General features: G+C 63.4%; 7 protein-coding genes across 16 annotated transcripts in view; 3 read left to right on the top strand and 4 right to left on the bottom strand.

Annotated features, from left to right (window-relative positions):
* CACTIN (cactin, spliceosome C complex subunit) overlaps positions 1–1,193 on the top strand; it is a 9,855-nt gene extending 8,662 nt beyond the window's left edge. Inside the window, exon 10 of the mRNA XM_081286773.1 lies at positions 1–1,193. This exon is cut by the window's left edge and continues 62 nt beyond it. Within this exon, the coding sequence (XP_081142899.1) occupies positions 1–429 (429 nt within the window). The 3' untranslated portion in view covers positions 430–1,193.
* A 3,744-nt stretch (positions 1,194–4,937) lies between these two features.
* On the top strand, positions 4,938–12,218 carry TBXA2R (thromboxane A2 receptor). 4 transcript variants are annotated; one of them, XM_081284591.1, is made up of 4 exons: positions 4,938–5,068; positions 8,278–8,346; positions 8,529–9,384; positions 11,617–12,218. In XM_081284591.1, exons 3-4 carry the CDS (start codon positions 8,599–8,601, stop codon positions 11,860–11,862), a joined length of 1,032 nt encoding a protein of 343 aa, XP_081140717.1. In that variant the 5' UTR covers positions 4,938–5,068; positions 8,278–8,346; positions 8,529–8,598; the 3' UTR covers positions 11,863–12,218. The 4 variants fall into 4 exon arrangements, with proteins under 4 accessions (XP_081140717.1, XP_081140716.1, XP_081140715.1 ...); XM_081284590.1 differs by lacking the exon at positions 4,938–5,068 and adding an exon at positions 6,367–6,473; XM_081284589.1 differs by lacking the exon at positions 4,938–5,068 and adding an exon at positions 6,445–8,160.
* Positions 12,219–12,395: 177 nt separating this feature from the next.
* Positions 12,396–18,603, bottom strand: GIPC3 (GIPC PDZ domain containing family member 3). 2 transcript variants are annotated; one of them, XM_081284586.1, is made up of 6 exons: positions 18,330–18,603; positions 17,484–17,669; positions 17,169–17,349; positions 15,992–16,104; positions 15,702–15,796; positions 12,396–15,593 (listed from the first exon to the last, which is right to left on the bottom strand). In XM_081284586.1, exons 1-6 carry the CDS (start codon positions 18,552–18,554, stop codon positions 13,178–13,180), a joined length of 3,216 nt encoding a protein of 1,071 aa, XP_081140712.1. In that variant the 5' UTR covers positions 18,555–18,603; the 3' UTR covers positions 12,396–13,177. The 2 variants fall into 2 exon arrangements, with proteins under 2 accessions (XP_081140712.1, XP_081140713.1); XM_081284587.1 differs by having other exon boundaries at positions 15,300–15,593; positions 15,715–15,796.
* Positions 18,604–20,582: 1,979 nt separating this feature from the next.
* Positions 20,583–25,387, bottom strand: HMG20B (high mobility group 20B). 3 transcript variants are annotated; one of them, XM_081287735.1, is made up of 10 exons: positions 25,310–25,387; positions 24,965–25,020; positions 24,505–24,613; positions 23,784–23,987; positions 23,081–23,201; positions 22,780–22,826; positions 22,553–22,625; positions 22,124–22,339; positions 21,363–21,495; positions 20,583–21,114 (listed from the first exon to the last, which is right to left on the bottom strand). In XM_081287735.1, exons 2-10 carry the CDS (start codon positions 25,000–25,002, stop codon positions 21,102–21,104), a joined length of 954 nt encoding a protein of 317 aa, XP_081143861.1. In that variant the 5' UTR covers positions 25,003–25,020; positions 25,310–25,387; the 3' UTR covers positions 20,583–21,101. The 3 variants fall into 3 exon arrangements, with proteins under 3 accessions (XP_081143861.1, XP_081143859.1, XP_081143860.1); XM_081287733.1 differs by having other exon boundaries at positions 20,583–20,942; XM_081287734.1 differs by having other exon boundaries at positions 20,583–20,942; positions 25,332–25,384.
* An 8,238-nt stretch (positions 25,388–33,625) lies between these two features.
* On the top strand, positions 33,626–41,660 carry MFSD12 (major facilitator superfamily domain containing 12). 2 transcript variants are annotated; one of them, XM_081284470.1, is made up of 10 exons: positions 33,626–34,126; positions 37,629–37,839; positions 38,967–39,111; positions 39,185–39,367; positions 39,532–39,624; positions 39,709–39,801; positions 40,027–40,197; positions 40,273–40,362; positions 41,046–41,176; positions 41,270–41,660. In XM_081284470.1, exons 1-10 carry the CDS (start codon positions 33,829–33,831, stop codon positions 41,643–41,645), a joined length of 1,791 nt encoding a protein of 596 aa, XP_081140596.1. In that variant the 5' UTR covers positions 33,626–33,828; the 3' UTR covers positions 41,646–41,660. The 2 variants fall into 2 exon arrangements, with proteins under 2 accessions (XP_081140596.1, XP_081140597.1); XM_081284471.1 differs by having other exon boundaries at positions 33,628–34,126; positions 40,268–40,362; positions 41,270–41,434.
* Positions 41,661–41,783: 123 nt separating this feature from the next.
* Positions 41,784–43,823, bottom strand: TEKTIP1 (tektin bundle interacting protein 1; the record flags this gene model as incomplete). 2 transcript variants are annotated; one of them, XM_081284473.1, is made up of 4 exons in its annotated part: positions 41,784–41,988; positions 42,064–42,189; positions 42,262–42,500; positions 43,726–43,823. In XM_081284473.1, 4 exons carry the CDS (start codon positions 43,806–43,808, stop codon positions 41,816–41,818), a joined length of 621 nt encoding a protein of 206 aa, XP_081140599.1. In that variant the 3' UTR covers positions 41,784–41,815. The 2 variants fall into 2 exon arrangements, with proteins under 2 accessions (XP_081140599.1, XP_081140598.1); XM_081284472.1 differs by having other exon boundaries at positions 41,784–42,189; positions 43,726–43,808.
* Positions 43,824–45,533: 1,710 nt separating this feature from the next.
* On the bottom strand, positions 45,534–62,279 carry FZR1 (fizzy and cell division cycle 20 related 1). 2 transcript variants are annotated; one of them, XM_081286099.1, is made up of 14 exons: positions 62,069–62,279; positions 52,194–52,298; positions 51,649–51,774; positions 51,475–51,538; positions 51,265–51,392; positions 50,654–50,736; positions 50,190–50,373; positions 49,789–49,854; positions 48,975–49,077; positions 48,703–48,887; positions 48,233–48,466; positions 47,725–47,829; positions 46,770–46,862; positions 45,534–46,692 (listed from the first exon to the last, which is right to left on the bottom strand). In XM_081286099.1, exons 2-14 carry the CDS (start codon positions 52,260–52,262, stop codon positions 46,651–46,653), a joined length of 1,482 nt encoding a protein of 493 aa, XP_081142225.1. In that variant the 5' UTR covers positions 52,263–52,298; positions 62,069–62,279; the 3' UTR covers positions 45,534–46,650. The 2 variants fall into 2 exon arrangements, with proteins under 2 accessions (XP_081142225.1, XP_081142226.1); XM_081286100.1 differs by lacking the exons at positions 45,534–46,692; positions 46,770–46,862 and adding an exon at positions 47,059–47,354.
* Positions 62,280–64,093: the final 1,814 nt, after the last annotated feature.

Here is a 64,093-nt window from a genome sequence, read left to right as displayed (position 1 = left end):
GACGAGGCGCAGTTCAGCGTGGAGATGCCGCTGACCGGCAGGGCCTACCTGTGGGCCGACAAGTACCGGCCGCGCAAGCCGCGCTTCTTCAACCGCGTGCACACGGGCTTCGAGTGGAACAAGTACAACCAGACGCACTACGACTTCGACAACCCGCCGCCCAAGATCGTGCAGGGCTACAAGTTCAACATCTTCTACCCCGACCTCATCGACAAGCGCTCCACGCCCGAGTACTTCCTGGAGGCCTGCGCCGACAACCGCGACTTCGCCATCCTGCGCTTCCACGCCGGGCCGCCCTACGAGGACATCGCCTTCAAGATCGTCAACCGCGAGTGGGAGTACTCGCACCGCCACGGCTTCCGCTGTCAGTTCGCCAACGGCATCTTCCAGCTCTGGTTCCACTTCAAGCGCTACCGCTACCGGCGGTGACGGCCGGGCCCTGCCTGGCGGCGTGAGGCTGCGGGACCACGGCGGACCTGCCCCTGGCCCTGTTTCCCCGTTTGTGAAGTGGGTCGCCACAAAATCTGCTTCAGAGCTGAGGAGACCACAGGACAAGCTGACCTGGCAGTGTCCTGACGTGTTCGGAGCCACAGGGACCTTGGCAGCAGTCACTCGGACCTCCCCGTCCAGGAGGCTGCATGGGGCCCAAGGCCAGCCTGCACCCTGGGAAAGTGCAGAGGGTGGCCAGCTGGGCAGGAAGCAGGAGAGGGGCCCAGACATGGGGGTGCTTGCTGGTCCTGGGAGATGTGGGGCAAGGTCCAGCCACCAACCTGTCACAGGGCAGGTCAGCCCCTGGACAGGTTCTTCCAGGACCCTCCCTCCCACAGGCTGGCCATGCTCAGGGTGGCAGCAGCAGAGGCTGGACCGTCACGTTCCAGAAGAGACCAGGCTGTGCAGCCAGGGCCCCAGGAGCTGTGGGATCAGTCCCCACCCCAGTGATGGGACACATTGGCCATCACCTGGGAGACGACCCGCTTGGGAAGTGTCATTTCTCAGCCACACAGTCCCCCAGGAGGTGCCCCCTGCATCCCCTTTTCTCGGGTGGTTGAGGGCCAGATGGGAGCCCCAGCCCCACTCCTGACCTTCCTTCCCAGCAGCCCAGGGGCCTGTTCCCCCAGGACCCACCCGCCACCTCTTTGACCTGGAGATGATTTTACTTTGTTTTCTAAAAAGATTTTCTTAGGTGGGAAGAACTCTTGCTTTCCTTCTCTCGCCGTGGCCTGTTGCCCAGGGCGTCTGGATGAGGCAGCTCCGGGATGCAGAGTGCTGCCAAGCGGCTCAGGGCCCCGCCCCACCGGGCCCTGTCTCTGACATCTGAGTGCCATGGTGCAGTGTCACAACCAGGGCGGTTCAGACAGCCACCATGCCTAAAAATAGCCGGCAGCCCTTCTGGGAGGAGCCCGCCTAGTCCCTGGGCCTCCTGACTCCACTTCCCAGAGCAGCTGTGGCCACCCCGCAGCCCCAGGAAGGAGTGTCACAGGCTGCTGCTCGTCCAGGCCAGGGTTCTCAGGAGGGTGATGCCCGGCCATGTCCAGGACTGTGTCGCTCTTGTGACGGGGAGCGCCTGGCATGGAGCGGGCACCCACCAGGGATGCTGCTTGGTACCTGGCATGCCAGGCCTGCCCAGGCTGTAGCTGCAGTGCCCAGCTTCCCCTGGTGTGGGCACCTCCCCAAGTGTTCGCCACGTCCTGGAGTGCGGAGGACTTCTAGTGATCCTCCTGCCTCAGCCTCCTGGGCTGCTGGGATGACAGGCGCGGCCACTGAGGGCAGCCAGTGCATCTGACCAGGGATGCCCACACCTGCAGTCGGCCACTGGGAGGCGGGGGCAGGAGGTTCTCAAGTTCAAAGCCAACCGGACAGCGTAGACTGCTTTGCAAAGAAGGGCTCGGGCAGCCACGTGGTGGGGCATGAGCCCAGCACGTGGGCCCTGGGGCTCCCTCCCTGTGCTGCCCACACTCAGAGGGGCACCCTCCACGCCAGGCTGAGCTGGTGCAGTGTGGGGACCACTGGACGTCACTCATCCATCAGGTGATCCCTGGCCTGCGTCACCCGGCGCAGAGCACAGTGGAAACGGAGCTGATGGTATGGCTGACTGCAGTTGCCGCCAGGGCTGCTGTTACGGTGTGCACACCCATGTCCTTGGTCCTGGTTCCTCTTCGCCACACCTGCCTGTGGTCCTAGCAAGGTGTTGACTTGGGGGCCCAGGATGTGGGCCTCTGGAGGGAGATAGGAGCACCGAGGAGGAGGCCCTGGAGGATTGGGCTCCCTGGGGGAATGGCATCAGGAGAGGGCGAGGCCTGCCTTGAGGGGACAGGGCGACAGGTGAGCTGGGGCAGGGACACAGAGGGGCTGCATGCCAGGCCAAGGAACTGGATCCTCACGGGGCGCCACAGGGGAGCGTGGCCCGGCAGTGTGTCAGGGAGATGGGCCAGCTGGGGCTGGAGCGGTCCTGCACCCACCCAGCTGCCCCGGCTCCCACCCAGCCTCTTCCTTCCCTTGGAGATGTTCAAGGCTAAGAATAGCTGCTCCCTGCAGGAAGCCGTGGCCACGGGGGGCACATCCTGAGCCTGGCCTCTGTTCCCACCATCTGGCCCCAAGGCCACCGTGCCTCTTCCCGCCTGAGCCTCCTGTGCGCCTGCGTGTGGGTAGGGACCAAGCAAGGCTAGAAGCTTTCCAGCCCCGAGCCCAAGGTGGAGGGAGCCCAGACCCCCAGGTCAGGTCCCACAGGTGGCCTGGGCCACCCTCTCTCTGGGCCTGTCCCCCCCTCTCGTACGTCACACGGACACACTCCCTTACTCCCACCTTGCAGAGGCACCTTGAGAGGAGGTGCTGTGGCCACGCCAGTCAGCCCAGCCCTCGGGAGACTGAGGCAGGAGGATGGCAAATTGGAGGCCAGTCTGGGCAACTTGGTGAGACCCTGCCACTCCTCGCCAGGGCACTTGCCTCACACGAGTGAGGCTCTGGGTTCAACCCAGCACTGAAAAACGCGGAAAGTCAAGTGTCCTGTGGCCCCCATCCAGCCTCTTCCAGAGGAGACATTGTCCTAGTTATCACTGGGCTGGGGACAGAGGAAGAGTGAGCGAAATGGCCCCCTCAGCCTTCCATCATCCCCCGCCCGGGCCCCAGCCCTCACCCTCTTCCTGCCTCATCTTTTTTTTTTTTTTTTTTTTTTGGTCCTGGGGATTGAACTCACTACATTGCTTTGGGCCTTGCAGAGTAGCTAAGGCTGGCCTCAAACTTACACTATATTTCTTTCTTTCTTTTTTAACTATTTAGTTTTTAGGGGACACAATTTTTGTTTTTATGTGGTGCTGAGAATGGATCCCAGTGCCTCACGCATGCTAGGCGAGCACGCTACCATTGAGCCACGACCCCAGCTCTGGCCTCAAACTTTTAATCTCCTGTCTCAGCCTCCTGAGCTGCTGAGATTGCAGCTGAGCACTGCCTGCCCGTCTCCCTCCCTGTGACCAGTCCCATGGTGTCTCCTGCTCTCCCCCTCCAAAATCAGGCCCTGCAGCTCCTTCCCCTGCCACATGTCCCAGCCCACAAAGGCACGGTGGTCTCTGCTGCGTCCCTTCCCACACAGTGCCTGTCTCACCCCACAGCCCTGCTAAGTCCCTTGGCCCAGCCTTGCCTAGGGCTGGGGGTCCGAGTCCAGCTCCTTGTCCAGCCTTGGGAATCCTCAAGGGCAGGCCCACCTCGTGGGGGGCATGAGGGCCGGTTAGAGGGGCTTTACAGAGGGTGGGGCCTGCCGGGTGCCTGGGCGTGGAGGGGTCTCCCTGCCAGCCAGAGAGGAGCCAGGCTTAAGAAGACCCAGAGACTTGGGCAGTGGGATGCGACCGGGCTCAGCCCTCCAGAGGCCTTCAGTGTGGGCTGGCGCCGGAGGCAGGAAGAGCGGTGGGCGGGGAAGGGGCTTCCGGACACTGAGGGGAGGCCAGGCAGGAGCCCATCCTCCTGGGAGCCTAGGGGGCGGGTGGAGCAGGGTCAGGGCCCGGATGGCCATCCTGACACGCCAGACCCTATGGGGCCAAGCTCTGGGCAAGCTCAGGCCAAGGAGGCCCGGCATCCCCCGCCCAGCCCCTCCCTGTGCACGGCCTCAAAGGGTGACCCAGGCTGTGGGCCCCTCACCACAGGGCAGGCACCCTGGGCAGGGAGGACCCCTGCAAGGCCGCCTCTCTGCCAGGACCTCTCCAGGGCTTGTCCGGACCCCGCCCTCTCCAGTGCCATGCCCAGCCTAGACAGACCTCCCCTGCCTCCACATCCTTGAGTGGGCTGGGGGCTGGTGACAAGCCGTTTGCCTGGGGAGCCTGCCCAGCCCGGCCTCAGCCTCCTGGCCTCCCTCCTGTCACCATAGCCACCTCTGGAAGGCCAGCCCCCACCCTGGGATCCCCTGCTGCTCCTCACAGGGGCCTTTCTCATCCAGGGTCTAGTTGGAGGGACAGGTCACCTTCCCCCACTGACCCTGCATCTTCCACATGCACCACCACAGGGACCTCAAAACGATAAATATTAGGCACCTACTGTGTATCAGACCCGGTCCCGCCTGGTTGGCCAGCGGGGCCCCTGCCCCAGGTCTGGGCCTCTGGGGAGCCGCTCGCCCCGCCCCCTCGGGGCTCAGACCTTGAAAAACAAAACGCGGGAGCCGCGGGGAAGGCCCCCCCAGACGGCCGGGGACCCGGGCCCAACTCCCGAGGGGCACCCCTGCCCCCTGGCTCCGCACCCCTTCCCCTGCAGCCTCAGGGATGTCCCTGGCGGCGTGGGGCCCCCCAGCGACCTTTGGCGGGCCTGAGGGGCGTGGCCAGCGAGGCCGAGGGCAGGGCTGGTGAGTGTCGAAGGACAGAGACTCAGAGACTGGGAGACAGGACGCGAGAGCTGGAGCACAGGCTGCCCAGCGTCCCGCACCCACCCCGCCCGGCTGCCCGCGACCTGCTCCTGGCCGGACCCACTGCAGGGCCTGCACCACGCGGGGGCCGCCCTGCACAGACTCGGGCTCCCCAGCTCCCAGGACCCCCCCGGGTGAGGTCTGCGCGGGCTGTGGGGTGGGCGTCTGCCGAGGCCGCAGGCCCCGGTATGTCTTGTGGGCGTGGCCACTGGCGAGGTGCCCGTGTCCCTGCTGGCACAGAGGGGGCCTGGCACCCTGCCCTGCTCCTGTCTTGGCCTGGGCAGGGCCAGCGGGCATCCTGAGGGCTGCCTGCTGGTGTGCCCAGCCTGGGGAGGGTGCCCCCCGGGCCGTGGGTGAGTGGCTTGCTGTTCATCTGTGTGCCTGCCTGTCCCTGTCCCCTTAGGCTCGGCTGCTTGTCTGAGTGCTCTGTGTGTGTCTTCCTGTGTGCAGGTCTGTCTGCTGAGCTGTGTGCCCAGCCGTCTACCGTCTCCACCGAGTGCCGGGGCCATTGGTGTGATCACTCTAGTGTTGGGCTCCAGTAGCACCCAGGTCCACACCCGACCCCTGGTGCTGTGGTGGGGAACCCCACTGGGTAGATGAGGAAACTGAGGCTCAGAGGGGGCCACCTGAGGGGGGACCGAGTGAGGCTCCCCACCGAGGGTAACTGCTCTGGAAGCCCTGCCACACCCTCCATCCACATGGGGGGCCTACTGGTGTCACAAACAGGAAAGACTCCCGGAAGCTGTGCCCTGTGGCGAGGGGAGGCGGGCAGCACCTGCGCGTTCCTGTGTCAGGCACCCGTCAGTGCTGACTCCCTGGGAGGGGCAAGGGTATGCAGGGTGCACGCTGTGGGCATTTGGATCAGAGTCCAGTGCAGGGGCCAGGGCTGGCCAGGTCTGCAGGTCCAGCTGAAGGCACTGGCCTGGGTCATGGTCAGAGGCTTCAGGAGTCCTGAGAGGTCAAGGTCACTGCACTCCTGCCGGCCGCCCCCAGGGCAGGCAGGGCAGAGGCAGGTGGCAGATGCCCCGGGGCAGAGCAGCCAGATGCCTACAGGAATGAGCTGCCCACCCCCATTTCACAGAGGGGAAGGCGGAGGCCAGGCTGGGCTGTGCCCCAGCTTGGAGGGGCCCGGAGGGGACAGAGGCCAGCGTCTCTCTGGAGCAGCAGGGCTGGTCAGGATGTGGGGCCAGGGCGGGGGCTGGGTGTGGAGAGGCAGAGGGCCAGGCTGAGGCCACGGCTGCGAGGTGACGCTGGCGGGAGGGGGCCCAGCAGAGGAGGGGCCTGGGGCTGGGAACCAGAAGGCACATTCCACCCAGAGCAGAGGCGGCGCCGGCCGACCCGGACGGACGCCTGCAGCAGGGCTCTGGATCTGTCCCCAGGAGGAGCAGGAGCTGAGAGAGTCCAGGAACCCGGGACCGGACACGCGCCCATCCGAGTTCCAGAAGCTCAGCCCTCAGATTCAGGAACCCCGAGGCCTCTGGACTCCAGAACCGGGGCCCAGGAGAACTCCAGAACCCGGGTCCGCAGCTCCCGGCCCGGCTGCAGGTTCAGGAACTCTGGCTGCAGGCGCTCAGGCCCCGCCCCTCCGCAGGTAGAGGGAGGAGCTTCTCCCAGGGCCACACAGCTCAATGGGTCCGCCACAGATGGGGTCCCCTGCTGCCCATCCTGGCTGACGCAGGAGGCCACGGCAGGTCCGCCTCCTGGCCTGCCAGCCATTTTACCTGAACCCAGGACAGGGAGGGCGGAGGGGGCCTCCCTGATGGTTCTCACCCTCCCCCAGGCCAAGGGCTTGGGGTCAGGCCCGGCTCCAGCCATCAGCAGTGTGAGGTGCCTGGGTGTGTGTCCAGGGTGAGCGGGGCTCCTGCAGCCCCAGAGTGGGGGGCAGGAGGCACAGGACCTGCGGCCACTCCAGGCAGAGGCTGGGCTGGGCCGTGGCCAAAGGCAACGTTCAGAAAAGCACATGGCGGCTGGGGGTCCCAGGGACCCCCAGCCCCAGGCCCCATCTGAGCAGCAGCGCACTCCTGCCCGCCACAGCACAGGGCCTCCCTCGTGGTGGTCTCAGGGAGTGTCCTGTGGCTCTGGGCCTCAGTTCCCCAGCTGGGGGGCCACCCACCCCGGTGGCAGAGGCCCTGGCTCTTGGCAGGAGGGACGCCCATGGTGGCCATCAGGAGCTGGGTGATTCATAAGGATCCGCAGGGAGGAACCGAGCCAGAGGAACATGCCGGGTCCAGGATGAGCTGGGGCGAGGCCAGTGGCCGCCCGCTCAGCCTCCAGCAGTGAGCCCCAGATGGCCACCACCTCCCAGGCTGCAGGAGTGTGCGCCTGTGCCCTGAAGCCCCCGGCCCCTCGGCCCCCTTTACAGGAAGGGAAATGGAGGCTCCAAGCAGGGATGTGGAGTCCAGGCAGGGAGAGGGCATGAGAACTGGCCTGGGCAGCTTGAGGCGACTGCTGCCCACAGGCCCTGCCGCTGGTCAGCAGCCCCGGTCAGTCTCAGATCAGCTCCAGCAAAGTGGCCACCTCTGCGGGATCCCCAGAGCCGCCTGTGCCCCTCACTGCTCCGCCCAGGGCAGGTCCAGCCCTGGCCCCTGAGGATGGAGAGCAACTCAGGGCCGTTCTGGACTCTCTTGTCCTCTGTGGTGTCCTCAGGAACCAGCAGCCGAGTTTTCCTTCTTTCTTTTTCTTTTTTTTCTTTTCTTTCTTTTTGGTACCAGGGTTTGAACCCAGGGGCACTTAACCACCGAGCCGCGTCCCCAGCCCTCTGGTTTTATTTTGAGACAGGGCCTCACTGAGTTGCTGAGGCTGGCTGCACACTCCTGGTCCTCGGGCCTCAGCCTCCGAGCCCTGGCCTGCAGGGCGCTGGCTGTTGATGGAGCTGCTTTGCGCTCGTTCACATCTGGCCTTGGTTTCACTGTGTGGCCGACCTGCAGCCCACGTGGTGTCTGAGCAGCTGGGTGTTGGGTTCTCCCTGGGCCCCACCCTGGTGCCCACTGCCCTCATGATGGGTCCCTGCCCCCAAAGCTGGCTCTTTGTTCCCACATGGAACTGGAACTTTAGGGTTATTTCTTATTATAAAAGTGACGCACAGAAACGGAAAGCGGCCTCACACTACGCGTCCCAGGAGAGTGTGGCCAGGCAGCGACACGCCCCTGTCCCAGCACACCCAGGGGAGGGACCCCACGGGCCTTCCCAGGATGGCCTAGCAGCCGGCTGGCACTCTAGCTGCGGCCGGAGGCCGGGTCTCCATCTCTGTGACTGAAGCATGCGCTGGGGTCAGCCACGTCCAGCTTGGGTGTGCGGGAGGCCGAGTCTGAGGCTCAGGAGGGGAGCCCCCACCCCCAGGCGCCATGGTGGGAACCGGGGCTGGAGTTCGACCCCGGCTCCCTGCCTTCCTCTAGGACGCAGAAAACGTCCCCTGGTGTCCCCTGAGGAGGGGCCCTGGCCTGTGCCCTCGAGCCCTTGAGACGGTGAGACTGGAGTGGGCATGGCGGGGGCCTCCCAGGGGCGGTCCAAGCGGAGGAGGACGCACCTGTGGGAAGGGAGGGCGGAGGGGCGCGTGCCCTGGGGTGTTGAAGGTTGTGCGGGAGTTCTCCACAGTCACGGGGAGGCCGCGCAGGACGAGTGCAGCCTCCCCCTCTCTGCCTCCCAGGTGTGCCGCCCCAGTGCCGGCCGCCGCCTGCAGCCTGCGCCTGATGGGGTGGTGACGCGGCTCCAGCGCCATGTGGTCCAACAGCAGTGTCCTGGGGCCCTGCTTCCGCCCCACAAACGCCACGCCCGAGGAGCGTCGCCTGGTGGCCTCTCCCTGGTTCGCGGCCTCCTTCTGCGCCGTGGGCCTGGCCTCCAACCTGCTGGCGCTGAGCGTGCTGGCCGGCGCGCGGCAGGGCAGCTGCTGCCCGCGGTCCCCCTTCCTCGCCCTGCTGGGCGGCCTGGTCCTCACCGACTTCCTGGGGCTTCTGGTCACCGGGGTCCTGGTGGTGTCCCGGCACGCCGCGCTCTTCGACTGGCGCACGGCGGACCCCGGCTGCAGCCTCTGCCACTTCATGGGCGTGGCCATGGTCTTCTTTGGCCTGTGTCCCTTGCTGCTGGGGGCCGCCATGGCCTCCGAGCGCTACCTGGGCATCACCCGGCCCTTCTCCCGCTCGGCGACCGCCTCGCAGCGCCGCGCCTGGGCCACCGTGGGGCTGGTGTGGGCGGCGGCGCTGGCGCTGGGGCTGCTGCCCCTGCTGGGCGTGGGCCACTACACCGTGCAGTACCCCGGCTCCTGGTGCTTCCTCACTCTGGGGCCGCAGCTCGGTGACGCAGCCTTTGGGCTGCTGTTCGCGCTGCTCGGCGGCCTGTCGGTCGGGCTGTCCTTCGTGCTCAACACCATCAGCGTGGCCACCCTGTGCCACGTCTACCACGGGCAGGAGGCCGCCCAGCAGCGCCCGCGCGACTGCGAGGTGGAGATGATGGTCCAGCTCCTGGGCATCATGCTGGTGGCCAGCGTCTGCTGGATGCCGCTGCTGGTGAGTGTGGGCAGGGCTCCGGGGAGGCTCCATGCGCCTGGTGACTGGGCAGGGGAGCATCCGGGCACTGAGAGCCTGGGGGGTTCCAGGCTGCCACTGGGGCCCCGGGGTGGACCTCCCAGGGGAGGGCATCAAAGCTAAGGTTCAGGAGGATGAGTGGGAGTTCACCTTCCAGATGAAACTGGGGAAGCATTCTGGGTGGAACCAGGCCAACCTCACTTCCTGATGCTACCTGGTGCCCGATGCCGGGCTGGACCTCAGCCGGGCCAGTTGGTCCCTGGGTCGGGGAGCTTGGCTGGTGGCAGGAATGCCCAGGCCGCTCTTCATGCCCCGGAGGTCTGAGGTCCTATCATTGAATGGCCGTCATCTGCCATTTGGGTGCTATTTTTTTCCCCGTATCCACGGGAGTCAGGACGAGAAGCCCAGGTCAGAGCCATGCTCGGTCCCCAGCCTTGCCCAGGGGCTTACTGCCTCAGTCTGGTGGTGCCCTCTGAGGGGGGAGGGGTTAACAGATGGCACCTTGGGCCACTGATCCTGGTGGACACTTACCAGGCACAGGAGGGCACGTGAGGCCCTGGAATCTGCCCAGCACCACACACACAAAAGGGACAAGATGTCCACCTTTCCGTGTGTCGGCAGACGCTCACTGAGCACTGACCGCGCACCAGCCGGTCCATGGGCAGACACCATGGAGGGCAAAACTGACTGCCCAGAGCCGCCCTGGTTTGCCCAGTAGACGAACTCCTAGGACTCCTAGGCATCCTTCAGAGCCCACCCCCCCAGGGCTGGGAACACGGCAGGGCCCGTTCTGGGCGTGGAGGGGCGTGCCTGTGACGCCTGGGGAGGCCCAGGCCAGAGGACTCCAACATCCAAGGGCTGGGGAGGTGGCTCAGGGTTAGAGCATCCCGGAGTCAAATCCCCAGTTTAAAAAAAAGGAAGGAGAGAAGGGAGGGAGGGAGGAAGAAGGGAGGCTGCAGGAGCCTGGAGGCTGAGGACGGGGAGGAGGAGGCTACTGCAGACCTTAGGGGTGAACTGTGTGGAGAGCTGGGGAGGGGCGAGCGCTCCAGGCCGAGGGTCCAGCCCAGCAAAGGCCCTGGGGAGGAGCTTGGCATGTTGGGAGCACAGTGAGGAGCCCATGTGGGCGCAGCAGAGAGATGGTGGGAGGCAACAGGAATGGGGCAGGGCAGGTGGTGCAGGGCCAGTGGCTGCAGGCAGGACGTGGGCTTGGGAGGTGGGAGGTGGGAGCCCTGGAGGGCTGTGCGCAGAGGAGGGGCCCCAGTCAGGTGCTCGCAGGCGCCCTCTGGCGGCTGAGGGGAGGACAGGCTGGAGGAGCCCAGCTTCAGGAACCCTTGCGTGGTTGGTGAGGGTGGGCCTGGGGTCTGCCTTCCGTCCCCTCTGTCCCCAGCGGCACCCAGCACACAGTAGATGCTTAGGAAACAATTTTAATGTAGCAGTACATTTTAATAAAATACGAATTATTTTAGCGTACTATACATTTTAATTATAATTAGTTGTAATTATATAATATAGACAATTATATTTACTTTGTTATCAAAACTAATAGTCACATTATTATACAAGGTTTGACGACATAATGCATAATTCCTCATGTTATGTAATTATATGCCTGCCTTGAGTTATTATCACTAGTAATTACATTCACAATGTAATCATTATGTCACTCTCAAAAATCATGTTGTACAGTAATTTATTAAAACATCTCTCCTACATTTTATGAGTATAAACTTCATATTTAATGAAATGTGTTGAAATAACCAAGTATAGCATGCAGAAATATAGCATGTGTAAAATAACTGTCTTTTGGCGGGCGAGGAGGCACACACACCTGTAATCTCAGCGACTCAGGAGGCTGAGGCAGGAGGATTGCAAGTTCGAAGTCAGCCTCTGCAACTTAGCAAGATCCTAAGCAGCTTCTTGAGACCGGGTCTCAAATAAAAATTGAAAAGGTTTGAGGGTGTGGCTCAGCGGTTGTTGCCCCTGGGTAACTTATATGAGATGTGAGTTAATACAGCAGTGCGTCCCAGTGTGGCTGGGGAGCTCAGGAGACCGCGGAGGGGGAGGTCGGCAGTGTGGTTTCGGTGCCTGCTCTCTCACAGGTGCTATTTCATGGACACAGCAGCAGCAGCTCAGAGAGGTCGGGCAGTTCTCCCCAGGTGACCCAGCAAGGTGCACTTCAGAGCCTGCTGCCCGCTAACTCCCTGGCCCTCGCAGGTCTTCATCGCCCAGACGGTGCTGCAGAACCCGCCTGCCATGAGCCCGGCCGGGCAGCTGTCCCGGGCCACGGAGCAGCAGCTGCTCATCTACCTGCGCGTGGCCACCTGGAACCAGATCCTGGACCCCTGGGTGTACATCCTGTTCCGCCGCGCAGTGCTGCGCCGCCTGCACCCGCGCCTCAGCGCCCGGCCCAGGTCCCTCTCCCTGCGGCCGCCACAGGCCCAGGGCGCCAGACTGCAGTAGGGCCAGGAAGGACCGGCCCCCCATAATCCCGTCCCCTGTCACCTGGCACCCGCCTGTCCCCATGGCCCAGGAGCTGAGGCTCTGAGTGGACCGCGGACCGGAGCCGCGGGAGCAGGGACCGCCCTCTCTGAGGTCCCCTTCTCCCCAGCCGCGGACCCTTCGGCGCCCCAGGAGGGGCCAGGAGCACGGCTGGGGGAGCTCAGAACGCGGGACTCCCCTTCCCCAAACCCCGCGGAGGTGCGGGAAGCCGCGGCTGAGGACCTGGACGCTGGGGAGCCGGGGGCTCCCTCCGAACCCCGCCTGAGGAGGCTCTGCCTGGGGTGTAGCGGGGTCCCCCCTTCATGCCGAAATATATCTCTGGGCCCCGCTGTGTGTTCCTTCGCTTCCGGCCTCCGCCGGCCTCGGCCAGGAAGGGCGCGGGGCTGTCGGGCCTCCCCGGTTACCGTCGGGAGAAGAGAGGGAGGGACGGTGGCAAGAGGGTGCAGAAGCTTCCTCCAGTCCCCGCAGCAGGCACTCGCAGGGCGCAGGGCGCAGGGCCCCCGCACAGCACTGGGACCCGGGCAGGTACTCGGAGGCCCAGGAAGAGCTCAATAAGTGCACGGCACACAGCAGGCGCTGGCGGGCATTCGCTGACCACCCATGCCCAGCCCCCTCTCCTTGGCCGCCCCACAGTGACACAGGGCTGCTGCAGGGTGCCAAGTGCCTTTATTGGAGAGCAGCCGCCTCCCCCTCCCGCCGGGTCCGCTTACACCTCCAGGCACCTGAAACCCAAGCCCCATTCTACCCCCTCCACACCTGCTGGGAAAGGAGGTCACCTGCCTCATCTGGGGGGCAGGCTGGGAGGGACAGGTGAGGAGGAGGCTGCAGGAGCCAGGAGGGGTGTCCTGCCCCATCGCGGGGGAGGGACCCTGACTCCCTGAGCATGGAGGAGGGGCACGGGGGCTGGGCACTCACAGGACCACCCTGGGGACAGGACTTGAAGTGGCAGATATGGTGGGTCGGGTGGACATCTGGGGCCCCAACTGGGGCTTGGGGGAAAGGGCTGGCTCCTGGGGGGTTTCATGTCCCAGATCCTGGGCTGAGGCAGAGGCCCAGGGGCTGGAGTTGGGCTTTGGGCAATGGGCCTGGGGATGGGGGCTGGGCTGGGTTGGCTGAACTCCAGGGTCAAGGCTGGGGGTCCGTGGGTGGAGCCTGCGGCTAGGGCTCAGCTGGGCCACCTCTTTAGGTGGCTCTAAAGCTGGGCTGGGCTTTTGAGCTGAACTGAATCCGGGACTGGCCTGGGTGGGACTGGCCTGGGTTCCGGGGCTGGGCAGTCTCAGAGCTGGGCGGAGCTCCAGAGCCTCGGGGAGTGCTGGAGCTGAAGGGGGTTCAGAGTTGGGCTGCACCCTTGCCCTTGCCGGAGTCCCTGTGCCAGACTGTGCTCAGAGCCAGTTAGCTTCCCTAAGTCCCCCTGAGGACCAGAGGTGGCCTGGGGTGTGGCCTTGAGCTGGGATCTAGTGCTTGGCAGGGGTTTGGAGCCCAGTAGAGTCCCAGAGGTTGGTGGAGCTCTTGGATGGTGCTGGGTCCTAGAGCCTGGCAGGCTCCCAGAACTGGACAGGGTCCTGGAGCCCAGCCCCAGGGCTGCACTGGACTCGGTCGCAGCAGGACTAGACTGGACTCCGGCACTTAGCTGGGTTCTAGAACTCAGCTGGGTCCCAGCTGCTGCCTGCATTTCAGAGCCGGCTGGGTTTTTAGAACCAGACTGTGCTCCAGAACTGAGCTGAGTTCTGGGGCTGGGTTGAGCTCTGGAGCTGGGCCAGGCTGTGTGGTCTGTCTGGGTCCCAGAGCTGGACCATGCTCTGCAGGGAGACTGGGGCTCAGCACATTGCCTCGTTCCTGAGCTGGGCTCAGGGGCAGGGGGCGAGCCGGTGCTGGTCTGGATTCTGGAGACAGGCCTCGTTGTAGCCGTAGGCTGGGTTATAGAGCTGAGCTCAGTCTCAGAGCTGGACTTGGACTCAGGACGGGGGCAGGTAGTTGGAAGCAAATGGGTTTTAGAGTAGAGTTGAGGTTTGGTTCTGGATTGAGCAACAGCATGGGACCAGCTTTCTGGGCTGGCCTGAGTTCTTGGATGGGGTTTTGTCTGAGAGCTGACCTTTAATCCTGAGCTGGCTTGAATTCTATGGCTGGGCTTATTCTGGAGTCTCACCTGGGGTCCAAAACTAAGTGGTGCTCCCAGGCTGGCCTGAGTGTCCAGGTAGGGCCGGGCCATGCAGGTGTCTTGAGTCATAGAGACAGGTGGAGTTTTATGGCCAGGCTTAGGATGAGAGCTGGACTGGGTTCCAGAACTGCGATTAATCTCCAAACTGAGCAGAATCTTAAAATCTGTCTGGGTTCCAGAACTTGGTCTGCTGTCAGGGCTTGGCTGAATTCTAGAGCTGGCCTCAATCGCAGAAATGGCCTGAATTCTAGAAGAGGACTTGGTCTTGGAAATGAGCTGAGTTCTAAAGACAGGCTTGGTCTCAGAGCTGGCCTGAGTTCTAGAACAGGGCTTTGTCTCAGAGGTGAGCTGGGTTCCAGAGTGGAGTTTGGTCTCGGTGCTGGTCTGAGCTCTAGAATAGGATTTTGTTTCAGAGCTGAGCTGGGTTCTGGAGCTAGACTTGGTCTCAGAACTGTCCTGATGTCTAGAGCCAGATTTGGTGTCAGAGCTGAGCTGGGTTGTAGAGTCAGGCTTGGTCTCGGAGCTGGCCTGAGTTCTAGAACGGGGCTTGATCTCAGAAATGAGCTGGGTTCTGAAGTCAGGCTTGGCCTCGGAGCTGAGTTCGGTTTCTGAGTCTGGTTGGTATCTAGAGGTGGGTTCTAGCTCAGAGCTGGCCTGTGTTCTAGAGCAAGATTTGGTTTCAGAGCTGAGCTGGGTTCCAGAGTGGAGTTTGGTCTCGGTGCTGGTCTGAGCTCTAGAATAGGATTTTGTTTCAGAGCTGAGCTGGGTTCTGGAGCTAGACTTGGTCTCAGAACTGTCCTGATGTCTAGAGCCAGATTTGGTGTCAGAGCTGAGCTGGGTTGTAGAGTCAGGCTTGGTCTCGGAGCTGGCCTGAGTTCTAGAACGGGGCTTGATCTCAGAGCTGAGCTGGATTAAAGAGTCAGGCTTGGTCTCAGAGCTGAGTTTGGTCTCCGAGCCTGGCTGGTATCTAGAGGTGGATTCTAGCTCAGAGCTGGCCTGCGTTCTAGAGCAAGACTTGGTCTCAGAGCTGAGCTGGGTTCTGGAGTCAGGCTTAGTCTCAGTGCTACTCTGAGTCCTAGAACAGGACTTGATCTCAGAGCTGAACTGAGTTCTGGAGCCAGGCTTGGTCTCAGAGCTGCATTTGGTCTCTGGGCCTGGCTGGTATCTAGAGGTGGGTTCTAGCTCAGAGCTGGCCTGGGTTCTGGAGCACAGTTTGGCCTCAGAGCTGGGCTGCGTTCTGATGAAGGGCCGGGTTGTGGAGCCAGGTTGGGACTCTGAAGTGGATTGGGTTCTGGAGCAGGGCTGGGCTTTGGGCACCGGCTGGGATGGCGGGGGCAGTGGGCTGGGCTGCGGGCTGGGGCTGCGCTCGGCCCCGGGGCAGACTAGCCACAGGCCTCCCTGGCCTCTGCGATGGCGGCCCACACCTCCACCACAAACTCGTCCGGGAAGGCAAACTCGCCCAAGACGGAGTCTAAACAGCGCGCAAACTCCCGGACGCTGCCCGTCTTCTTGGATGTCTCCACCATGGTGCACGCTGCGGGCCGTGCGGGAGGGACGTGGTGAGGCTGCTCCTGGCCTCGGCCTGCCCGGGGCCCTTGCCTCCTCCCGGGGACTGTCCTCCCTCCAGGGACCCTCAGCTTACCCGGGCCCCTTACCCAGCTCTGGGTCCCGAATGCCCATGTAACTCTCCAGCAGGTCGTCCACCTTCCGGGACGCCTCCTCCTCAAACTCGCTGGGCTGGGCACAGGGGAGGAGGCCGAGGGTGAGGAGTGCCACCCAGCCACCCGCCCCGGGGAGGAGCAGCTGGGACACCCAGCATCAGTGCTCTGGCGCCACCCGATGGCCCCGCCTCCTCCCAGGACCCGCCTCAGGGGAGGGGAACGGAGGCTCGGGGGAGCCTGGGCGCCCGGCCCTGGAGGAAGCCCCACTCACCGCCTCCTCCACTGTGGCAGCACCCCCAGAGCGGAGCCGCAGGGTCTCCCTCCCACTGGCCACTCGTGCTTCCATAGGACATTTGCTGCCCCTGCTCCTCTGGCCGATCATATCTGGAGGGAACAGAGTGGGGACAGGGGTGTTCTGGATGTGGAGAACCCCGGGAAGCCACCAGCTGAGCTTTCTAGAACCTTCTTGCCCTTCACCTTCAGAGACCATTCAGGTTCCACTCTTCCTAAGACACGAAGCCACAAGTCCAGAGGGAGCCACAAAGCAGCCAGGCGGAGACCGACATGTCCATCCTGCCCTGGACACTTCCCAAACCTGCCTCTTCAAAGGACTCCCTTCGGTGGCTGGAGGGTTGGGGTCCTCCCTGGAGAAGTGGCTCTCCCTTTTAGACAGATCTAAACCCCCCCGCTCCTGTCTCCTGGGCCTCCTCCACCATGTGCCAGGCACCGTTGGAGTCTGTCACCCTAGAATGGTACCACCCAAAGGGCCACCCACGTCGGGCCAAGGAGGGCAGCCCATGTTGATCCACAGGAGGAAGTGGCCGTGATGGTGCACATTCTGGAACAGAGGCCCCAGCAGGGTGGACCTGTCCCCAGGCACCCTGGGCCGTGTCTGACATCTGTGGCTGTCGTGAGCTCCTGGCCAGAGTGGATGGAAGCCAGCGATGCTGCTCAGCACCCTGCAGTGCCCAGGACACCCCTCCAGAGAAGGGTCCAGCCCCGGTGTCCACAGTGCCGAGGCCGAGAGCCACCGTCTGGAGCAAGCTTCCTGCCTCTCCCAGGGGCCAGTCTCAGATTCCCTGTTGAAAGCACCTTCCTAGAACACGCCAGGTGTCACGGGGCCACCTCACAAGCTCTCAGCCGGCCAAACAGTTGACCTGTCTGACCCCTCTGCCCGAGCTTTCCCCCGTCCTCCCCCACAACTGACCCCCTGGTGGTCTAGAAAGTCCCTGCCCGTTCTGGACACAGTGCCAGGAGCCTGCCATGCACAAGAGGCATCCAGAAATGTCCTCTGGGTGTGTGATGCTGGGGGTGGAGCCCAGGGCCCCACGTCCAGGCAGGCACTCTGCCCCTGAGCCCGGCCCTCCACACCGTCCACCCTGTCCCTCCTCCACTGTCCCAAGTGCCCGCTTCTGGTCGCTCCCCCCGCCAGCCCAGGTGGCTCTCACCGAAGGCTCTCTTGGGCTGCACCAGGCGCAGGGTGAAGGGTTGGGACTTGGGCAGCTCCCGGAGCATCTTGGCCACCTCGTAGTGGCGGCAGCCGACGATGGAGTGGTCATTGATGGCCTCGATGCTGTCGCCCACACACACTGCCTCGATGCGGTTGATGATGCTACCCTCCTTGATCCTCTGTGGGCACCCAGAGCTGCTCTCAGGCCACCCAGCCACCTCCCTGGGGTCCCCAGAGCCTACGTAGATCCAAAGAGGCAGTCACTCAAGTCAGATCCCCAAACACCCAGGAAGTGACCGTCCACCCTAGGCACCTTGATGAAGGCATAGCCAGCCCCATTGTCGGTGATGGTCAGTCCCAGGGCATCTTCTGTTTTGGTGACCTCTACCTCCTTGGTCTCGCCACGCACATGGGCAAAGATGAAGTCCTCCAGCCCTATCTGTCCACCCAGAAGCTTCTGCATGTCTACCTTGTGGCTGTTGAGGGTGCAGAATAAGATCTGTGGGAGAGGGGGGCCCGAGTTCGCCTCAGCCCTCGACTCTGCACCACCCTGGGGTGTGTGGGTGCAGAGCCCCAGGAGGAAACCGAGGTGCCAAGGCAGCCCTCGGGGTTGGCGGGGGTTGGGATCTCAGAACGGGGATGTGGGAGAAAAGGAAGCTGCCGACACACGGGGTCCCTCTCAGCCACCTCCCGAACCCCGACTTCCATGTTAAACCCCGGAGGAGGTTTTTTTCAGAAAAATGGAATTTCCTGGCGCCCCCTTCGGGCTGCACAGTGCAAGGACCTGTCTGGAAAGCACCAGCTCCCAGCCTCCAGAGCCACGGACCTGCGGACCCCAGGCACCCGCGCCCAGGCACTCGGGGAGCTCCTCCCAGAGGCAGGGATCCATCCTAGCTGGGTCCACGGAGCGGGCCCTGGAAGAGCAGGCGCTCCTGACCCAAGACCTGCTCATCTTTTGCGCAGGGCACCTCGGATCCAGAGGAGCATTCCTGAGATCTGGCGAACCGACCTCCGCAAGCGCCCGGCATGCGGGGGTCCTGGGACCCGAGGTTTCCTAGGAATCTGGGATCCGCGGGCTCCCGTCTAGGGCCCAGGCTCGGTCCCTATCCCCGCTCCGCCCAGCACCTCGGGCGCGGGAATCGGGGTGGGGGGCACTCACCTCGGTGGGCGCGATTCCGAAGGCCTCTGCGATCTTGGCGTAGAGCTCGCGGACGTTGGTGAAGCCCTCAATCTTGCCGGTGGGGCTGCCGTGCGCCAGCTGCGTGCGGAAGACGAGGCGCGGGCGCACGCGGGGCGCGGCTGGGGTCTCCGCCAGGGAGGCTGGGGGCACGGGGGCGCGCGGGGTCTCAGCCCCCGGGGCCTCGCGGGCAGCAGCGCTCTCCATGGCCGGAGGAGCTCCTCCACCCACCCAGGCTGCCGCCGCCGCCTCCGGATCCACCGCTTCCTGCAGCCTCCCCTCCCCCTGTCCAGGGCGCGATAGCCGAGTCGCCCTGGTAAGGCGATCCGGGAACCCGAGCCGCCCGGGAAGGCGATACCATGGGGTGGGGAGGGGGGCATGGGCCCCAGGTGTCCGGGCCCTGCCAAGGCCAGCTGCACCCTCCCTGGGGACGTCTGGCGGTCCGCAGGGGCCTGAGATGCAGATGCAGAAATAACAAGGATCGCAAATAAGGTCGGGGACAGCTCCGTGCCCTGGCGCTCACTCTCTGCTGCGTGGGTTCTTTAATTCTTGCAACAGACTTAAGAGATGGGGAGGGGCGTTATGTTGGTATAATGTGAGCTGCTGGGCATCCCTCCTTTGCCCACAGCCCTCCATAGCTCCCACTTCCTTTTGAGTCAAAGCCCAAGTCCTCCTGTGATCCAGGAGACCCTGCAGGACCTCTCCTGTCCCCTCACTGCCTCCCCCTTCCCTCTCCCCTCTGTTCCAGCCACACAAACTCCTGACTCTGCCTCCAAAGCCTTGCCCCAGAGCTTTCGCACAGCGTGCCTTCTGCCTGGCTCACTCCCCACCTCTTTCAGGACTTTGACCTCCTGCTTGCACCACCTCTAAACCTACCTTCCCCAGCGTTGTCTCCTTAGCATCTAAAGACAGTAGATAGTTCACTTTCTCCCCTGTGTCCTGCCTGCGTCCGTCCCTATCTACAGGCTCAGCTCCTGGAGGGCCTGGGCCTGGTGTCCTTTTTTAATTCTTATCATTCTTGTAGTTGGACACAATACCTTTTTGTATTTGTCTATTTTTATGTGGTGCTGAGGGCCGAGCTCAGCACTTCACAGGTGCAGTGCTCTACCGCTGAGCCTCGACCCCAGCCCCCCCTTGGTGTCCTTTATTCCTGCAGCATTGCTACACAGAGCGGGCACTCAGGCAGTCTTTGGTGAGGACAAGGATACCCAGCACAGAAGCCTGCAGCCCCCTGGGGCTGTGGGATTGAACCACCTGGGCATCCATCAGCGTTCCTAGACAGGTGCATGGCACACAGCCACAAGGCAGAGCCTGAGCAGCCTCCTGCTGCCGAGGAATCTCACGAACCAATCATTGGTGGGAAGCAAGTTTCAGGAGGCCTTGGGCAGGAAGGAGAAGTTGCTATCGCTTAGAAAGCTGCCCAGTGAAGCCAGGGAGGGGTTCACGCCTATTGTCTGGGTACCCGGGAGGCTGAGGCAGGAGGGCCTATTCGGAGGCCAGCCTGGGTAACTTATTGAGGGCCTGGCTCCCTTTGTTTCTCACCTGCCCTGAAGGGCTGGGGGTTGAATCCAGGGCCTCATGCATGCCAGGTAAGACCCTGTCTCAAAACCACAAAGGGCTAAGAATGTGGCTGTGACAGAGCGCCCCTGGGTTCCATGCCCAGGACCACAACCAACCAACCGACCTGCCAAACATGATACCAGCCACAGTGTGGGTGGATCTGAGGACCTGGCGCTCAGCCTGAGCTCAGACACAAAAGGACACAGTGTGGGTGGGAGTCCACTCACAGGAAGTGCCTGAATCAGAGACAGGAAGTGGAGTCTGGCTGTCAGGGTCTGGGGGACTGGGGCACAGATACTCATAGGGACAGGACTTCTTTTTGGGGTGGTAAGAATGTTCTGGTAGTCAGTAGAAATGATGGTGGCCTAACAATGTGAATGAGCTCAATGCCACAGAAGTGTCATTTCATCTCATCTCATTTCATGAGATGGTAGCCGCAGCTCAGGGGCACACAGCACCATCCCACCACTGCAGGAGACCAGCTGGATGGCCACGGACCCCTGCAACCTCCTGAGCCCCTCTGTGCTGAGCCCACCAACCGCCCCACGAGCACAGGGTGGATGCTGCTCTGTGGAGGTAGGAGGGCAGGCCTGAAGTCCCTTGCTGGTGTCCCAGAGGCCCTGTGTGCATCTCCTGGCCCACCCACACCCCAGAAACTGCACACTCACAAGCCCGAACGCAAACGGCACTGTGTTTATTGCAGACGTTGGGGTTGAGTAGGGGAAGGTCTGGCTCCCGAGGTCCCTCCACTGGACAAGGGGTTTGCACAGCCTTCCCTGGTGAAAGTGGTCACCAGGGTGCCCCCTGCCTATAAGGCACACGGTGCCGCCCTCTTGGTGAGCAATTCGGGGTCCCACATCGTGCGGGGGGGTGGCCACGGAGCCCCACCAGGTGTGCAGCAGTCCTGTCTGGGTCCTGTGCTGTGGCCAGCCCCAAGAGGGGAGCAGGCCTCTCTAGCTCTGCGGCCACAGGGTCTGGCTACAGCTCCAATGCCCAGTGCTTCCTCTGGGTTCAAGAAGCTGGGGAGACTGAAAGCTAAAGGGATATTGTAGAAATTTAATTTTAGGGGGGCTGGAGCCCCCAAGGTGCAGAATGGGGCCTAGCCCCTAAGGGGGGACCCCCAGCCTCTCCTTCACTGGGGTGGGATAGAGATGAGCCCACAGCTGCTTATCTGCGTCCTGAGCGGCCCATTCCTCAGAGGTGCTCGCTGTAAGGGGAGAGAGGAGGCCCCACATCAGGGCTCAGCACCCACCATTCCCAGGAAACCCAGAGGCCAGGCCCCCAGCTCCTCCCAGAGTGGAGCCCAACTAACCTGGGCACCTAGGATCTACCCTGAGATTTGGGGACGTTGTGGACCCCACCTGACAAGGCTATACCCTACCAGCCCCTCCAGTACTCCCCAGGGACCCCTCTGGTGACTAAGCTGGGGTCCAGGCCACAGAACCAGGCACAGACCTGGCGACCTGGGCCAGGATCTCCTTGATGCGGACGATGAGCCTCTCATGCTGGGCTGGGTCGCGCTCGATGGCCCCATGCAGCCGGGCCATGTAGAAGTCCAGTGTGCCCAGCGTCGGCGTCTCGCCAGTGCCTGTGGAAGGCGGGCAGGTGGTCAGCAGCCCCGTGGTCAGCAGCCCCAAGGACTCACAGGGACTGGCTCCCTGGGGCAGAAGACAGGGGTTCTGCAGGAAGGGGTCCCGCGAGGGGGATCACCGGCAGTAATAGTGGGGTGGGGTCGGGATTGGGTTATCTGGATATGGACGCCGCGGGAGGCCATCAAGGTCAGCTGTGGGCAGGAAGCTGGACGGTAGGGTCTTGTGAGGAACCCGGCTAGTGGTGGTGGGGGCCTATAAGAGCGGAAGACCCCGCGGAGTGGGGTGCAGGGCTAGAGGGCACGGAGGGGGTGGTGCTAAGAAGTCTGGGGTTAGTGGGACAGGGAGGGCAGGGCAGGGGCGGGCCCCAGGGGACGGCTCAGGGCTCAGTGCGGGGAGGGCCTGAGGTCGGAGGGGCGGCGAGGAGCGGCTCCTGTGGTCTGGGGGAGCTGGGGAGGTCAAAGGGGCGGGGCTCCCTGGGCCGGCAAGGGATGTTGGGTGACCGGGAAATAAGGCGCGGCCAGAAGGGACGGGGCGTCTGGGGGCTCGGGGCGCTCGGGTCGGTCTGGGGCGGGCTGGGCGGGGCTCAGAGGCGGGGGCGGCCCGGCGACCCGCGGCGCTCCGCACCCGGCACAGGCAGTGAGGCGAAGCTGGCGGTGAGCGCCTGGCGCACGGCCTGGAGCTGCTGCTGCAGCGCCAGCGTCCGCCGCTCCTCCAGCGCCAGCTCCTGCTCCAGGCGCTCGCGCGCGCTGCTCATGCTCTGCGTGTGTCTCTGCAGCACCGCGTTCTGCTCCTCGAAGGCCACGTTCATCTTCCGCAGACGCCGCAGCTCCGCCTCCCGCGCTGCAGCCGGGGAGCAGGTTAGAGCCTGGAGCTGGCCCTGCGACCCCGCCACTCGTCCTTGGCCCGAGCTGTGCTACCCGCCCCACACCAGCCCCCAGCTTAGAGGAGGCGACCCCGCTTCCCCTTTCTCCCACCGTGGCACCCTCTTGGCCCACCCTTGAGCACACCATCCACGTCCATGCGCTGGGCTCTTAGGACTCCATTAACACTCACCTTTGTTTTGGTCCAAGAACTCTTCAGTGAAAATGGGAACATCGAAGGTGGAGAAGCCGTCACAGTCTCCACCCTGGGGCAAGGACAAGGTGGCAATTTGGAGGGAAGGCAGACACACCCCCTGGATGTTCCGGGAGATGGCAGTCATTTAACATCCACCAGAGGGTCTAGAAACCTCCAGATCTCTCCCCCAGGAGCATGCTGTCCCAGGAGGAGGACATCATTACCTTGTGTCCATTCAAGAGAGTGTTCATGAACCCGGAGCCCGAGTCCTCTGGTGGGGGAGGGAGGAGGGCAGGATCAGCCTTCCAGTGGCCACCTTCGCACAGGCTGTCTGCCGCCCCTCCCCTCAGTCAGTTCTTTCATCCTGGTTCGGGCTCCCCACGTGGTCCCCCTTGCAGCACTGAGGGACCCTCATGCATGTGTAGCCGGTTATGTGTCTTTTCTCTCCATGGAGGGGACCTCTGCCTGGGCAGGGGTCAGCACCATGCAGGGCAGGTGCCACACACTGGCCTCCAGCAGACTCACCTTTCTTGATCTTCTTTTCTTGGATCTTCTCAGCGCACATCTTGTAGGCCTCTGACTGCTGGTAGGCCCGCAGCTCCTTCATGTACTGCTGCTTCTCCCGCTCGGCCTCATCCAGGTACCGCTGCGGGACAGGGCAGCATCCAGAGGCTCAGCCCAGCCCGGATGACAGCCCTCCATGGCCAGACTCTGCCTCCCTCACCCAGGTCTGGCCCTGCCCCACCCCCCTAGCCTTCCATAGCTCCCTGTGCCCTCAGGATGCTGCCCAGGGCACTTCACAGTGCCCACCTTACCTCCCACGGCCCCAACTCAGCGCCTTCCTCCCTCCTACATGACCCCCCTCCTCTAGGCTGCTAATGCCTGGATTGTCCCTACTCCATGCCGCACCGTTTCTGCTTGCTGAAATATCACTTTCAACAGGTGCAAACTGGAAGCGGATTTGTTAAATCTCTTCAATGCTTTTGCAATTTTAAAACTAATTACCAGAATTTGAGACTCACAAGATTTCACCAACAAATATGGCCCCCATCTCTACATCTTTAGGTATAACATTAAATTTTAGAACTATTCTCCCCTGTTGCTAATTATTGCCAACTTGGGGTGGGTGTTCATGGGTGCTCATTTTTCCAAGCAGAACATGAACCCTCCACATGCTTTGAGGGACGTGGCTGCAGGGGTGTCCGAGTGGGCTGGGGGTCCCCCTCACCTGCTTCTCTGCTGGCTGCAGCTTGCTCCATTCTGCTCCCAGCATCTTGGTGATCTCGGGAAAGGGCAGGTCCGGGTGGCGCGTGCGGATCTGCTCACGCCGCTCATTCAGGAAGCGCACGTAGCCTGTCACCGGGGCCTTGGGCCCATTCGGAAGAATCTTCTTTCGCTTCTTGCCCTTGGGCCAGCCACGCTTTTTCACTGGCTGCAAAACCCCTCTGCGTTATTGGGAGGGGCCTGGAGGGCAGGGGCGGGGACTGCGCGGGCGGGGCTAGACGATGGCCGGACCTAGTTGGAAAACCGGGAAGGACTGGAGGTATGACGCGGCCAAGCATCCGGACCTGGGTATTAGAGGGGTTCCCTGACCAGGGGAGGGCATCCGACTTACTAGAGAGTGGGCAGAGCCCAGGGATGTGGTTGGCTTGGGCTATGGGCGTGGCTTCTTGGTGGGGAGGGTGCGGTCCCCAGGGAGGCGGGGAAGTGGGCGGGGCCCTCGGCGTGGGCAGAACTACCACTGGCATTGGGCGGGATCTGGGCTCAGAGGCAGTGAGTCTGTTAGGGGCGTGGCATTTAGCACGGGTGGGGTGGGGTCTCTCTCTGCTTCCAGAAGAAATCGGGGCTGTGGGAGGAAGCTCCAGGAATTCAAATCTGGTCTTGGGCGGGGCTTCGAGGTTGGGGGCGGGACCCCGGGGCCTCCCCTGCTGCAGGGGAAGGACTCTCACCTCCTCTTCTTGGGACCCCTTCTCGCCGGCCCGAGGGCCCTCACCGCGCTCCTGCTTGACAGCCACCACGAAGCCCCCATGCTGGCCCGGAGCCTTGCCACCCGCCGGCCTGGGACGAGGGGTCATCAGGATTACTCCCACCCTGGAGCCTTCTCTACCCGCCACGCTCGCTCATCCTGAGCGTTTTGAGACCACGGAGCCCACGGAGCTGGCCAAGAGGGGCATGAGTCCGGGGAGGGGTGGGGCCTCCCTGACCTCGAGGGGGTCAGGATCAAGGGGTCGAGACTGCCTCAACAGCGGGGAGACCCGGGAGTCCTGGGAGGGACTGGAGCCCAGGAGCGGGGTCGCAGGCTGGAGTCTAGGGAGAAGCCCGTGGAGATCCCCGACCCGGGTGGGGGAGTCAAGACCCCAAGGGGTGGGAGTCCAGGAGCTCGGACAGGGCGGGGGGCAGCGCACTCACGCGGCGGCCGCGCCGGGCTGCTTGGGACCGTGGGACATGGCCGCTCCGGGCCGGACCTGGAACACAAGCAGGCAGAGGTGTGGGCTCTCGAGCCCCGGATGGCGGGGTCCCGCCCCACCCCGACCGGGAGCCGCAAATGCCGGGCCCGGGGCGCCTGGCGGGGGGAGCCGGATCCGGGGGCGGGGAAGTCCTCGAGGGCGGGCGCCCCAGGAATCCTTTGTTGGGCGATCGCTCCCCGGGAGGCCGGGCCGGCTTCCCTCCCGCCCGGAAAGGGCCCCGCCCCGACTCCCGGACCCTGGCGCCCCCGCCCCCTCGCAGGACCCCGAGTTCCGCGGCTGTTTTCACCTCCAAAGAAACTTTCCCGGACCTTTCGACTGCGGCGACGCTCCAACCAACCGCCCCGAGCCCGCCCCTGCCGGCCGCTCCGCCCCTCTCCGCCCCCGGCATGCTAATGACAGTCGTGGCCTGTGGCCCGATTGGGTGCGGCATCCCTCTGAGGCGTGACTATGCAGATGAAGGTCGGCGCGCCCGTGGGTGATTGGCTGAGGAGGCTGCAGAGGCGCGTGAGAGGTGGGGCGGGAAGACTGCGGGCGGTGCGTCAAGTTCGGCTGCGCTCGGGACCAATCAAGGGCTCCTGGAGGCCTCGCTGGGCGGAGCCTCTTAAAGGGCCAGTAGGCGCGGCGCGAACTGCTCCTCCCAGGCTGAAGCTGAGGCTCCCCGCCCCTGCCGGATCTGGGAACCTGCAGATCCGGGTTGGTCCCGCCTCAGTTTCCATGGGGACAGCGGTAGGTTGCTAGGGAAGAGGTTAAGGTGTCCAAGAGGCCCCGCCCTTGCGGTAGGGCTAGGTGGACCTGTTCTTAACGTCTTTCAAAAGCTGGGGAGGGGGAGATTCCCGTTTATTCACTTAACTTGCTGTCCCTGTTATGTCGCCGTACGCGGTCTGGGGCTTCTAGGCGCGGGGATTGCTTCACCCTAGGACCAAGGTTTTACCTCCTGTGCAATAGGTTTACTGCACGATGCCCAGGACCAAGAGGCTGGGGCTGGGGCTCAGTGGCAGAGCGCTAGCCTGGCCTGTGTGAGGCACTGGGTTCGAATCTCAGCAGCACATACAGATAGATAGATAAAGGTCCATTAATGGCTAGAAATAATATTTTAAAAACAAAACAAAATAGAGGCTAGACAGACAGGGTCTAGGTCAGGCTGGGGATGGTATCATGAGGAGGGCTGAGAGCATTTGGGAACGGATAGTGGGGAAGAAAGACTACAGGGATCTGCGAATGTGGTGGACCGGTAGGGTACGCTGACCTCTGTAGCCTACCCTGGCCCATTAGACCCTAATCAATCTGTCCACCCCCAACACACTCCTCTCCCTTCCCTCCCTGGCTCCACGCCCCCTGCTGTTTCCCAAACCCATCTCATTCTTTTCCATATGCTGGGCCTTTGCTGTATCTTACTCCTGGAAAACCCTTGCCCCAATACCTTCCTGCCTCTCTCCTGGACCTCGTTTAGGTATTTGCCCAAATGTTGCCTATTCAGCAAGGGTTTCCCAGGCTTGTGGTCCATCTCTTTCCCCCCACTCCCACATACCCCTGTGAAGCAGGGTAGAATCAATATATATATATATATATATATATATATATATATATGAAGGAGACATAAAGAAAGAGGGGCACTTAACCACTGAGCCCCATCCCCAACCTATTTTGTATTTAGAGATAGGGTCTCACTGAGTTGCACAGGGCCTTGCTTTTGCAGAGGCTGGCTTTGAACTTGTGATCCTCCTGCCTCAGCCTTCAGAGCTGCTGAGATGACAGGTGTGTGTCACTGTGCCCCGCCAAGAAAATGTAATTTTGATTTAAATTTCTTTATACCAGGTCTGTCACTCCCCAAGCCAGTTTCTCCCAGGCCTGCCACTCTCAAGTTTCTGGAAACCTGTAAATATTAAAGTTACTGCAACTTCACCAGCTTATGAAAATCACCTTGTACACTGTTAGCCTACCAGTAGATTAAGAGAGATGTGACATTTAAAAAAAAAACTTTTTTAGTTGTTGATAGACCTCTTTTTTTTTAAGAGAGAGTGAGAGAGGAGAGAGAGAGAGAGAGAGAATTTTTAATATTTATTTTTTAGTTCTCGGCGGACACAACATCTTTTGTTGGTATGTGGTGCTGAGGATCGAACCCGGGCCACACGCATGCCAGGCGAGTGCGCTACCGCTTGAGCCACATCCCCAGCCCCAATAGACCTCTTTTTATTCATTTATTTATATGCGGTGCTGAGAATCGAACCCAGAGCCTCACACATGTCAGACAAGCACTCTACTACTAAGCCACAATCCCAGCCCAGAAATGACACTTAAGAAACCTGTCACCTAGGGGACTTCCCAGTGTTGTCTACGATGAGATCATGGAGACCATGGCAGTCTAAAGATCCTCGGAACCAGGGCTGGGGTTGGGGCTCAGCAGTAGAGCGCTCACGTAGCACGTGCAAGGCCCTGGGTTCGATCCTCAGCACCACATGGAAATAAATAAAATAAAGGTATTGTGTCCAACTACAACTAAAAAATAAATATTAAAAAAAAAATCCTCAGAACCACCCTGTCAATCCCACAGAGCTTCCAGGCCACCTTCCCCAAGTTTCCTCTAAAGGAAGAGCCCAAGAACCTCAAAAGAGTCTCTTGCTCTGGCATGGCCCACAGGGCATCCCCTGCCTTCCTAGTCAATCTCCGGGTCCATGGACATGAGCTAAAATTCCCCCCCCCCCGGGTTGGTCAAGGACCCCACTTGTCCTGAGCCCCCCCATCTTTGGGAATTGCTCATGACCCCCTTCCTGTGACATCTCTCCACGTTGATGTTTCCTGTCTGTGACCTGGCACTGCCCCTAATCGGTGCTTAGTGTGTATTGCTGAATAAATGCATGGAGGGATCCTGTACATGGCTCGCAGCCCGGGCAGCCAACGTGAAAAACAGCAGGCAATTCCTGAAAGGGTGAAGTAAACGTGGAGTTACCATTGGATTCCACCCTGCATCCCGCGCCTGGGAAAACAGGCGGTTCAAGCACACACGTCAAAGGCTCGCTCGGGGATGGGGAGGCAGCTGGGCAGACTGCTTGCCTAGACCGTGGCCTCCATTCCACCCCAGCACCAAAGCAAAGACCAGAGTGTCTGAGGATGTCAGCAGTACTGTGGCTCAGAAGCCCCAGAAAGTGAAAGCATTAATTATTTGACAAGGAATCAATCAGTGAGGTGTGCCATGTCCACACAGAAAATATTGTTGGCCATGAAAACGGAAGAAGGCCGGTGTGACAGACACACACCTGTCAACTCAGCTACTGGGTGGGCTGAGGAAGGAGGACCGCAAGTTCAAGGCCAGTCTGGGCAATTCAGTTAGACTCTGTCTCAAAATAAAATAAAAAGGGCTGGGATGTAGCTCAGTGGTCTAGCGCCCCTGGGTTCAACCCAGCACTACAGAGAAAGAAAGAATGAAGACCGATTCCCGCTGTGCAGGACGGACAGGGAGGGCCTAGCCAGGGGGACCACCGCAGGAGCGAGCCTCACGGTGTGCGGCTGCATTGGCGGGAAACGTCCGGAACAGGAGCATCCAGAGACAGGGATGGGATTCGTGGGTAGAGGGTCGGGAGGGGACAGGGTACTGCTCAAGGGGACAGGGCTTCTTTGGGGGATGATGGAATGTTCTAAAACCCGACTGTGACGGAGGTGGCACCGCCCGGCAGACGCCCTGAGACCCGCAGGGGCTTCGCTGTCCCGGGGTTCGGGCCTGGGAGCTGGCTCTCAGGTTCTGTAAGATGCGCCCAGAGCGGAGAAGAGCTCGCCCTGGAATCTGGACGGACCCGGATTCCAGACTGCTCCTTGCTCAATCGCCCAGGGACCTTCCGCGCCTCGAGGTGGCCCGGCCAGCCCCTCCGGCCCCGCCCCTCTGACTGGATTGACCAGGCTGGAGTCGGCCGAGGAACAGGCGCGGCGTCTGCAGCCTGTAACCCGAGGCAGGGCCTGAGGCGGGAGGGCACCGAGTTCAAGGCCAGCCTCGGCCACCTAGCGAGGCCCTGTCTCGAGGGCTGGACCGATCTCCAGTACCAAAAAAAGAAGGAGCGGGCACTGCGTTGGGGACAGGAAGGGGACAGATGCTAGACAAGCAGGCATCTACGGAGCTGCACCCCCGCCCGCATCTACTTTCCGTAGCAACGTGCCATCCTGGGGGCCCCAGCTCTTAGGATAGTGCCTAAGGGTGCCCCATTCCGTGTGGATTCCCTTCATTCCTTTAATGAATCACCTGGGAATGTGGATCGTTTGGAGCCAGGAAGAGCAAAGCCACGTGGAGTCCCAGGGTCATGAGCCCATCAGAGGAGGCTCAGCCGACATCTTGGGTTTTAATTAAGTTTCATTGTGCAAACAGCGCACAGGCTCTCACTTCTGGAGCCAGAGCAGCCCGACTTCGCTGCCGCGGTGGGGGCAGTGAGGAGAGCGCGGGTGGACAGTGGTGACCCTCCGCTGTACCCATCTTCACGTGACCGTGCCCTGTGTGCGTCCTAATTCCCCTTTTTTGGTACCGGGAATGGAACTCAGGGGCCTGGTTTCCTTTTTCACGAGGACATCAGTCACATTGGAGCAGGTCCCACCCTCGTGACCTCATCGTAACTGATTCCATCTGCATGGACCCTATTTCCAAATAAGGTCACTCCCTGAGGTTCCAAGGCTAGGACAGCAGCCTCTGTCTTGAGCGGGCTGCTGCTCGGCCTCGCCTGTAGGTATCTGGCTTCCTGATGTCACCGCAGGCCCCACCGGCCCCTGCTGGACTGTTCCATGAGCTCTAAGAGAGACCGGGGCTGTGCCTGTCATCCACCCGGGAGGCCGAGGCAGGAGCATGCGAGTCCCAGGCCAGCACCAGCAGCTTAAGGAGGCCCCATCTCAAAATAGAACGCGCTGGGTGACGCTTGGTGGCAGCGCCCCCGGGGTCCATCCCCAGTGCCACAGGATAAAGGCCAAAGCCTGTCTTCTGAAGAGCCTCTGCGTGTCCCAGGGCATCCCTCCCTCCCTCCCTCCCCCAACTGCCCAAGGAGGCTCAGGTGACTGCCACCCTGCGCGGTGTCAGTGGGTGACCATCATGATCATTCCCTGTGACTCGCCACAGCAGCCCGGGCTCAGGTGTGCCTTTTGACCTTGCCCTTTTGAGTCTCTGAACGGCTTTTCCAGGGGAAGGGAGAACTGGAAGCTGGGTGGTAGGTCTCCCCTTTCATTATTTATTGATTCCTTTCAGCACCGGGATGTGGACGGGGCTCTCTGCCTCCACACGCCACACTCAGCCCTGCTCATTTTTTATTCTGAGACAGGTCTCACTGAGTTGCTGAGGCTGGCCATCAATGTGCTATCCTCCTGCCTCGGCCTCTTGAGATGCTGGGGTTACAGGCTTGGCCGCCACGCCCAGATCCCTCTTAAATTTTTATGGATATTTGTCACCATGAGGTCTAACTTCTCTACTATGCAAGAAGAGCCGGGGTTCAGTGGCTTTCCCACAGTATGGACACCCAGTCCCCACAGGCCCTTTAACAGAGCAAGTTTCACACAGGTTGTGGCTTCAGCAGCTGTTGGTGTTCCGAGAAGGCAAACGAGGACCCACAGGAACACCTGTCAGAAACAGTACCTGGCCCTGCAGTGCACAGTCTCTGGGGACAGGGGTCTCGGCTCGGGGATTCCGTGGGGTGACGCTGAGCCCCTCTCTATAGTTGGGTGATTGGCTGAAACCAGGGCCCAGTTTCCCCTCTGTCCAGTGCAGTAGCAGCTGGTGCAGTGCCCAAGGCTGTTGGGGATTCAGAGACGCCATTCCCACACAGCACCGCAGAGGGCCACCCGCTGGAGGAAGGAGGAAGCCCTGGCCAGGGCGCAGCTCAAGGCAGAGTGCTTGCCTAACACACGCAGTCCTGGGTCCCATCCCCAGCCCCACCGAAAAAAGAAGCTGGGCACAGTGGCACTCGGCTGTCATCTAGCCACTCAGAGGTTGAGGAGCATCGCAAGTTCAAGGCCAGCCTGGGCAACAGAGGTCCTGCCTCAGGTCAGTGCTGAGGCTGGGCAGCTGCGCACTGGGGACGAGGACATTCCCCCAGCCCCCAGGCCGCATCTGTTCCATCAGGCCACTCCCCTGCGTCGCATCCTGGAGAGTGAGGCGGAGGCCTGGTGGGCTGCCTTTGATCTTGGCCGTGCCCCCCCACAGCCACCCTCAGAGCTAAGAAGTTTCTGTGGCATCTCGGGAGCCCCTTCTCCCCCATCATGGGCCTGGGTCAGACAGGATCAAAGCAACCCCCCCACACCTTGAGGCTGGACCGGGGCCACCAGGACATCTGATCACCAGCCAGGGGAGGGGCGAAGCTGGGCTGGCGTCGGGGGTGGCGGGACGCTCTGGGGACATCAAAGGCGGCCAGGCTCTCTCCTAACCCCAGGCCTTTCTGTTAGAGGGCGTCCTCCCTCCAGGGGCCGGTTTGGTTTTCTCTCTCCTTCCTGGCACTCCTCCTCCTCGACAGGGTCTTCTCTGATCTTTACCCCGAATCTGACCCCCTCTTTGGGGCACGTGTCCCCTCCACTGGTTTCAAAAGTTTAAAATAAACTGTCCCCAGCAATTGCCTTTTTCCTCTGACGCTCTCTCTGCTTCCCTGGCTGGGGATCAGATATCCTGGTGGCCTCTGTCCAGCCTCAGGGTGGGGTGAGGGTGTCAGCCAGAGAGGGGTCCCCACTGTCTGACCAGGTGCTCTCCCAGCCCTTCTACGGCTCCCAGTGACCTGACCTTCTTGGGAAGCTGAATGGAAGAGACTGGGTCAAGGCTGAGCTTGCTCCTGCTGTCCCCGCCCAGTTAGGGCCAGGAAATATCAGCTGGCCCTCAACCCACCCAGGCACCACCTGCCCCCTGCTGAATCTGGGACGCTTCTGGGCTTGCCGCTGGGCTCCTGAAGGAACCGAGAACACTGGCCTCCGGCTAGGCACACACTCTCAGGTGACCCTCCCCTCCTGGTGAGCAGGTCACTCAGAGGCTCTGGAGGTCCCCCAGAGCAGAGCATGGACCCAGGTCTGCCTCTTGTCAGGGGCATCTCCGGCAAGCAACTTGGGTTTCTGCCTTGGTTTTCACATCCCTTAAGTGGGTACAAAGTGTCCAATCTCCTGCACGTTGGGAGGGAAAGGAAACAAATGAGTGAAAAGCTGAGGTCCTGTCCAGAGGGCGGTGGCTCTGCTGGGCAGGGAAGAGCTCTGCTATCTCCTATCCCTTCATCTCCCAGGAGGCCATCACTCAGGTCTCTCCCCAGCCTCCACCGCTCCTCCCACCCATCCTCAGCCTCCTGATAATAAGAGTGGGTGAGGTCTACCTGCCTTGGTGTCTGTAGGGGTCATTGGTGTAGGGTGGGGCGGTCCTGGCCTGCCCGCCTGGGCCTCTGGTTCAGAAGCGGGAGTCCCTGTTGCTCAACCTCTGCCCGCATTTCTGGCCCTCTGCCGACGATTCCCACCGCTCATTCATTCCACTGATTTATTTTCTTTCTTCCCCATCGTTCACTGCCTTGTCCCCAGGATGCCTAGTCTGGCTTGAGGTGTGGCCCAGTGGGGGAGTGCTCGCCTAGTGTGGGAGAGGTCCTGGGGTCCGTTCTCAGCACGAGAGAAAAGAACAGAAAAGAAAAAAAGTCAGTGGGATGAGTGAAGGCAGGGGGATGGTCGGCAGAGGGCCAGAAATGCGGGCAGAGGTTGAGCAACAGGGACTCCCGCTTCTGAACCAGAGGCCCAGGAGGCCAGGCTGCGCACAGCCTCCACCCTACACCAATGGCAGACTGGCTGGGGAGGTGGGGAGAGGGCAGCACGGACCCAGACCAGTACCCCAGGGGGCTTCCCGGTACCCCTTCTAGAGCTGGGAGACAGGGCCTTGCGCAGTTAGGACTGGACTTAGGATTCTGACTCCATTTAAAATTTAAAATACCGCTGAAGGAGGCCTGGGGGTAGAGGGAACGCACCCAGCCCTCGGGGGGCTGGAAATCTCTGGCGTCCAGTGACGCGCTCCTGGAAGGGCCGGCGGAGGGGAGGCAGTGGCCCCAGGCACCTGCCTCCCGGCGGGCCCCTGTCTCCTCCCTAGAGCCCCGGGCTCCTCTCCGGGACTGCCTCCCGCCGGCTCCTAAAGTGGGAGTGAGACCGGCCTCCGCCACGTGGGGCGCTTGGCACCGTCAGCGCTCATTAAATGCCAGCTGGTGTGGTCATGATGAGCCCCATTATTATCCGTAATGACTAATTAATTAGTACTAATAATTCTCCGCGTCCCATTGGGCCTCTCGGGCCAGGAAGTCACCCTGCCCAGAGGCGGGCTCAGCCTCCATCCCACCCTCACTTCCCCGGCCACATTAGCCTCGTGAAGCTGCGGGCGGGCGGGGGTGGCCGGACCTCGAGGCACGAGTCTGGGTGGGCGGAAGGGCTGCGGGCTTCTGATTTACCCGCGCTGAACCACAGTCCAGCTTCTCCCTAACCCCCAGGCTCCCTGCCAGGCGCTAGGACCGCGAGGGCGTCGGCTGCGGAGGACGGGCTGAACCCAGGGCCACGCCTCCTCCCTGGTTATTGGCTGTCCGGCCCGGCGCGCGGTTCCGATTGGTGGAGGCGGCCGCCGCTCCCGGGATTTCCCCGCCGCCGCCCCGCCCCGCCCCGCCGGGGTTGCCAGCTCCCGGCGCTCGGCTGGGCTCCGCAGACCCGCTCTCCCGCGGCGCCGAGGGAGCGTGGCCTGGCCTCGCGCGGAGGGAGCGGAGCGCGGCGCGGGTCCCTGGCGGGCCCGGACGGCCCCGCGATCCCCTCCGCGAGGCGCAGCCGACTCGGAGAGACGTCCCCAGCGCCCGCGCCATGGGCCCGGGGCCCCCTGCGGCCGGAGCGGGGGCGCCCCCGCGGCCACTGTCCCTGGCCGCGCGGCTGAGCTACGCCGTGGGCCACTTCCTCAACGACCTGTGCGCGTCCATGTGGTTCACCTACCTGCTGCTCTACCTGCACTCGGTGCGCGCCTACAGCTCGCGCGGCGCGGGCCTGCTGCTGCTGCTGGGCCAGGTGGCCGACGGGCTGTGCACGCCCCTGGTGGGCTACGAGGCCGACCGCGCCGCCGGCCGCTGCGCCCGCTACGGCCCGCGCAAGGCCTGGCACCTGGTCGGTAAGGCAGCCGCCTCCCCGCCGCCCACCCCGGTGCGGGGCCGCCGCCACCCTGTGTGACAGTGCCCTGGGTGTCACTGCTGAGACCCCCTCTGCCTGCCCCATGGCCTGAGCCTCCTCCATCTGTCTGTCCCATCACTCAGGAACGCTCTGTCTACCTGTGCCGAGTTTCCCCACTCTGCTCTGCCTGGGCACCTGTCCCGTTATCCAGGAGCTCCGGGTCTGGCTGTCCCTTGGACTGAGCCTCCTCCATCTGTCTGACCCAGAGCCCCTCTGTCTGTGACATGCGTTCCTCCCCTCTGTGATTCTGTTCCCTGACCTGAGACCCCCGATGTCGCCCCATCTCTGCCTGTCCCCTGGACTGAGCCTCCTCCATCTGTCCCACTGCCCAGTACCCCTCTGGCTGCCTGACCCATGAGCTGCTGAACTGCCTTGTGTCCCCTCTGCTTGCCCAAGGCCAGCCTTCCTCATCTGGCTTTCTTAGGCTCTGTCTGGCCTGCAGGGCCTGTCATATGACTTTGTGGGGCCCCAGGGGAAGTGTGCCCCCTCTCCGGGCCTGGTCTGACTGCCCAGCACCTCCCTGGATGTCTGTCGGGTCCACCCTGGCCTCCCTGTCTGTCTGATCAGGGTGACCGTCCGGGAGAGCTCTGTCTGAGGAAGGTCAAGCTGTCTAGACTCCCTCTGCTTGCTCCCCCTGAGCACCCTGTCCAGCCCTGCCCCATCTTCAGTGACCTGGTGTTTTAGAGGGGTGGGTGCTGCCCAGCTAGCCAGGAGCTGGGGGCTGGGTGGGCCTGGAGGGGCCAGGTCTGTGCCCGGTGTTTGTGCCGCCTCTGACCAGGGTTGGGGTCTGCAGTGTGGGTTGCTGAGGCAGTGTTGCAGGACCAGAGGGCTCTGGTGAGGGGACACTGCTCCTGCCGGCGACGCGACGCTGTTGCTGGTGCTCCTGATAAGGCCAGGCCTGCTGCCTGTGCCTCCTGAGATGAGTCCCAGGTGCCCTGTGGTTTGCCCTGGAGGCACTGCCAGCTTCAGCCTGGCCTTTTGGGCCTGCCAAGCATGCCCTCCCACTCCTTGGAATTCTAGGGGTGGGAGGGCAGGAGGGGTGGGCTGGTGTCCTTTGCCCTCAGGGCAGTGTTTGACTAGGTCCTGGTGACACTTTTTGCAAGATGCAGCAGATCTCTGGGTGGCCTGTGGGTGGCCTGCAGGTGGCTTGTGGGTGGCCCACATCCTTGTGGTCATAGCCCCAGGGCCTGGATTTTCAGGTTTTGCAGAGGAAGATGCCTGAGTTCTTCCTGGGTCACCTGAGACACTGCAATAGGGAGGGGCAGGGGCCTCCCGGGACACAGTGACAGCAGAGTTGGCCCCTTCCCTGGACTGATGTAGGGCTTGGGTGCAGGGCCCAGTGCAGCAGCTTGACTGGCTGCTGGGAAATTCACTGACCAGCAAGGGAGGCCACGCCTGGGGCAGGTGACAGGAGCAGGCTGGTTATCAGTGGCAGAGCCTGGAGCGCAGCTGCAGGGGCGTGCCCAGGAGAGCTGCTGACTGCTCCCCCCTAGCGGGAGGTCCTACCTGGGAGGCCCCTCTGTGGGTGCAGAACTGCGGGCTTGTGGGATGCAAAGTGGGCCTGGGGGTGGGTGCCTTCCAGACACCAAGCGCTGCCTGCACCTTCCCCACTTCAGGGTGAGCACATGGGGAGGCCTATGCTGGGAGACCCCCATGTCGGAGAGGAAGCCAGCCAGCCCCTCTTGGTGCCTAACAGGTGATGAGCCTAGGTCGCCCTGGCAACAGCGCCCACCTCTCCGTTTTCCGGGAGTGGGTCTGGACGGTGGAGCCAGGCCCTTCCTTCTTAACCAGCTCCTCAGGCTTTTCCTCAGCCTGGAGGACCCTCGGAGCCAGACCTGAATCCTCCTGTAGACAGGGCAGGTGGCTCGACTGGACTTCAGAAAGCAGAGGGGACATTGGCCGTGGGGCTTTGAAGTTTGAGTAGGAGTTTGTGCGGGGCTGGGGGCGCTGTGGAAAGGTGAGCCCTGGCGCGGCTCTGAGTGCTGTGGCAGGAGGAAGAGCAGGTCTCTTGCGTTGCACAGTTGACCCTGTGTCAGCTGTCATTACCTGAAGACACTTGCCTGCCCTCGCCCCGCCGGGCAGCCTGGGCCGGCAAGGGTACCCTTGCCGGGCAGCAGGAATCTCCCGGGCCTGAGGCACCTTCCCTGGACTGAAGTTCACTGCGCCCTGCCCCAGGGTGGCCTCTGGGGATCTGCCAGGACCCCTCCTAGGCACCAGTTCCACAGAAGTGGGTGGCTCTAGAGAGCGTGAGAGGTCTGGTTTCACTTCCCCCAGGCTGGGGGCTCCAGGGCTGGGAGGAGCAGGGGCTGGGGCCGCTGGAGCTGGCTGTGGGGCTCCCTCCGGCCTCTCCTTGTCTGGAAAGGGAGTGGGCCATCTGCCCCTCTGGGCTCCAATGCAGCCCCCTGTTCTTAAAACCAGTCAGTCCCATTCCTTTGTGCTGAGGTGGGACCTAGCGCCCCCGGCAGCAGCCCAGACCTTTCCTATTGAGCAGGATCTCCCGAAGTCACCCAGGCTGGCCTTGATGATAGGATGGCCACCCACCAGGCCACCCCCGGGATTGTCAACTCCTTGGAAGGACACTGGGGTGCAGGTTCTCTGCTAAGTGCCAGGGACATGGGAGGAATGGAGGCCTTCGGCCACCCACCCCCTGAAGCTCTGTGCGTTGGGGGAGCAGACAAGGTCCCTGGTCCAGGGCCAGGAGGGGCCTGCTGGTGATGGAGCTGGTCAGGGAGGGCTTCCCTGAGGTGGTGACATTCAAACTGTGCTTTGCTGGGATGTGAGGGCATGAGCATGGCAGGCAGAGGGTGCAGCTGTGCAAAGGCCCCGGGGCAGGACAGTGTTGGAGGCACAGTGAGGCTGGGAGGGGTCGGCGGGGCCTTGGCACAGGAGCATCCCGTTCATTCGGAGGCACCTTTTCTGAGCAGCAGGTCTCGGGCGGTGGTGGGCTCTGCTCTGGGGTTCAGCGCCTGTCCTCGGGGCCACGATACCTCAGCATCCCCAGGAGAGGCCCCTTGTAGAGGATGGGAAAAGCAGGGCCTTCCCAGGACCACCTGGGCCTCCTGGCTGGATGGTGGCCTCTGGGTGTTGGCTGGGGACCGAGAGGCCTTCTTGGGCCGGGAGGGAAGGATAGGGCTGGGCAGGGCAGGGCTTCTGCTGGGTACGTGGCCTCCCTCAGCCTGCACCAGTGTCCCGCCCCAGGACCGGGGACATGGCCCTGGGCTGGCACGGGGCCCACTCCTGCCCTCCCTGCTCTCCTGCGGCCTCCCGGCTGACCGTCACCTGTCCTGGCGCTGCCTCACAGGGGACCCGTCTCCACCTCAGCTCCCTCAGTCACAGGGGCCTGCCACAGGACTGGGGGCTTCCACGTCCCCCTCGTCACACCTAGGGAGCCCCAGGCTGGGGTGGGAGGACCCGAAAGTGACATCCCTTCTGCCTGTCCCCAGGCACCATCTGTGTCCTGCTGTCCTTCCCCTTCATCTTCAGCCCGTGCCTGGGCTGTGGGGCGGCCACCCCAGAGTGGGCTGCCCTCCTCTACTACGGGCCCTTCATTGTCACCTTCCAGTTCGGCTGGGCCGCCACGCAGATTGCCCACCTGAGCCTCATCCCCGAGCTGGTCACCAGCGACCACGAGAAGGTGGAGCTCACGGCCCTCAGGTACGCTCGGGTCAGGCGAGCCTCCAGCCAGAACCCGTGGCAGGTGCTCAGGATTGGTGTGCCACACTGGCACAGCTGGGCTGGGGGTCGTTGAGGTGGGGCTGGGGCTTTGTGCCAGGTTTGGGGTCCCCTAATGTGTGCCTGTCCCTGGTGGCAGTTGCTTTCCTACAACCCTAGTGCACACGGTCACCAGGGCATCTCTGATCTCGGGGGCTCTCAGCCCACCTCCAAAGGGTCACCTGATTACGCCAGGCCCACCCAAGGCCACCTTCCTAAGGACCAAATCACACCTGTAAGATCCCTTTATTCTGCTTCAGTGTGTCACCTACACCTGGGTAGGTGACTTGTCCTGGATTTACAGTCCCTTCCTGGGCACTGAACAGAAGAGGAATCATGGGCCGTTGTTGCCTCCCACATGGTACATTTAGTGCCTGGCTTACTTCCACGTAGCTACAGGCACCAGAGGATGCTATTCTGGAAGTGATAAGAGCATTTATTGAGTGCTTGCTGTGTGCCAGCTCTTTGGGAATCTGGGAGTCGGGACTGTTATGTCTCCCACAGTCCAGAGGAGGTGGGCCCAAAGCCAGGTTGTCCTGTTTTGCTGTACTGGGGACATAGCCAAGGCCTGATCCCTCCCAGGCCAGGGCTGACCACTAAGCCAAACTTCTGTCCTGGGCCAGGGCTTGACCGGCATCTGCAGGCAGAGCCGCACTGGGCACTGCCCCGGGCTCCTCCCAGGACCTCCCACTTCCCCATTGTGGCCCATGCTAACAGCAGGCATTACCCAACACCAGCATCCCCAGGGCCCCGCCGGCAGGGCTGGGCCGAGCCACTCTGGGCCACTCGGTGTGGGGACACAGGGACTCTGCAGGTGGCACGACACCACTTTCAGCAAGGGAAACCTCCTGTCACACCGAGCGCATAGCCTGCCGCAGGAGGAGCCCAGGCTGGTTCCAGACCCTAGTCGTCGCCCTGCAGCTTTGGGGACAGAAGTCCATCTTTAAGCACTTGGGTTTTCAGACTTGGTGGCGGCCTCCCTGTGCTGAGTGGTGCACATGGGCAGGCAGGGAGGCCGCGCCAGGGGCGTCCCTGCGTGGTGCCCCCGCCTGAGGCCCCGCCCCCGCCAGGTACGCCTTCACCGTGGTGGCCAACATCACTGTCTTCGGCGCCGCCTGGCTGCTGCTGCACCTGCAGGGCTCCTCAAGCTCGGGGCCTGCCCAGGACGTCGGCGTGGGTGACCAGCTGGGGGTCCAGGACGTGCCAGTGTTCCGGGTGAGTTGGGGCAGGTGGCCACCCAGTCTCTGCGGCCCGGAGGGCTGCCACTGACCCTCCTGTGCCTTCCTAGAACCTGTCCTTGATGGTGGTGGGCGTCGGTGCCGTCTTCTCGCTGCTGTTCCACATGGGCACCCGGGAGGGGCGCCGCCCGCGGGGCGCGGAGGAGCCCGATGAGCACAGCCCGCTGGTGGCCCCCCGCCCGCAGCCCCTGCTGCTCTGGAAGCACTGGCTCCGGGAACCCGCCTTCTACCAGGTGGGTCTGGCCTCCCGGGCCACGCCCCCGACCACGCCCAGAGCAGATGGCCCCGGCCCACCACCGCCAGCCCAGCCGCCAACCCCTTCACCTCCGCGCTGCTGGCCTGGGTGCACCGGGGCCCTGGCTGAGCACTGGCTGTCCCTCTGCTAATCTGCCCACAGGTGGGTGTGCTGTACATGACCACGAGGCTCATTGTGAACCTGTCCCAGACCTACATGGCCATGTACCTCACCTACTCCCTCAACCTGCCCAAGGTGAGCAGGGCGGCCCAGAAGGGGTGGCCGGGGTGGCCCAGCCCCGGGAGCCACGTCTGAGCGCTGCTGGTGACTGCCCCGCAGAGGTTCATTGCGACCATTCCCCTGGTGATGTACCTCAGTGGATTCTTGTCCTCCTTCCTCATGAAGCCGGTCAACAAGTGCATCGGGAGGAACGTGAGTGGGCGGCCGGGGGAGGGGGTGCAGCTCAGGGCTCTCCCAAGGCCCTCCCTGCGCTTTGCGGGCTCCCGGGGCCTGTCCTCGCCTTCAGGGCTGGCGTTTGGGGTGTAGATGGCCATGGGCTCACAGCTGCTGGGTGGACACTCCACGGTGGCTCCAGCAGAGGGGCTGCTGGGGACAGGCGGTGGTGAGCGCGGGTGCCCACTGTGTGGCCTCCTGCAGCTGACCTACTTTGCGGGCCTCCTGGTGGTCCTGGTCTTCGCGGCCTGGGTGGCGCTGGTGGACACGCTGGGCGTGGCCGTGTACGTGGCGGCGGTGCTGCTGGGCGCAGGCTGTGCCACCATCCTCGTCACCTCCCTGGCCATGACGGCAGACCTGATCGGCCCCCACACGGTAGGGCTGTGGCGTGGGCCGGGGAGGGGACAGAGCTGCTGACCTAGCGCTGACTTGTCCTGTCCCCCAGCACAGTGGGGCCTTCGTGTACGGGGCCATGAGCTTCTCAGACAAGGTCGCCAACGGTCTGGCAGTCATGGTGGTGCAGAGCCTGCACCCCTGCCCGTAAGTGTCCCCGGGGGCCTGAGGCCGACCCTGCAGGGTTGAAGGGTCAGCTGGGGACCTGGACCCTCCCCTGGGGCAGGCCCACTGCCGTCGTGGGAAGGCGGGGCCGGAGGGGAGGGGAGGGAGGCCGCTGAGGAGGCCCCGCATCGACTCTTCAGGACCTAACTGAAGCCAGCCGAGGTGTCAGTGAGCTGCACTCGTGCCGCGTCCCGTGGAGCTGGCCTGGGGAGGCTGGTCAGCAGGACGGAGGCCCTGGAGCGGGGTGGGGAGGCCTGGGCCAGGGATGAGGTGCAGCTGTGCCAAGGCCCTGGGGCAGGACTGAGGCCAGTGTGTTGGAGGCACAGTGAGGTGCCCTGGGCAGCAGGGGAGCAGCGCGAGGAGGAGGGCGGCAGAGGTGGGCCCCTTCTGCAGACCTTTGGGCTGAGAGAGGACTTGGGCCCCAGGGCTGTGGGCAGAGGCGGGGCCTGGGCCAGGGGCTTACAGGCGCCCTCTGGTGGCTGCTGGGGGGAGGACAGGCTGCGGGTGAGGGTGGAGCTGGCACCAGGTGGAGGTCCAGGAGGGGAGAAGTGTCCAGACTCAGGGTGACCAAGAAGGCCAAGCCCTGGTCACTCTGAGGTGTGCTTGTGGCTGGAGGTGAGGGCACACTGGCTGGGCTTCAGGTATCCCCGCCTCTGCCCTCCCAGCTCGGAACTCTGCTGTGGGTCCTGCGTGGGCTTCTACCACTGGGTGATGGTGGCCGTGACCGGCGGTGTGGGCGTGCTGGCCACCCTGGCCCTGTGCAGCCTGGTCGTGTGGCCCATCCACCTTCGGAGCCGTGAGTCGCCTCCTTCTCTCCTCCACCCAGGTGGGGCTGGCTGGGCCTGGGACAGGCCCTCCTTCTAACGCCACCCTCACCCCTCCCTTCCAGGGGACCCTGGAGACCGACCCTGACCGCCTCGGCCGCCTGCGCTGCACACACCTGGTCCCCAGGCCTCAGGAAGCCCCGAGGCGCTGACCGGGTGACCCTGCCGGCTCAGCCTTGCGGGGTGGGCACACCTGGTGGTCCCGACACCCCGAGGCCTGGGGCCCACAGGGTGAGAGCCGTGTGCTCCTCCCTCTGTCCTGGGAGCCTCCGTGCCGGCGTCGCACCCCGATCCTGCCAGGAGACCGGCCTGGGCCGTGGCCTGGCCGCTGTGGGGCCGCAGGGCTGCCAGGGGCTGGGGACCCGCTGGGGCCTGAATAAAGACCTTGCACTGGGTGCCACTCCTCTACTCCTGGGGACGGAAGGGGACCCGGGGAGCTAATGTGGGCGGGCAGCTGTGTGCCGTCCCTGGTGTGCCAGGCCTCTGGTCACCTGGACCCCGGCCAGCAGTGTGGCCCCTGGCTGGGCAGACCCAGCCGGGGAGAAGCTGAAGGGTGGAGGGTCCCCCGCGCGGTGGCCAGAGCGGCCATGGCGTGGGCAGAATGAACTTTATCAGAAGGTGGGTGTGTAGGTGGACGGCTGGTCGGTGGCGGGGCAGTAGGGATCCAGGCCCCAGAGGTGGTAGTTCTGGGTGGTGTAGCGCGGGCGCTGGGGCACCGACAGGTAGGGCACGTAGTCGGCCGCGTGGGAGTGCGGCTCCGCCTTGTATCGGCTCCTGTTGACCACTGCAGGAGGGACCTGGGTCAGCCTGTGTCCCCAGCACCCCGCCCCCGCTGCCAGGGTCCCGGCCGCCCGCTCACCGTAGTCCTTGACCCGGAGGGGCCGGTCCCTCCACAGCGCATTGCCCCAGCGCGTGCTGGAGCCGCGGTACTGCGCGGGGATGGTGGGGTCGTGCCAGGCCGTCTCCCGCAGGCGCTGGGTGTAGGCTGCAGGGACAGGGGGTCACTCGCGCCCGCCCACGGGCCCCCTGCCGTCTGGGGCTGGGCGAGGGCACTCACCTGGGGGCAGGCCCCGCTCCCGGTGGTTGTAGCATCGGTGCCATCGGGAGTAGGCCTCGCGGTGCGGGCTGTCGGGGTCCCGGGGCAGGGTGTACCAGGCTTCCCGGGGCTCCGAGTTGGTCAGGCCCGTGTACCACGCCTGGCCCGTGGCGTCGTGTCCCATGGGCGAGTACTTCCAGCGCGTGGCCTGCTTGAGAGCCGGTGTCCAGTGGGGCCCCTCCAGGGACTCGTAGTCATCGCTGAGGACGGAGCACAGCCTCAGCCTTCCTGGGGGCAGGCCGCTGGCTGGCCTCCTGCTGCCCCACGTGGCCACGGCCGTAGGAGACCCTCTCGGACCCTTTCACCTGGGAGTGTCCAGCTGGAGCCCTTCCCCGGGAACTGCCACCCTTCTCTAGCTGCTAGGACCCTTGGGTCTGCTCCTCCAGGAAGCCCTGGCCTGGGGGTGCTCAGGCGGGGTGAAGGAGGATGGGGGCTGGGGGCATGGCCCAGGGAGGACACGGTGGCCCCAGGCTGGGTAGGTGAGCAGAGGCCACTACACCTGTCCTGGGCTTCCTGAGAGGCTGCATGCAGCACATGCAAAGGCCCTGGGGCAGCAGGCAGTGGGTAAAGGCACAGATCAAGAGACAGAATCTGCAGTACCAACAGGAAGTGGAGATGTGCTACTAATGTCCCAAACCACACTTCACTAAGGTCATTCAGACTAAAACTAGGGGCCAGGCAGCAGTCCAGTGGTTAGTACTGCCCAGCATGAGGCCTTGGTTCATCCAGGCACTGAAGGAAAAGGGTGTGGTGACAGGTCCTCCCCTCATGTGGCAAGCAGGTTCGTGGGGGGGGTGGGGTGGGGGGGGAGACACACGACGAGAGATGCGCGCGTGCGCGCGCGCACACACACACACACACACACACACACACACACACACACATTGTCCTGCCCTCCTTCTGAACTCATTTCTCCCCTTGGGGGGCACCAGTTCCTTCCTGCCCATCCTTTTGCACAGCTGTATGCTTTTCCCTCCACCCATCACAGGGCCTCTCAGCAGAAGCTGCCCTGGGTGAGGGGCGCCTCTCACGTCCCCTGGAGCCTCAGCAGCAGCCTTGTCTGGAAAGAGGCTCTGCCCAGTGTGACCCCGTGAGATGAGTGCGCTGCCCGCTGGGCATACTCGGGTGCCCTGTCCTTTTAAAGAAGAGTTTGGACACAGGCAGGGAGACGGCACGCGGTGGCCAGGGCCACCCAGAGCTGCGGAGAGGGGGTGTCTGCCCCAGGCCTCCCGAGGGGCCCCCGCCCCCGGACCTGACCTGGAGTGGCCCCAGCCGAGGCTCTTCTGTTGTTTGGGCCCCGGGTTTGCTTCTGGCAGTGACCCCAGCCCCATAGCTGGAGAGGGGTGTCACCAGCATAGCAATTGACACTGAGCTGGGGACAGAAGGAAAAGGCCAGGCAGAGTCTGGGGCCGGGACAGTGCTCACCTGTCCAGGGAAGCTGGGAAGTCAGTTTCAAGGGTGCCCAGGGGGACACAGGGCCGGGTAGCCTCCCGCCTCAGGGTCTGCATGTCTGCCTCTGTGTCCCTGCAGGCTCCTGCCAGGAAGGCCCCTGGGGCCATTGTTGACAGCAACAAAGGCCACCTGGCAACGGGTGGGGCTGGCCCTGGGCGCTGCCCCGCTGTGGGGAGCCCTTCAGTGCCCCCAGCTGGTGTGTCCTAGCCTGGGGGGGGGGCAGGCAGTCCACCGCCCAGGCCCTGTCCTCCCACAGCTGTGGCATATCCAGGGCAGGAGCGCAGGACCTGCATGCTCAGGGCTCGGGTGGACTCAGTGTCCATGGGGGGTGAAGGGACACACACACACAGGCTGGAATGTCCCTTGGCAGCGGGCAGGAGCAAGGGGACAGCTGCAGTGTGGTTGGACCTGAGAGCCACAGATGCCCAGGACACACCTGGGATGGGGGTCAGAGGTGGACCTGGACCCAGTGCCAGGCTGGGAGGGGAAGACCACTCGGGGACACAGGGGCCTGCAGTGACGGAATGTTCTGGAGCTGGCGCTGGAGGCCTTAAGACCGCCGAGGCCAGTGGCTGGTTCATTTTATCCGGGTACTTTGTGTTTATTGACCGTGACCGAAAGCGCGGACAGAACCCAGCCAACCTGCAGACTCTGCCCACCTGGACGGGTCCCCAACAGTGGCCACTGCCCCTGCCCGTCCCGGGGCTCCCCTGAGCCCAGGGCCTTTGCTCAGGCTTCCTGCTGCAGCCTGGCCCCCTTCACAGCCAGGTGTGCCCCCAGCTCCCCACGCAGTGCCCTTGGCCAGAGCCTCTGTCCCTGTCTGTGGGACAATGCAGAGGCCTCCTAGTGACCCCAATCAACCTGAACTCGCCCACTGGATGCAGCTTGAGAGGCTCTGGATTCTGATCAGGTGGCCAGGCCCCTGGCCAGCCCCCATGACCCGGCGCTGCCCCCAAGAGGGTCCTGCTCCTGCCTCCCCTGTCCCCCCCAGCCGGCCCTGGCCTCCTGCAGGGCCTCTCTGCGCCCTCCTGGACCCGCTGGCCTTTCCCCTCCAAGGCGGCAGCCTGTGAGACCAGGAGAGGCTCTGGACGCTGCTTCCCTGTGTCCCCCACCAATAGCCTCTGGCTGGCCTGGCCTCACACCCTTCTCCCCGTCCTTCCTGCCCCTCTGGGCCCTCCACCTGGGACCTGCTGCCAAACGAGCCCAGCTCCCAGCCTCCTGTGCTGCCCTCCCCTCCCCGATGGCAGCAGCCCATCGCGGGGTGGCCCAAGGAACCCAGGGTGTGCACCTGGCCCTGGCCCCACAGGACTGTGACTGTGGCTTGTCCGTGGCAGGAGTTGCTGGACCCAGGGCCAACAGAAGGTGCCCCTGGCTCCAGGCAGGAACACAAATGCCCAGCTGGGCCTCCCCCGCACAAACCCCCAGGTGATAGGAGGACAGTGGCCTGCTGATGACCCCTCCCACAGGACCCACCGCCCACGCCTGAATCCCCCAAGTAGCAGGCCCCCTGCCTGGGCTCTGGAGGTCCCGTGGCCACCACTCTGCCACTGGCAACTGCTCCAGGCTGGGAGCAGGCGGCGGTGGGGGTGGGGGGTTTTCTTATTATTAAAAAAAAAAAAGTCAAAACTGAGACGGCGACCCTGGGAAGGCAGGCCCGGTGGACCTAGCGCTGGCCCTGCAGGGCGGAGCCTGGCTCCGGCACAGGGGGCGTCCGCAGGTGGCAGGGCGGGCCTCCCGTCCACCCCCCAGCCGGGCTGCTGACAGAACACAGAAGACGTATGCAGAGTCACAAATACATATATACACATGCACACGGCCAGCGGCCACCGCGCAGGGAGCGCACCCAGCCCGCGCGGCCTCCGTGGCTGCGCCAGGCCCAACCCCACCTGCCCAGGACCCATCATCAAGGGGACAAGGTGGCTGCTCTGGCCCAACCACACCCATCCTGCGGGCTCGGGGGCGATGAGAGCAGGGCACTGTGCCCGGGCCAGCAGGAGGACGAGCAGGATCCGGCGTCGGGGGAGGCCCAGGGTGCTGCTGGTGGCCCAGGCGTCCCTGCTCCTGTCCTCTCCAGCCTCCCTGAGGCAGGCGGCTGGCAGCCGGGTGGGAAGGCCAGGAGGTGAGGCGCTGCAGATGACCGCGGCCGCCTGAGCCCTGGCCAGGCAGCCTCTGGGACCCCTGCGCCCAGCAGGCACAGAAACATTCAAGTCTCGCAGGCGGAAAGACGCGGGCAGCAGGCGAGGACGGCGATGGCGGAGTGCAGCTGTCCCGAGGACGAGTCCACCCAGATGCTCTCCCGTGGACACAGGCCCGGCCTGCTCCACGCCGGTGCTTGCCGACATCTCCGCTGAGGCCCCTGCCGGGTGGTGACACAGATGGCTGCAAAGACGCCCCAGTGGCTGCAGGCTCCTCGGGCCAGGCCGAGTGGTGCAGTTCTGGCTGGACGCATGGCCTCAGGCCTCCCTCCTGGCCGCCCCCACTGGCCAGCCCTGGCGTCCGGCTGGCAGGTCAGCACAGCAGGCAGTGGCAGCAGGCGGGCACGTGCTTCCAGGACAGCTGCGGCCCCAGCGAGGCACAGACGCGGGCGGGTCCCAGAGGCGTCCATCCTGCTCCGAGCGCCGACGTCCACACTGGGTCTCAGGGCTGTCGGGAGACTCCTGCCCTTCGGGAAGGGAGACGAAGCCCCCATCCTGAGGGTCCCTGGTCCCCGCCCCAAATACTGGTGGACATGGTTCACAATCAGGCGTTTAATTAGACTCTCCAGGGTGTCTCCAGGCCCAGCTCCCGCCCACCCGGCCGCTTCCTCCAGACTGTGTGCGGGGGACGGCAGGGTCCATGCAAACGGATGAGCAGGGGTCTCCGCCTGGACAGAGGCGTGGCATGCTCCTGCCGCTGGGTCTACCGGATCCGGGTGAAGAGGTTGAGCACCGACACGGACTCCTGCAGACACGGAGTCTGTGAGCCGCCGCCCGCTCGGACAGGCTGCGGGCCGGCCAGGCAGCCCCCACCCACCGTACCTTGGTTGAGCGGGTTTTGCTAAAGACATTCCAGAACCTCAGGGTTTCGTCTCCAGCACCAGTGACGATGGCCTCCCCATCAGGGGACATTGCCTGTGCAGAGGACAGAAACCCCTCCATGTCCTTGGGTCTTCGCAGGCAGCCCAGGGACAGAGTTGGGGGCACAAGGCTGGGAGCAGGTATGGGCAGCCAGATGCCATCAGAGCCACAGGGGCAGAGCCCAGCCTTGGAGGCCAGAAGGAAGGGCAAGGGCCAGAGGCCGCGCAGGGCAGGAGCGGGGCAGAGCATCGAAACCAAAGGACGGGCAGCCGAGTGCCCAGGAGCAAGGGCACACACGTGCACAGGTGGACACGCCGCCTTAAGCACTAAATCTGGCGCAGGGCACTACGGGTGGACCTGGGCCTCGCACATGCTCAAGCAAGCGCTCTACCCACGAGCTACATCCCAGCCCAGCACAAAAACATTTTTTGCTCGAAAGAACTTGCAGAGGCCCGGAGCAATGGCCACGCCTGTCATCCCAGCTACTCGGGAGGCTGAGGCAGGAGGATCACAAGTTCGAGGTCAGCCTGGCAACTTAGCGAGGCCCTGTCTCAAAATAAAATAAAAAGGCCCGGGCTGTAGCTCAGGGGTGGAGTGCTTGCCTAGCAGGTGCGAGGCCCTGGGTGCCAGCCCAGCGCGGCACAAACAGCGCGAGGGGGTCTGGGGAGCTGCCCTGCCCTCTGTGGCCAAAGGGCTCTGCTGTGAGACCCCAGTTATCCGACGCTGGCCGTCCCTGGCTGGCTTCTCATGGGAAACAAAACCCGTAAAGGGGTGGAGGTGGCTGGGAGGGCCAGGTGGGTGAGGCGGCTCAGCCAAGGACGTAGCAACCGTCCCCCCGTGACCTGCCACCAGAGCAAGCCTGGCCCCAGTCTCCTCCCATGGGTCCAGGAGAAGAGCCCGGAGAGGACGCACTCACCAGGTAGAGGACGCGGTAGGAGTGCCCCGTGAGCTTGGCCACCTGGGTCAGGGACGGGTACTTCCACACGAGGATCTGGTTCTGAGAGTAGCCGTGGGTGCTCACCTAGGGGAGGGCTAGGTTGGGCTCCAGGACGTGGTGGCTGCTCCTGCGCCCAGGGCTGAGGTGCCTGGAGGAGGACTGGCCTCCCGGTCGCCCCCGGGGTGTGGGGGCCTCAGCAGTCAGTGGCAGGAGTCCCACAGGACCCCCATCCCAGGGCGCTGCAGCCCCTGCCTCTGTGCCCACTGCAAACCCTCCTCCACCCATGGAAGGATGGACAGGCGTGAGTCAGTGTGCCCAGGGGACGCCAGGCTTCCTTCTCCACCCTCTCCCCACAGAGGCAGCCACGGGGCCTCCTGGCCTGCCGGCCTCTCTGACCAGTCACCCTGCTGGTCTGGTGGGGAGAGGCTCAGGCCTGGCCTGTGTCCCCACCCCGCCCCGCCCTCCTGCCCGGTGGCCGCCCGCTCACCAGCTCGTTGGCGTGCTTGGACCAGGCCAGGTTGCACACCTGGGAGCCCGTGTCCACGCACTGCAGTGGCTGCCCCGTGAGCGTGTTCCAGAAGCGGATGCAGCGGTCAGCCGTGCCGCCTCCTGAGGCCAGCAGGCCGTGCTGGTGAGGGGACCAGGCGATGGCCTTCACGGCTGCCAGGTGCTCAGTGTACTGCTGCACGGGGCTCAGGCTCGAATGGTTCCAGACCAGCAGCTGGGGAACAGTGGCTGTGTGAGCCCGGGGCACATGTCCCCAAGGCCAGCCCCAGAAAAGAGGTGGTACCTGCTCCCCAGGCCCTCCCTTGGGGGCCACCAGGGCACACCCCTGTCACCCTACTGAAGCCAGATGGACTTCAGGAGCAGAACGCGGCCTCCTGTCCCAGTGTCCCCACAGAGCAGAGCGCGCAGCAGGTGGGCAACTGGGGCTGGGGTGCGGGCGCCGGTGCCTACCTTGTTGTCATTGCCCCCTGAGGCGAGGAGCTGGTGGTCCGTGGACCACTTGAGCCCGCACACCTCCTGCCGGTGTCCCTGCAGCCGCCGCTCTGACTGCAGGGGTGGGGAGCGGATGTCCCGCTGCAGGATCATTCGGTCCCGGCTCCCGGAGGACAGCTGGTCAGCGTTCCAGGCCAGGGCCCCTGGAGGCGGGCAGAAGGCAGAGTGGGCCTCAGCCTGGCCGGAAAGCCTGGCCCCAAGGGAGAGGGCGGAGGGCCCGGGCTCCTCACCGACGCGCGCCGTGTGGCCCTCCAGCATGGACAGCTTCTTCCCCGCAGCGGCATCCCAGATCTGCACGAAGCCCTTGTGTGTGCCAACGGCCACCAGGTTCCCCTGGGAGCAACGGCAAGGGCAGAGGGCAGGGTCAGGCCCGGCCTGTGGACCGGCAGCCAGCCTGGACCTGGTCGCCCAGTTCTCCTCTTTCAGGGACTGGGGTGGTGCCTCGGACTGCCCCTACTGTGAGTGACCTGCCAGAGGCTGGAAAGCCCCCAGAGCACCCCAGGACTCGGGGTGTGATGATCGGCCCAACACGTGGGACACCTGCACTCCAATGTGGGGACTTCACACAGAGAGCAGCACCTCCACGCTGAGCCCAGGCCACGGTGACTGGCGGCGTGGGGAGCAGCTGGCTGGGCCCGTGGACTCCCGGGAGGGGGAGGCGCTGCTGGCAGCCTGCGGGGCACAGGGCGGCCCCTCGAGCGCTGGGGGCTGCACACTGGAGCCAGCTGGGGCTGGGCAGGGCCCCGGCTTCCCTGAGAAGCCAACACAGGCCACCTGCACTGGGCCATGGACGGCTCCACAGGAGCGGGGACCGGCGCCCCCACCCTGCCCTCCCTTCCAGGGCAGGGGTGTGTGCGGCCAGGGGCAGGGCAGGGTCAGGAGCTGCTGCCACCTGCACAGGGCCCTGTGGGGAGGAACTCTGAGCGGGGTCCCAGGGCTGCGTGTGTCTCTGTCACCCTCCACCAGCAGCACGCCCAGGTCAGGTCAGGGACGCACCCAGGGCCACTTGAGGGTTCTCCAGAGAAAGACGGGATCTGGACTCACCCGCTCAGACCAGCCCACCGAGGTCACGGAGTCCCCTTCCACAGAGAGGTCACAGAGCCGGGTCACCTGTAACAGGAGATTGGTGAGACCACATGTCCTCTGTGGCCAGGGTCTGAGAGCACCCAACCTGGAGTGGGGAGGACACAGGCCAGCACAGGCCCAAAGACAGCTGGGTGGGAGAGCGCAGAGCGGGGCAAGGGGCCCCTGCTGCCAGGAGGCAGCCGTGGCCACAGGGTGAAATCGTGGGTGGCGTGGGCCAAGGCAGGGCAGCTCCCCTGGGCAGAGCTCCTCCTCCGCCCTCTGCCCTGGGCTCGTCCCTGAGCAGTCCCGTCGGGTGGTGGCACCCACCCGGCTCTGCCCCAGGACTCCCCTGCTCAGAGCCGCCCGTGTCCCGGGCCCACCTGGCTGGTGCAGGCGCTCCACAGGTACACGCAGGTCCCCAGCCCGACACTGAGCACGTTCAGGGACGACCAGTCCACCAGGTTCAAGTAGAAGTCGTCCTGCAGCTCGGGGGCATCCAGGACCTTGAAGGGGATCTTGGAGATCTTGCGGGTGGGCTTCCGCGGAGACCGGAGCAACTTCTGACTGGAGACAGCCGAGATGGCCATTTGGCATCAAGCAGCCTGTGCCCTGCCCGGCACAGCTGCTGACCACGCCCGCCAGCTCCGGGCCTGCTGCTGGCCACGTCCACCCTGTGGCTGAGGCGGCCCTGGACGCCTGCAGCCAGGCCCCCAGGTCGCCCTCCCTGGCTCCCGGCTGTACCCAGTGCTGTGGGGTCCCTGCTGGGCTCATGCCCCAGGAAGACAGGCCCTCTTGGGAAGCCTCCGGGGCCCCCAGGGATACCCCACCCAGAGACGGGGCTGACCTCTTGTTGCTGACAGGAGACAGGGAATACGGGGACACGTCGTTGCCGTCCTCGGGGCTGGCGCGCTTGGTGCTGAGGGAATACTGGGGGGGACACAGGCGCTCAAGAACCCGACCTGCGCTCGGCAGCCCAGCGGGCAAGCGTCCAGGCGTGCTCTGTGACCCCAGCGCAGCCCTGCTCTGGGCGGGGCAGCCTTGCCTCTGGGCACCTGGACTGCTTTCTGCGGGGGTGCCTGGCCGGGCCTGCCTGACGCTGCTGCCCGCAGTCTCCCACCGGAGGACAAACCGGGGGGCTCTGTGCAGCGCTCCTGCAGGAGGCCCTGGCCGCCTCTGCAGGCTGCTGGCCAGGCACCAGCCACAGGGTCCCCGCAGCCGTGCGTGCTCAGGAGGTGAACGGCAGGGTGTGGCTGGGGCACCCGCAGCCTGGCCTGGCCCCCAGGAGGGGCCCCACTGACCCAGGTATTTGGAACGATGCTTGGGACCGGTGTGGGGAAGGAACCAGAGGCCTGGACACTGTGCAGCCCCCTGCAGCCCACCCGCTGGGTCCTCAGCCTGGCTGCCACGGAGGACCCAGCACCTGGCCTGCCGGCTGGGTGGCCCAGCGCAGCTCACCGTGAAGAGGCCCTTCTTCTCAGGTGTGGAGGGCTGCAGCCTGCGGTCCTCGGTCTGCGGGTCCTGCACCTTCTCGATGCCAGCTCCCAGCAGCTCGTTCTTCAGCAGGGCCGAGTAGGCCAGGCCGTCTGCGGGCAGCCGCACAGTGAGGCCAGGGCCGGCAGACGCAGGCGGGCGGGCGGGCAGAGGGGCGGGTGGGCAGGGCCCTACCTTTGCCGCTGTCTGAGGTGGCGTCCTTGGCTTTGCGGTTCTGGCTGGGAGACTTGTCGTTTTCCTGCGTGGGGAGGAGAGGGAGTGGCATGTGTCTGGCTTGTCCAGCAAGAGAAGGCTGGGACAGCAGGCCGTGTGGACCCTGGCGGCCTCCCTCCCCCGGGGACCACTCACATTGATCCTGTGGAAGTTCACGCTCCAGTTGGCTCCGGCGCGCGAGGGGATGAAGCGGTCCCCGTGCTTGCTGGGGGAGGACACCGGGGAGCTGGCGGGCGTCAGGGTGCGTCGCATCTCCGAGACCTGGAGAGGCGGGCGGACACTGCTTCAGCCAGACCCAGGAGCCCCGGGCCAGCCTCTGCTGCCACGGCTCCTTTCACGAACCCTCTCAGGACCCCAAGGTCGGGAAGCGTCTGTCAGCTGACACGTTGGAGCCTGCTGGTGGGCCCAGGTCGTCAGGTGCTGGGCTGGCCCAAGGTTCAGGCCAAGGGACAGGAGGGGAGAAGCGTCCCAGAGCAGGCCTCTGCCAGGCCCAGGGACGGACATGGGCACTGGGGTACTCTGGTCATACCCAGGCCACCTGCCAAGGGAGCGCAAGACCAGAGTGCCAGCAGCCCCCGCAGAGGGAGCCTGGTGAAGAATGTGCTTGGGGCCCCACGGGTCCCCAGGCCCCTGAACCCACCCCATGGAGACCCCCTGCACAGACAGGGGGCAGGACTCACACACGGCATCGTGTTCTCATTCTGGATGACAATCTGACGGAGCAGCCGCCGCTCATAGTCCTGATCCATGGTGGGGCAGGGCAGGGCCTGCACGCCAAGGTCAGCCTGAAGCGGGAAGGGCTGGAGGTCAGTCAGGGCCAGCAGCCCCCATGGGGGTCACTAGAGGAGTAGCCAAGTGTCCAGTGCCTGTGGAACTGGCTCCCACAACTTAGGGTCCGGGAGGCCTGAGCAACACTGAATGGGGACAGATTGGCTGCCCTCCGGCTGCTCGGCGGGAACCCCCACTGGCAAGGCCCCAGGCCCCCAGGCCGGCCGCAGACCCTCCACCCACATGCTGCCCTGGGGTCCTTGCCTGCTTGGGAAGGGCTCTCTGCTCTGGAGGCCCTGAGAGCTGGCAGGGTGCAGGTGGCCCAGCAAAGACCTGCCCTGAGCAGGGTGGCCTCTGTGACCTGCCACACGGCACGGGAGCCCCAGGCCCTGGCCTGCTGTGTGCGTGTGGTGTCAGTGAGCTCCATCTCACTGCAGACATTACCGAGGGGACAGCACATGGGGTCTAGGGCCAAGACGGACCCCAACCACACGGTACCCTACAGGGGTCCTGTGTGCACAGCCAGCCCAGGGAGGCCTCTCTGAGGGGTGATGTGCAAGCTGAGGTCAGCAGTGCACCAGCAAGGAGCCCTCTAGGGAGGGAAGTAGGGTGTGGCCTAAGGCGGGTAAGGGGCAGCGCCTGTTTTTATAAATAAAACTTTATTGGCACACAGCTGCACATACTGCTTGAAGCCTCCACAGTGCTTCTGTGCTCAGTGATGGACATGAGAGAGCAGGTAAGGGCAGAAGTGCTCAGTGTCTGGGTGAGAGAAGCCTCCTGCCCGACCTGGGCGCTGCCTCTGCACAGCAGCGGGTCAGGCTCAGCGACGGCCGCTTCTCCCTGGTCTGCCCACTCTGCACCCCAGGAGCCCCTGCCTCCTCCATCCTAGCACTGCTGCTTGGTCTCCTCGGCCTGGGGTGGACAGCTGGGTATGCAGAAAGTCAAAAAGCAAAGCTCCACTCAAGAGCCAAAAGCTCTAAAGCACAGATCCAAGCTGGCGCGGTGGTGCATACCTCGGGAGGCTGAGGCAGGAGGATCGTGAGTACAAAGCCAGCCTCAGCAACTTAGCGACCCCCACAAAAAAATCCCCAAAAACAAACCAACAAATTCCTCCAGGAGCACCACAGTGACACCAACGCGTGGCTTTAACAACTGTGACAGTGAGACCTGAAATTCACCGTCCTGACCACTCCCGGTGCACACTCAGGTTGTGGCCAGCCCTCACCACCGTCCACCTTCACAACGTCCTCCTCTTCCTAAACTGAAGCTGTCACGCTCAACGCGATGTGACCCAGTGACCACCTAGACACACCCCGCGAGAAGGGAAATGCAGATCCAGGTGAAGACCGGCACCCGCAGCGTGGCCCACACCTCGGCTGGAGTGCCACCCGGCAATGGATAGAAACCCCCACACATGCTGTGACCGGCACGGCACGGCTCTAAGGGCACTGTGCTCAGGGCAATGAGCCAGTGCCAAAAGGCCCAAGGCCAGGTGATGCCATCACAGGAGGTTCCCAGGGCCACCAGATCCACAGACAGGCAGGGGAGGAGGAAGACTCCTGAGGAACAGGCCACGCTGGCTCAGCGCCGCTGTGGGCACATGCCCGGCTGCCTCGGCTGGTGTCTGAGGTGGAGGCGGGTCTGCACCCCCATTTCCCACGCCCTCCCCCACTGGCCTCTGACGGTGTGAATCCGGAGGCAAAGGAGCAGGGCACCCGCGCTCCTTGGACCCAGCAACCCCAAGGCAGAGGCCACAACATGCAGACTGCAGCCCCCGCTCGACTGAGACCCGGGTCCCATCTTGTACCCTCTGCAGGGTCTCCTAGCTGAGCCGCCCTCTTGTAGGTGAGACCACCAAGACCAAGCACGGGCACAGACTTGTGCTTGGCCCGTCACACCAAGAGCTGGGCTGGCTCCCGAGGCCTGAGCCCCGGGGTCCTTGTCCTGGCTGACATCAGTCTCCTGCTTGCTGGGAGGGGGGCTGCCAAGCTGCAGGGCCAGCCCCTCCCCCTCCAGCTAAGCCTCCTGAAGCAGCTGCGACTCCCCGTGACTGGCTTCTGCCCCATGAACACCGGGACGCGCTCCTGTGGCCCAATGCAATCTTGGCTTTCAGTGCACTGGACACACAGAGCAGCTGACAGCGGGTGGCGGCTCATCACCCTCCTGAGTCTCCCCACCGTGGGCAAGGCCTGCCACACCTGGATTCAGCCCTGGAGGATTCTGGACTTGTGGGAGCTGCCTCCTGTGAGGCCCCAGCTCACCTGCACGGCAGGAGACGAAAGGCGGGAAGCCTCCAGAGAAGGAGCCGGGGGCGTCTGCCGAGAGAGGCACCTTATCACGCAGCGTGACCAACATGGCTGAGTGTGGCTTGGGCGGAGGCCTGCCCAGTGTGCCAGGCCCTGGGTTCCACCCCCCGCCAAACCAGGAAAACTGTCCCCCTCAGAGGGGGGACCAAGCTGGCAAAGGGCCTGAGCAGATCATTCTCAGAAAGACGCCTGTGCTCACCGCAGCCGCGAGCCAAGGAGCGCCGACCTGCGGCCGCAGAGGCGAGGGTGCCGGAGCCTGCGGGGCGCACAGCTGGCGGAGCTGAGCTTTAAGAGGGCGATCTGGTGCCCACAGGGCGTGACCACACATCTCTGAGGCCACAGGGAGGCACTGTCCCTTCTAAGAACTCGTCCTTGGAAACTATGGCCGCTCGGGAGCACAGGGGCAGCTCTTCTGCAGGAGCCAGGCCACCGGCCTGCGGAGGGGGGAGGACCTGGAGCAGAGGCTGGGCCTGGGGAGGGATGAGGCGGGTCAGGGGAAGGAAGTCCCAGCTAACCTGCCGCCACTTTTACTTCCTGAGTTTGGAGTCACATGGCCGCGTCAGCTGTTCAAACCCACCCACCCCTCAGCCAGGCAGGCCAGGGTGCCAGGCTGTGCCCAGGGGGCCTCCTCACTCGGGGCTGGAAGTTCACAGTGAAATGTCGGGGCAGAACGATTAGAACGAGCTGCCACCGAGAACAAGAGACCGCTGGGCTTGGACACCAGGGCATCGAGGGACTCAGTACAGAGCCCAGCAGCACGAGGAATGGGCCTCCCACAGGCCTGCGGGGAGCCCCACGGGGCCAGCCCAGGGTGTGCCCCCTGGGGAGGCTGCTGCCCGAGATCCCGTGTGGTGGGCCAGGACCCCTGGCTGCTGAGCCTCCCGTTGCCCGTCCCCTGCTGGTCAGGGCCACTGTGTCGCCCACCTGCTCACCAGAGTCCCCCAGAATGAAGACCAGGAGGCCTCTGCTCCACTGACACACGCGCCTTCTGTTTCCGCGCTCCCACCTGCTCCTCTGGGAGTACAACGTGAGCCAGTGACGCACAGCCAGGGTCCACTCGGGGAGCCCTCAGCGAGGCTGTCCTGAGCCAGGGCTCCTGTGCCTGGTGGGGTGTTCTCCTGCTCACACCACGGGTTGACAGCCCCTGCGCTGGGCCTCCCAGGCCTGCCCTGCTGCTCGCCGCTGTGCCCACACTAGCCCGCCCTCCGCAGCCGTGGGTGCTCTAGGCTCCCCTCAGCAGGTATGCAGCAAAGGCAGCTCCCCTTCGCTGTACCCAGGAGTTCCTGCTCTGGCCACTGTGCCCCAGGGGATGCTGGGCGGGGCGGAGTGCCCCGGCATGGAGCAGGTGGAGGCCAGGATGCTGCCCAGCACTCTGTAGTGCCCAGGAGGCCCCACCCCAAGAACCAGACAGGTGTCCACAGGGCTGAGGCAAGACCTTGCTCCAGGGCCAGGCCACGGCCAGATCTGCTTTTGAGACCACAGGGAGTGAGCAGGCTGGCGCTTAGGCCAGCAAGGACCAAGTGGCCTGAGGGCAGCCTGTGCCCTACTTATGTCCTTCTGCCCCCTGAAGCCAGTGTGGTCCCAGAGAGCTCTCTCCTGTATGAGAAGGGACAGGGCACCAGATTTCACTTCGGGAAGCCAGGCCACGCCCCTGCGTGGGCAGGAGCCAGGGCGCCATCTCCAGGCTCCACCTGCAGGCTCCAGGGTCGGCTGGAGCAGTCAGGGCTGCTGCAGGGCTGGGCCTCCCCTGGCAGGGGCGGCCCTGAGGACCTCTGCTGACCAACAGGCATCTCCAGGAGCAGAGCAGTCTGGTCGCAGGGCCTGGGCCAAACTCTGACTCCTTCCAGTCCTGCTCATCTTGAAAAACTGGTCCCTACTCTTTTCACATTTTAAAGCTCTTCGAGGAACAAAAGGAAAGGCCCGCTCCTGTAATGAGGGACCTCTGTCACCCGCATCAGCAGATGACTGGGGTCTGGCTGTGACTGCCTCTGACATGGTTAGGCCAGTGTCCCCAAAGCACTGTAGACACAGGGCCCTGGGCAGGCAGGCCATGCGGAGGCATCCCAGGCCTCCGCCACTCCAGGCCAGGGGCTCCTCCAGGAGTGACGAGCACACATGCCCCAGACATCACCAGTGCCTCCTGGGGGCAGAATCACCCCTGGATAAGGGTGCCTCTAGCCTTCAAGAGCAGCAGCCAACCAACAGGTACTTGCAGACTGGCACCTGCCAGCCCCAAGAGCCCCAGACCAGCCTCCTGGATGCCTGTGTGACCTGGGCCCTGCCCCAGCCACCAACAGACGGCAGACTCTGCATGCTCTTTCTTAATTCTGTCCTCACGAGAGTCCTGCAGACAGGCCCAGTGCTACCCTGTGACTGGGTGGGGCTGGCAGCGGGGGTGGAGGGGCTGGCAGCGGGGGTGGAGGAGCCGGGCCCTGAGCTGGCACTCGCCCCTGTGCTCACCCTCTGGGCCCCAGACAAGGCCGCTCTAGGGGTCGAGACACCCAGGACTCCACAGTAAGAGAACCGCTGGGACCTCTGCAGTCGGGCTCCAGCTGGAACCATCCAATGGAAGACCAAGGTGACAAATGGCCGAGGGCAGAGATTCAGAGGCAAAGTGCTGTATCTAGGGCATCCAGACGCAAGAACCAGGAGACCCAGCACAGTCCCAGGCATCCCCAGACTTCCAGCAGCCTCCCCAGGCGAGCCCTGCCTCCCAGGAGGTTAAGAGACCAGGCTGGGCAGCCAGGGCAGCCGGGGCCTGTGGTCTGCAGCCAGCCATCCTCTACGGGGCTGGGCAAGAAGTTCCAGATAGAAAGAGCCCGCAGACGGGTAAGGCTAGGGCTCAGTGGCGGAGCACTCAGCTGGCACATGTGAGGCACCGGGTTCCACCCTCTGCACCACACAAGAACACACACATAAAAATAAGAGTACTGTGTCCACTTACAGCTAAAACCCACTTCCAAAGAAAGAAGGACGGAGCCGGCAGGGCACGAGTCAGCGGCTTCCTGCGCACACAGGAGGGGTCTCGTGAGCCGGTCTCCCCTGCCTCCTGGAGCCCTGCACAGCACACCTGTGCCAGCATCACTGTGTCCCCCTCACCTGCTCCTCTCACCCCCTCTGGCCTCTCGGTTGCATGCTGATCAGAAACCACTGTGCAAGCAACCGAGGATGCTCCCTGCAGAGCCCAGGGCCACGGGCAACCCATGCTGTCCACCCCACGCAGCCTGGCCAGCGAACCCCTGGAGCACAGGAACCACCTTGTAACCCTCCTGCCCCTCCCTCCCGTGAATCACATGCCTGGTGACATTCTAAAGGGAAAGACCTGGGCTTTGGATAGCCAGCTCTGGCTCTGGGCCACCTCAACCCTTACAGGCCCCAAGGCTTTGGACACCTCCTGGCAACTTGGTTTCTTCTTCTCAGGTGGGGGTACCCCCTCCTGCCAGCACAGCTATGGGACAGGGCACAAGGCCTGTGAAGCACTCAGCAGCCTGACACAGAGGTGCCCAGGAAGCAAGTGGCGGCTAGCCACAGGCTCAGTGACAGGCACATGACAGGTCCGGCCTGCTTCCTGCCCCTCTATCTGCCCAATGCAGGCAGCTGTGTGGCAGGCAGGTACCTGGAGGCCATCCTACCATCCAGTGACAGCCCCCGGGATGCCCACGCTGGGCAAGGCGCCAAGTACAGAGCAACAGGGCTCCGTGGTGGGTGGTCAGTCCCACAGGCAGGCAGCTGATGACATGGGGCGGCGGCTGGACCAGAACTCAGCCCTGGCCGCTGACAGCTGAGACCTGCCAAAGTCGGGGCCTCAGCCATGGGGGACAAGAACAGCCAGGGGTCCTTCAGATAAGGCAGCCAAGACACGGCCAAAAGGCCCGGAACCCAGGAGGGCTGCACCAGCCTCAGGCTCCAGTGGGAACCCTCAGGGGGAGGCGCCCTCCAGGGAGGCTGTGCCCAGGCCTTCGGCCACCCCTGTGCCCACTCATTCTCAAGCTCACGTGACTACAACCCACCCTGCCCCAGTGAGAACTCTCAGCCCAGCAGAGCTCTTGCCACTGGCTTGAGCTGCTGCCCCACCGTCCCCAGCCAGGGGGCCCTACCCCCCCAGGCCACCCCGAGAGAACTGTTGCTCCAGGTAGAAAAGGGTGACGCGGGGGACCTGGAGCACCTTCTGTGGCCTTCTCGCACCACCCAGCACCCACCCGGGCTGACGTGGTGACCCCGGGTCTGCAGCAGCCCCCACAAGGCAAACACCCCCTGCTCCAGCAGCTCAGAGCATCAGTCACTCTCCCTTGTCGAGGGCCATCACAGTGCCCACCTGCAGGTCCAAGGAAGGGCCGCAGGAAGGAACCTGAGTGCTCAGGTGGCCTTTCCATCCCGGCGTGGCAGGGCGGGGCCTGCTCTATAACGGGCTGTCTCCACCCGCTCCACGCCAGAACAGCCCAGACCTGACAGCCACCGGCGCCCTCAGGACTGTCTGGTGTCCCTTGGTGCAGCATCTCGAAGGTGGGGAAGGCCTGGGAAGGAGAAGACGCGGAGCGCGGTCCAGCCACACCTGGAGGACTACTCAGCCACGGCAGGAGCAAGATTCTGCAGCGTGGACGGGCCTCCAGGGCATGATGCTCAGGGAGGACCAGACGACAAGGTGGCGCTGTGTGACTGTCTTGGTAAGCGAGTCCAGAGACAGGAAAAGGATCTGTGGGTGCTGGGGGCCGGGGAGGGATGGGGTGACTGCTCGTGGGACAGGCTTCCCTTGGGTGATGGTCCTAGAAGTGGACAGTGGTGACAGCCACACAGCTTGGCAAACATATAAAACCCAAACCGTGCGTGTCTATTGCGAGTGGCGTGGCGTGAGAACTGTGTGCACACTGCTGTCATCAGCAAAAAACTAAAAAAATAAACAAAATTTTAAAAGGGAAGTGAAGGGAACCGAAGGAGAGCCAGGTCAGGGAACAGACAGCGGCTCACTCCAGAGACCACCCTGCGGGTGTGCGGCCAGCGAGCATGACTACCTGACGGCTGGATGGGGCACTGCAGGGGAGGCCACCTGGGTCTCCTTCCCCAGGTGAAGAGACCAGGAAGGGAAGTGACCTGCCAAGGTCATTAGGGCAGGAATGCCCATGTGGGGGGGCCTCTGGCTCTGGGCTTGCCCCAGCCCTCACTACAGCACACCCTGTCCAGGTCCCCAGGGCAGGTTCTGCAGGGCAAAAGGGAGGTGTGGGCAGGATAGTCATGGGTCGCTCTGGCAAGCAGGAGGTCAGTAGGAACCCCAGGGAGTTGCTGGGGACAGAAAAGGAGGGAGGCCACATGAGCCCTATGAGCCCTCCAGCAGGGGTCCAGGACACCCATAGTCCCTCCACTCACCCCAGTATGTGCTTGGGCACTGCAGCCTGCTCAGGACACAGCCCCACTGGGGACGGAGTGGAGACCAGACAGTCACGCCACAGGCTCCATCTGGACTCCCTGTGGGGCCTCCCCCAGCACTGTGGGCACAGTGCTGGGTCATTCTTGGGGGTGCAGTGTTCTGGGCACTGCAGGGTGCTAAGCAGAGTCCCTGGCTCCCACCCACTTCATCCCAGGACCCCTCGTCCAGTTCAGACAAGCACAGGTAACTCCCCGAACTGGCTCAACTCTAACAGAAGGCAGATGAGGGCGCTGTGGGCCTCAGTTCCCAAAATCCAAGTCCCTTTCCCAGGAGCCCCAGGATCAGCCCACCAAGCAGAGTGGCTTTGGATATTCATCCCTCTAAATAACCCAGAGGGAAAGGCCAGCTAACCCCACTCTAGGCCCCCAAACCTGGATGTGTCCCATACACAAAGCCCAACCCACCAAGAGCCCCAGTGACTAGTAAACAGCGTGACACTTCCTGCTGAAATAGAGACAGTGGTTTGAGCAGCTACACAGAACCCCCTTGGAAGCCCTCCCAGGCTTCTCCACTGCCTCTGGGTACTCCTGTCCCTACCCCCAAACAATCACTACCCCCTCTCCCACACAGGTCCCCAGGTTTCACTGAGGAACAGTCACAGGAGCGACCAGCACACACTGCTGAGAAACTGCCACCAGCCAAGAGTCACCCTGGGAGCAGGAGTGAAGACCACAGCTCAGTTCTCGGGGGAGCCTGTGCCTTACAAAACCCTTGCAACCCAGCTGCTCCCCCCATGGCGCCCGGCACACCTGCGACAACCCAGCACTACCAAAACAGACAGCACCCACGACACGGGCCCAGCGGCTCCTAAGAAATTCTGCATGATTAACAGCCTTGGATACCTTCTGGAAGCACCCTGCTCCCCCAGCGTGGCCCTCAGGGGCCATCAGCCATGAGCCTCCAGTGGGGGTGCATCGAGCCCCCACCCACAAGACATACCTCCCGACCTCTCTCACTTCAAAGTCTGTCTTCCAGGACCCAGGCCCAGGGGGCAGTGTGTGTTCTGCCTGGATGAGTTTCCATTAGGCAAATCGCCCTCATTCAAAGTTGGGTGAGAAGGTGGGGGGTGCAGCCTCCCCAGCCAGAGGGTGAGGTCATCAGTGGACTAGGGTGGGGGGATCTGCTTCCCAGCCAGAGAAGTGCCCTGATTCAGGGCATGAGTTTTGGGTGCAGAAATCAGGGAAAAACCAAACAGGTTTCGGCATCTGAAGTGGGTGGGTCTCAGGCTTCCGGTCAGGGACAGGTCTTGAAGGGGGTGGTCCATGGGCTTTAGCTGGGGAAAGGGCTGGGAGTGGGGGGCATGCAGGAGGTCCGAGGTGGCCAGGCAGGATGCAGGTTCAGATGGGGGACTGGGCAGAGACAGGCTGCCTCTGGTTGGGGTAGGGTCATTGCTGAAATGGGAAAGCCAGGTGCTGAGGGGTCACTGACGTTGGCCGCGGGGCTCGGAGGGTGGGGGATGAGAAATCTGAGGGGACGGGTGGGATGGGGACATGAAAGCATTCAAACTTTGTCCCCTGGGTAATTCTGTGTCCCTGTGGAGACCAGGGTCCCAGCACCCCAGAGTCGGGTCGTTTCCGGGTCTCCTGCTGTTTTTTATTGCGGGAGGGCGTCGCGGCAGGCTCCGCCGCGGGGTGGGCGGTTTAAAAGGGAAGCGACAGGGCTGGGAGGGTCGGCGGGTGACAGGCCGGAGAGAGCGACCGGCCAGGAGGGCGTGGGGCTGCCGGGGGAGAGGCCGGGCAGGACGGGACCCCGCGGCTCCGGGCGGCGCTCGGCCTGACACTTGCGGCGCTGCCCGCGGGGACAGCGAGGTCCGTCCTGCAGGTGCCGCCGGGGGCCGCCCAGGGCTGAGCGGCGGGCGCTCGGCTCGGGGCTGGGACCGCGGTGGGATGCTGAGGTCACCGGCCCGGCGCACCTGGGGGGCCACTAGGGCGCCGAGCTCCTGCAGAGGCCCGAGCTGCGCAGGGGTGGCGGCCCCGCGGTCCGCCGCGTTTGGGGGTCGCGGCCGACCCCACCGCCGCCTGGAGCCCGGGGGGCGGGTCCCCCCACCCGGCCGCCTCACCTGGCTCGCTCCCGTCGCCCGCTGGCTCCCGCCGGCCCCGCCTCTCCCGGCGCCGTGCCGCACCCGCCTCCGGCCCCCGCAGCTCCGCCAGGCCCGGCCGCGGCCGCCGCTGACGGGTTCCCGGGCTCCGCGGTGCCTAATATGGCGGCGCTCGCTGCTCCGCGGCCTCCCGGCTCCCTCCCTCCGCCGCGCGCGCCCGCCCCGCCGCGCGCGCCCCCGCGCGGCCGCCCCGCCCCCACGCCGGCGCGCTGCGTGCTGCCGCCCCGCCCTCAACCTGCCACGCCACGCCCACCCCGCGAGGCTGCGCCTGCGCGCGTGGAGCATCTCGGGAGGACGTGACGTCCCTCGCTATTCGAATCAACACAGGAAGCGAGGCGCCACGCGTTGCCCAGGGCAACCGCGGCCGGAGGAGGCGGGCGGAGAGCTGAGTCTGCGCGGAGAAGGGGAAAAGGGTCTCTGCTCAGTGGAGGGCGTGGCTCCTATTACGCGATGGTTGCAGAATTGGACCCCGAGTGGTGGACCCACAAATGGTAGACCGCAGAGGCAGGCTTACACCTTCGTGAGGCGGTCACGCCGCGTAATAAGGCAGAGGGGACCCACCACCAAGAAACTCACTGCCGAGACCGTCATTCAACAAGCGCTTTGCTCCCACGAAGTGTCCTCCCAGCCCTCATCCAACAGCAGGAGCAAGCCCGATGGAGAGCCCTGGCCGTCGAAACAACAAGAGCATTTTAAAAATCCCTGCACAAAAAAATGGGCAAAGGTTGGACCTGGGGTGTGGGTCAGTGTGGAGCCCTTTCCTAGCATGCTCCAGACCCTAGGTTCCATCCCCAGCACCGCATAAAATAGCCGAGTTGGGGAGCAAGGATCTGAATAGACAGTTCTCCAAAGAGGTCATGCAAATGAACAACACGTGCATGTAAAGATGCTCAGCACCTTCAGTCATCAGGAAATGCAAATCAAAGCCGCGCTGAGATAGTAGATCCTGCTCACTAGGCTGGCTTGGACTCAAAACAAATCTGAACAGAGGAAAAAGGAAAGCTAATGAGTGTTGGCAAAGATGTGGAGAAATAGAAACCCTCCTACGCTGCTGGTGAGCTGGTAAAATGGTGCAGGCCCATGGGAAAAACAGTTTTGGGCAGTTCCTCAAAAGTTAAACAGAAATACCACATGACACAGCAATGATGCTCCTAGGTATGTACTCCAGAGAGATAAACACACATCCACTCCAGCTGGTATGTGGCCACACCCATATTCTGGAGGCTGAGGCAGGAGGATCCCAAGTTCAAGACCAGCCTGGGCAATTTAGCAAGACCCTGTCTCAAAATTTAAAATGGGCGAAGCCCTGGGTTCAATTCCAAGCACTTCATAAAACAAACTTCTATACAAATATTCATGGTGGCCTTTTTCATGGTAGTCAAAATGTGTAAACAACCCAGATGTCCTTCAACTGGTGAAAGGATAATGACCCATTCAGACATGGCAAATTGAGGAGTCCTTTTACTGCTCCTGAAAGTTGGCTCTGTGTGTGTGCATGGGTGTGGAATCTCCTGGGAGGTGGGAGTCCCTCTACCATTCCCCAAGACTCCCTGCATTGGGGCAGAATCCTGCAAGGAGAGAAGACACCACGGTACCCGATTTCTACTTTTTTCCTTGTGGTGTGAAATGATGTGTATTATACAAATGCACATCTGTCTGATTCCCATGAGCTCCACAGCCACCATAGGATCTGGCACAGTCACTCAGCATATGGAACATGATCCATCTGGGAACTTTAATTTCCTAGTAGCCACATTTAACAAAAATTCTGGCAGAATTCATTTTAATTGAGTACTGTTTTATTAAAAATATTTTTGTTTCAACATGTAACCAAACTCAACTATTATTAATGGGGTATTCTATGTAATTTTTGTCAAATCCAGTCTTAGGATCCAGTGCGTATTACATCCCCCTCTTGATGCTAATTTGCATCAGAAATCCTTGATCTCACCCACTTGAATCAAAGTGTGAAACATGATATGTCAA

The sequence above is a fragment of the Spermophilus citellus genome (assembly GCF_964194105.1).
Source record: "Spermophilus citellus genome assembly, chromosome: 3".
Taxonomy (NCBI): Eukaryota; Metazoa; Chordata; class Mammalia; order Rodentia; family Sciuridae; genus Spermophilus; species Spermophilus citellus.
Note: the sequence above shows the minus strand (reverse complement) of the source record. Positions and strands in the feature narration are given on the sequence as shown.

What these genes read in the sequence shown, in the direction of transcription:
- HMG20B (XM_081287733.1), bottom strand. Translation starts at nt 25,002, where the DNA reads ATGTCCCACGGTCCCAAGCAGCCCGGCGCGGCCGCCGC. An exon ending in AGGGGTCCCAAGAAGAGGAG is followed by an intron (nt 23,988 to 24,504) that starts GTGAGAGTCCTT and finishes GGGGTTTTGCAG; the next exon opens with CCAGTGAAAAAGCGTGGCTG. An exon ending in CTCTCTTGAATGGACACAAG is followed by an intron (nt 22,626 to 22,779) that starts GTAATGATGTCC and finishes TCCTTGCCCCAG; the next exon opens with GGTGGAGACTGTGACGGCTT.
- FZR1 (XM_081286099.1), bottom strand. Translation starts at nt 52,262, where the DNA reads ATGGATCAGGACTATGAGCGGCGGCTGCTCCGTCAGATTGTCATCCAG. An exon ending in ATGAGAACACGATGCCGTGT is followed by an intron (nt 51,775 to 52,193) that starts GTGAGTCCTGCC and finishes CCGCCTCTCCAG; the next exon opens with GTCTCGGAGATGCGACGCAC. An exon ending in CAGGGGGCAATGACAACAAG is followed by an intron (nt 48,467 to 48,702) that starts GTAGGCACCGGC and finishes ACTGTTCCCCAG; the next exon opens with CTGCTGGTCTGGAACCATTC.
- GIPC3 (XM_081284586.1), bottom strand. Translation starts at nt 18,554, where the DNA reads ATGGAGAGCGCTGCTGCCCGCGAGGCCCCGGGGGCTGAGACCCCGCGC. An exon ending in CTGCCACAGTGGAGGAGGCG is followed by an intron (nt 15,797 to 15,991) that starts GTGAGTGGGGCT and finishes CCCTGTGCCCAG; the next exon opens with CCCAGCGAGTTTGAGGAGGA. An exon ending in GAGCTGGGTAAGGGGCCCGG is followed by an intron (nt 15,594 to 15,701) that starts GTAAGCTGAGGG and finishes CACGGCCCGCAG; the next exon opens with CGTGCACCATGGTGGAGACA.
- TBXA2R (XM_081284591.1), top strand. Translation starts at nt 8,599, where the DNA reads ATGTGGTCCAACAGCAGTGTCCTGGGGCCCTGCTTCCGCCCCACAAAC. An exon ending in TCTGCTGGATGCCGCTGCTG is followed by an intron (nt 9,385 to 11,616) that starts GTGAGTGTGGGC and finishes TGGCCCTCGCAG; the next exon opens with GTCTTCATCGCCCAGACGGT.
- MFSD12 (XM_081284470.1), top strand. Translation starts at nt 33,829, where the DNA reads ATGGGCCCGGGGCCCCCTGCGGCCGGAGCGGGGGCGCCCCCGCGGCCA. An exon ending in CAAGGCCTGGCACCTGGTCG is followed by an intron (nt 34,127 to 37,628) that starts GTAAGGCAGCCG and finishes GCCTGTCCCCAG; the next exon opens with GCACCATCTGTGTCCTGCTG. An exon ending in ACCTGATCGGCCCCCACACG is followed by an intron (nt 40,198 to 40,272) that starts GTAGGGCTGTGG and finishes CCCCCAGCACAG; the next exon opens with TGGGGCCTTCGTGTACGGGG.